This window comes from Equus caballus, chromosome 1, assembly GCF_041296265.1.
Source record: "Equus caballus isolate H_3958 breed thoroughbred chromosome 1, TB-T2T, whole genome shotgun sequence".
NCBI lineage: Eukaryota > Metazoa > Chordata > Mammalia > Perissodactyla > Equidae > Equus > Equus caballus.
The window spans coordinates 38,738,491-38,810,579 of record NC_091684.1 but is presented as its reverse complement, the minus strand read 5'-3'; the positions used below and the strand labels follow the sequence as shown (position 1 = coordinate 38,810,579).

The 72,089-nt window shown below is 40.2% G+C and overlaps 1 long non-coding RNA gene across 2 annotated transcripts; it reads right to left on the bottom strand.

The window, feature by feature from the left end:
- Window positions 1-32,858: 32,858 nt before the first annotated feature.
- On the bottom strand, window positions 32,859-41,751 carry LOC111770784 (uncharacterized). Of its 2 annotated transcripts, none has more exons than XR_002804204.2 (4): window positions 41,682-41,751; window positions 35,943-36,107; window positions 35,257-35,403; window positions 32,859-33,400 (listed from the first exon to the last, which is right to left on the bottom strand). It is a non-coding gene; the product is annotated as an uncharacterized lncRNA (long non-coding RNA). The 2 variants fall into 2 exon arrangements; XR_011424063.1 differs by lacking the exon at window positions 41,682-41,751 and adding an exon at window positions 36,216-36,326.
- Window positions 41,752-72,089: the final 30,338 nt, after the last annotated feature.

Sequence of the window (72,089 nt, the reverse complement as noted above, 5' to 3'; positions counted from 1 at the left end):
GGTGGTTACACTGGTGCACATATTTGGAAAAGTTAATTGAATTGTACACATAAAATTTGTGCATTTCACTGTATGTAGATTTAAAAGAAAAGAAAACTGCAAACAAAAGCAATACTGAAACTAAAAGACAGCTTTAGAGGGCCGGCCCCGTGGCTGCGTGGTTGAGTTTGCACGCTCTGCTGTGGTGGCCCAGGATTTCGCCAGTTCAAATCCTGGGCGCAGATATGGCACCTCTCATCAAGCTATGCTCAGGCAGTATCCCACATGTCATAACTAGAAGGACCCACAACTAAAAATACACAACTATGTACCGGGGGCTTTTGGTGAAAAAGGAAAAAAATAAAATCTTTGAAAGAAAAAAGATATATACACATTTGTTGTTACATGGCATCAAGTCAACTCCGACTCCTGGTGACCCTGTGAATGAATGGTGTCCACCACGTAGTGCCTCAACAGCCCTACTCAGTTTCTGTAGACTCATGCCTATGGCTTCCTTTTTGAAGTCCATCCATCTCATATTTGGTCGTCTTCTTTTCCTGCTGCCTTCTACTTTTCCCAGCATGATTGTCTTTTCCAAAGGATCCTGCCTTCTGATGTGCCCAAAGTGGGACAGCCTCAGTTTTATCATTTTTGCCTCCAGCAATAGTTTAGGCTTAATTTGCTCCAGGACCTACTTGGTCATCTTCCCGGCAGTCAAGGATATCGTAGAGCTCTCTTCCAACACCGCATTTCAAATGAATCAGTTTTTTGCTGTCACCCTGCTTCACTGTCCAGCTTTCACACCTGTGCACTGTAAGTGGGAATGTGAGGGTGCGGATAATCTTGGCCTTAGTCTCTAATGACACTTCCTTACACGTGATGGTCTTTCCTAATTCTTTCATTGCTCCCCTTCCAAGTCTCGGTCTTCTCTTGATTTCTTGGCTGCAGTCTCCGTTTAAATTGATGACTGAAGCAGGGGAAACAAAATCTTTAACAATTTCAGTGTCTTCATTGTCTACATTAAAGTTACATACTTCTTCTGTAGTGACGATTTTTATCTTCTTGGTGTTCAAACGCAGTCTTGCTTTGGTACTTTCTTTTTTCACTTTCATCAGAAGTCATTTCAAGTCATTGCTGCTTTCCACCAGTAAGAGGTTTTCGTCTGCATATCTTAAATTGTTGATATTTCTTCCACCAATTTTCACTCTGCCTTCATCTGAATCTAGCCTAATTTTTCGTATGCTATGCTCTGCACACATATTAAACAGATAAGGAAACAAAATACACACTTGGCCGTCAGCTTTTCCTATAGAAAACCATTCTGTCTCTCCATATTCTATTCTGACAGTGGCTTCCTGACCACTATACAGGTTATGCATCAGGACAATCAAGTGCTGAGGCGCACCCATTTCTTTCATGGCAACCCAGAGCCTTTTGATATCCACACAAGGGCTTTACTGTAGTTTGTAAAACATAGACTACCCTTCTTCTGAAATTCTTTGGAGCCCTCCAGAAGCCAGTGAATAATTGCAATTAGATCTCACATTCCTCTTCCTTTTTGAAATCCAGCTTGAACATCAGGCATTTCTTGCTCTAAGATAAAAGGCTTTGTTGCAGCACCTTGATCATATACACATGCATCAGATATAAAAATAAAAACTATCTATGCAAGAAAGAATTCAAAAAATTCTACTTATAATTGCATTATAATCTCTGTCTCAGATAATTCACACAACATGCCAGTGAATTTCCAATTTGGTTCTCTAAGGTACTCTGAGCAACACTAAGCTAGTCTATCAAAAAAATACAATATGGTGGCTTTGTTCCAAGTCAAAGCAATGGAAATGACTAATAGCATTTTCTCAAATTTAGTTTTTTCCCCAATACATTTTTTAAAACATATGTACTTGCTTTTAACAGCTTGCTTGAATGTGCTAACAAATATCACGATAAAATGAGACTCAACCAAATATTAATGGGAATATGTAGAAGTATGATTTCTTAAATCTACATCATCTGTTTGCTGGGGATTTTTGTGTGATAAGGAGACCTATATTCATATTACAATTAAAAAATATATTTTACACTCACAAAAGTGCTTCTAATTGTTCTGATGGAATTAAACATAGTACTATTCCATGGTGTTAACATAGGGTATCAGAACCTCCAACCTGTTTCACCATGCAGACAAGTTTGAGATCCACTGTCAACGACACTGAGGAAGGCAAAAGCATAATGTTTATTGACTTTATAGAGGAAAGCATCTTGAAGAAATTGGGGCTTGAGTTGAGCATTAAAGGTGGGATTCCAAAAGGTGGGAAGAGACTGGGGAAATTCTAGTTGAGACTATGGATCATTGAGGTTAAGAGCCCAGGCTTGGGTGTGAGGTTGACATTAGCTCAAATCCTGGCATTGGTACTTATTAGCTACATGACCTTGAGCATGCTTTTAAACCTCTCTATGTCTCACTTTCTGCGTTCGTAAATGGGAAATAATATCTATTTTTCAAGGTGATTGTGCTGAGATAATATGTAATACAATGCCTGGCACAAAAATAATCAAAATTAGTAGTTATTATTAAAAAGTGTGGACCAAAGATACAAATATTATAAACAAGCAAATCATTGAGAGATTCTTTGAGCTGACCAATTTGCTTTTTTTCAAAGAGATTTCTCTGGAAATGAATGAGAGATAAGGCTATTTAGCTTTATATATATGATGAGAGGAATAATTTATAAAAAGCATTGAAATTAAGGTAAGGGATCAGATTTAGACACATAAGTGCCTAAAGATAAATTCAAATATCATTTATGACAAGGGACTCTGTGATATTTTAATTAGAGAAATATGTACCTTTGCATATGTATATGAAAATATGTATATAATATGTATATAGTGTTAGGATAACTTCTAGATATTTACAGATATGTAGGCACTATACTAAGATACTCAAGGAAACAATTTATTCCAATTATCTCTTGCTAATTTGCCAAGAAAAATGACTAATTTTCCAACCTGGTGCTTCCCAAAAGAGGTCTAACTTGGCTACAATTTTTAAAATTTATTTTATTATTCTGTTGACTTATGCTCCTGGACTTCATAGTTAAAGGTGTTTGCTCGCAAACATATTGTAACCCGAGAAAAATCCAGAGACGGTAGCTTAACATATTTTCATGCGTTTACCTATTATCTCAAGAAATAGCATCTGCTTCAATTATGCTAATGAAATCATTCTGTAACTCATAATGGAGTCTGGTATGCTATTTTCTGCATATTGAAAATATAAACATAGCAAATTATGCTAATATCAAACAAATTTACACCCAATGTCTTCATTTATGAAAAAGAGCAGCTAGCTGGCTTGTTCAATGATACAGGCAATATCTTTCTCACATGGTGTCATCATTTTTCTAACAATTTCAGTCTAGGAAAATTATTAGAATACTACTCAGAAAATAGCCATTAGGATATTGTTATACATAAGGCATCTTGAAATGGTAAAATGACATAAAATTCTCTATTTTAGAAATAGGATGACCTACTTCTACATGTCCAAGCTGATGCTTGACCTGGTTTTACTGTCTCAGATGGTCTTCTAATTTGCTATTTCCTTTATTTATTTTTCTAGATGTCTGGTCACTGCAGAGACTTGAAGCCATTCTCCTTTGCCTTAGGAAATAGGTCAGAAACATTTCAGTGTGCCAGCCTCTCTCAATGCTACAGCTAATATATACGTGGATCTCTTGAGCCACACAACCATAAATCCAAAACCACAGATACTATCACAGATTTCATAGTCCTTCTGCTGATAGTCTAACGGCCACCAGGATTAGGATGAAAACTAATGTGCCAAAGGGTTTTTGCTCTAAGGAAGCGTTCTTCTGCATTTCACGTGGGGCCTCCAGACTGCTTTGCATTTAATTCAGTCTAATTACTGAGTCCCCAGCTCCAGGGAGATACCTGGCTCCAGTGATGGGTATTCTCAGATTGCCTTACACCCCAAGCCCTAGTAGTCTCTTTGCTCACAATTACACAATTGTGTTATTGTAGAAAATCACTAACAGCTTTGAGTAAAGCAAGTAAATTAGAGAAGCATTCCTGGGATGGAGAAGAATGCTAGCCTGAGAGAGAAAAGAACTGGATGAGTTCCTTTCTGCCTTGGGTTAAAAGTAAGTTCCATTACAGCACAGGAGGTTCTCCCATTTTAGTCCCTGTCTACCTCTGTGGGGTCATCTCTATGATTTCCATTTTCTCACACTAAATTCCAGCCAAGTTGAACGTCTTTGGCTTCTTCTGAAGTGTAATGTCCTCTCTTGTCCCTGTGATTTTGTTATACTACTTTCTCTTAGAACTTTGTCTCCCACACCCCACACAAATACCTTCCCCTGTTTTACTGAACCAATTCCTAACTATCCCTCAGACCTCAGCTTAGTTGCATTTTTTTCAAAGAATCCTACCTTGATACTTCCAAAGTCTCCTTAAATGACCTTCCTAGGGGCTGCCATAGAACCCTTCAATCCTTCAAGAATTAATAAATAGGGACCGGCCCAGTGTCACAGCGGTTAAGTTCGCACATTCTGCTTTGGTGGCCCAGGGTTTGCTGGTTCGGATCCTGGGTGTGGATGTGGCAATGCATGGCAAGCCATGCTGTGGTAGGCGTCCCATGTATAAAGTAGAGGAAGATGGGCACGGATGTTAGCTCAGGGCCAATCTTCCTCAGCAAAAAGAGGAGAACCGGCAGCAGTTAGTGCATGGCTAATCTTCTGCAAAAAATAAATAAATAAATAAATAAATGACATCCTGGGAAAAGAACATGAGAATACAGAAAATACTAATATCTAGAGTAAAAATAAAATAAAAATATTATAAACCAAGGTCTTATCCCCCACAGGCTGAATCCATTCTGGAGAAGTTAGTTCTGGCCTACAGAGTTTAAACATTGAGTGATATTAAATAAAGATTCCTGGCTTCTCTTTTAAAAAACAGAATATCTGGCAAGATTTCTCCTATGTTTCAACATGCCAAAAGTTAGCTAGGGACAGAAAGCAGCCAGCCCTTTTGAGAGAGTTTATGGGCTCTAGTTCACCACAATCGCCTCCACTCACTAGGCTCAGCCTGGCTCACTTACCATTTTTGTGTTGCCTACTGGACCCCTGTAAGTGTATGAACTTGCAACCCTGAACACATGAAGGTTGAGATTGCAAAGACAATCTCCATGTTGATGTTGATAATGTAAGACCAAAGGTGAGACAAAGAAGAAAGAGGACTTGTGTTAGAGGATTTCAAAGTTAGAAGCAAAGGAGGAGTATGGAGAGGGATACATGGCCAGCTTTTCTGCCTCAGTAACTTTAGTTCTAACGAGCTTGCACGTGGCTTTTTCACCATCAGTCAGGAAACTAATGCAGAATGGTCAATAGCATGTGTTTGATTAAAACTCTCTGCATCTCTAGATAGCCTAGTACCTGGATAGAGGTGGTAACTGGACCACAGTGCCATATAGCTAAGTTTCTAGTGCAAAAGCCATCATTCAAGGATGTGGTTCAGGTGTTGCAATTTGATGCCCTACACTGCCCTGGCAATCAAAATGGGTGACTCTTTTACTCTCAGGCAAAGAGGACGCTGTAAGCCCAGCGAAGAAATCCAAAAAGAATAGTCCATGAGAAAGCAATTCCTGTACTTCACCATAGACTTTCGTTCCTCTCAAAAGCTAGAGTATTCTTTAGGGTATGATCTCATCTCTGGAGACCAATGAAAATATATTATTTCTAGGAGATGCAAATTTTTATGGGAAAATAGGGACACTTTAGACCATAAAATGTGACTTTTATGCTTTGAGGAGAAAGACTTTTGAGCATGCCATGTCATCCAAAAAATAAAAGCTTCATAAAACTGTCTTAGAGAAGACAAAAACTTGTAATTGTAAGAAGAAAATCTCCTGAGACACTAAATGGCCCACAAAACGCAATCATTGACCATAATATTATGTTCCTCATGATACTTAGAGGTCCTCTAGAATACTCCTTCTACACAGGTGAACAAAGGTGCTACCACATTGTATTAGTTTCCCATTGCTGTAAAAAACTTCATGTTTTAAAACAACACAGATTTATCCTCTTGCATCCCTGGAAGTCAGAAGTCCTAAATTCAAAGTCTTTGCTGGGTTGGTTTCCTTCTGGGTGCTCTAAGGGAAAATCTATTCCCTTCCTTTTTCCAACTGCTGGAGACCACTTACATGCCTTAGCTCATGGACTCCTTTCTCCATCTTCGAAGCCAGCAAGGTAGCATCATCAAATTTCTCTGGGACTCTGACACTCCTGCTTCCCACTTATGGAGCCTTGTGATTACATTGGCCCACCCATACATCCAAGATAATCTCCCTATCTCAAGATTCTTAATTTAATCTCATCTGCAAAGTTCCTTTCCCCACATATGATAACATATTCATAGGTTCTGGGGATTAGGACATAAACATCTTTTGGGAGGGGGGTTCATTATTGTGCCTAGAAGACACATTGATTGGAGTTGTCAGATACAAACCATGACAGTAAAGATAGTAATGGGAGTAAACAAAGTACATTTAGGGAATTCTCAATGTGGTTTCAGACAAAACTCAATCACACAAGAAGGAACATTCTATTTTGCTATATTTCATACCTCTAATGTACTAATATATATTTGAAATAATTGGTTTTAGAATCATTTGTAGGGGCCGGCTCCATCGTCGAGTGGTTAAGTTCGCGCGCTCCACTGTGGCGGCCCAGGGTTCGGATCCTGGGCGCAGACATGGCACCACTCGTCAGGCCAAGTTGAGGCGGCGTCCCACATCCCACTACTAGAAGGACCTGCAACTAAGATATACAACTGTGTACAGGGGGTGGTTTGGGGAGATAAAGCAGAAAAAAAAAAAAAAGATTGGCAGCAGTTGTTAGCCCAGGTGCCAATCTTTAAAAAAAAAAAAAGAATCATTTGTATTTGAACCTTGCAGATGTAAATGAGATCAAATGAAAAGAATGGATACTCAGTAAACATTGTACTAAGCTCTTTGAGGAGCATAATGTCCTTAGATAGTTAAGTATTTTAAATACTATAAAAACATGGAGCTGTTGTCCAAGAAAAGATAGTGATTGTATTTAACATGCTGTGTGTTTCAATGAGAATCTGACTCAGCAATCCCTGTTGAGAGAACACGACCTTCAGATGCAGTCAAGATTGCTGTGCGTGTGTGTATGTGTGTGTGTGTATAAAACAACAGTAACAACTAACAGTAAATGCCGATTATGTTCCCTGTGAAGAGACTCCCACAATTACCTTTAATTTACAGAGGAGGAAACCAAGTGCAGAGAAGTGATCTATTCCAAATTTCAAACCTAGTAAGTGATGTCTGAAATTTGAACCCAGGTGTTCTGCATTCAGATCCAGAGGTTAGAAAGATCTAGAAGCTTCTTTTATCTGTTTTAAGGAAATAAATTTCAGGGAGGGCTAGAGACCAGTAGACTATGCAGTGGAGAGTCCTCCATGCAGATCAAAGTAGACAGTTTGTACTAATTTTCTTCATATCAACCCAGAAAAACCAAAACAAACATTATTATTTGGATTTGGAGCTGTTTTAATTTGGAATTGATAGAGTTGACCACGCACAGATTTAAAAAAAAACGCATTTGTTGATGAAATGGAGAGGAAAGAGGACTGAGAGGGAAAGTACTTTTCACACACATTAAAAAAACGCAAAATTTAAAATAGAAATTCTGCTGAGAGGAAAAATCATCTACAGATTGCTTTCCACTAACATGTTTGCCTCAAGTTCTCCCACTCACCTCAAAGGTCCCATGACCGAGACACCCTGAATCTTCCTGAAGCTGACGGTAAACACTCCTCAAGGCTAAAGGAGTGGGAAATGCTAGATGAGCACACATCAGCTCAAAACAAAGCTCCTTGGGCTCAACCCACTTGCTGTAAGTGTCCACCCCTCACCTTCCTCACAGATTCCACTACGTGAACCTTGCGTCCAAAATCTTTGTCTTTTTAATTCCCTGAAATAATACTGAATTGCTTCCAATATGGTGGCTTCTTCGCACAACTTTTTACGATTACAATTGATATTTTGTGGCTAGTTATAGACAGCTCCATCCCTTTCTCTCTGAAGAAAGGGATGAACACAGGCACACATACAATCAAGACGAAATAAATCATACAGAAGGGAATGCTCACTTCCAACACGCCCAAGTTACAATAACAGGAAAGTCATCCACCAAAATCCATGTTAAAAACCATAAAACATTTCTTACATTATAGAGCTAAAGGAAGACTATGTTTGGAACTCGGAGAGGTTTCAGAGGCCGTCTTGACCAACGCTCACATTTTCTTATCAAGGAAATGGAAGTTCAAGAGGGAAAAGTTTGCAGAAGAGTCACTGGGATACTCCATGCTAAAGTTAGAAGTCAGATCGCCGACACTGGCCTACACATATCTTAATAACAATGACAACTTAATAACTTAATGGTAATACACCAATTAATAGTTTTGGGTATTTTCAATGTGCTAGGCACTTCACATGCATTAGTTCATTTATATTCCCCAACCGCTTAGTGGTCAGGTTTTATTAGAAACCCGGCTTTACAAGTGAAGGAACTGCAACTCAGAGAGTTAAAGTACTATCACTAAGGTCGCATGTACAGTAGGTGGCAAGCTGAGTTTAGAAGCCAAACTGATGCTGCCAGCTGAGCTCTTAACTGTTGTACTGTGTGTAAACAGCCTGTACAAACAAGGAGATGCTCATGCCTACACATACACACACATACACACACACACACACACACACCCTGGTAATAACGGGGCACTCTGGGTTAATTTTTTCTAAGTTTTATTTTCAAATGTAGCTCCCTCAGGACATTCAGTTTCCCTCTTTTTAATTCTTCTCTCTGTAATTTTATCTAGGCCTGGAAAACAAGAAACTTTCACTGCATAAGCACTGACAATCTTTTTAGTTAACACAAGCAGCAAACCAGATTATAATGCTAGTTAGCAACAGCTACATGATCTTTGCATCAGTACTTTTTGTATACTTTTAGCAGCTTTTATTTCTTTCTTTCTTTATTGAATTGTTGTTTTGGTGAGGAAGATTGGCTCTGAGCTAACACCAACCTAATACCTGTTGTCAATCTTCCTCTTTTTGCTTGAGGAAAAGTGGCCCTAAGGTAACATCTGAACCAGTCTTCCTCTATTTTGTGTGTGGGACACCGCCACATGGCTTGATGCACGGTGTGTAGGTCCGCACCTGGGATCCAAACCCACGAACCCCAGGCCGCCAAAGTGGAACACATAAACTTAACCACTATGCCACTGGCTGGCCCTGCATCAGCACTTTCTCATGGCAGTTAAGTTCCTTTAAAAATCTCAGAATTTCTAAGTTAATATTGTTTAGCTCAGCAATTATGAGTTATCAGATCCGTGTCAATAAAATAAAACTTCGAAAGTTTTACAATTGATACGTTACTATAAGGAGGAAAATTAAATGCTTTGGGGTAGATCCTGAATGACAAGAATATTTTCCAGAAAAAAGTTTTCCAATCCTGGAGAAAATATATACCTTAATGTCCTTCTGTGTTTACGTCTTCCGAATCCTATTTGTCAGAATCAGAAGGAAACTACGAAGAGACAGGACTTTGTACGGTCATGTATTTTCATTCCTCCAATAATATTGCCAAGTAACTATTATTAAGCACATTTCCCAGGTAATTTGGGGGAAATGAGGGCTGAGAGAGGTTAAGTAATTTGCCAGGCTAGTACATGGCTACTCTACATTTGCACCTAGGTTTTCGCTGACCCAAAGGCTCATCCCACACAGCCAAGAGGGAACATTGCTCTATATGGATGCTGTAGTTCTTTTCTACTCAAAGCAGAGCACACACTGATGAGAGGACCTCTTATTGCGTCTGTATAAATCCTCACACTCCCACAACAGTTTCCAAAGCAACAGGTTAGCTGTAAAGAGCTTAATAGGTGGTAGAGGTGGGAGGAGGTGAAGGTCATGACTGAACGCCAAAAACCTTTAGTCTCAGGCAACTTCACATATGAAGCTCAGACAAAGCTAAGACCATCTTTATTCTTGAAGGCCTTTCAAAAGGTCGTTTTTAAGACTTTCATATTGGTTTGTCCGTTTCCTGTTTGTCAGGTCCACACAGGATTCATCAGTTGTGACCACGACAATGAACTTTTTCTGCACCAAAGTCTCCTCTCCTCTCTCTGTACGGTGGGTACCCAGAATGGTAGAAAGGAGACAGAGACCCACTATTTTTCTGAAAGGCACCCTTTCAAGATAGTTTTGGTTTTCAATTTTAAGAACTCTATGAATCTCTCATTACAGACTTCCTAAGTCAGTCTTTCTTAGGCTTAAAGACTTTCAATCCACTCACATCTTTATGGCAAAGGAATTCCAAAATAATACATCAAGTTCTTTTAAAAGATACCATAAAGCTAAGTATATTTGAGGTTATATTTGTTTAAGAAAAACAACTCAATTCAAGTGAGGTGTTTTAACATGGAGATTTTGTCCTTCTGGAATGTGCATCTCTAAATATAAGTATATAAATCAGCTACAAAGATCATTATTTTCACATCCTAAAACCCTGAAAAGTACCTTCATGAAGGCAGACATGCCTTGCCAACAATGGGAAAATAAAGGACACGTCTAGAAGAACCACTAGTCCCTCTCTAATTCCAGTTATTTCCCGGAGTCCCCTTAGCTCTGCATACGCGTGTCCTCAGCCTCCAGCTGCCCCCTCGAATGGGGGTAAGAACTGAAATGTCACCTTCACTTTGAAGTGGACTCCATACTGCCACATGCAGCTCTGGCCCACATGTTTCTCTGAGGCTGGGAAACACATGAGCACCATCCTCCAATTTGGGCTCTTTCATCTCTGGAAGAGCAATTTTCAAACTATATTGGCTGTCAAAATGTGTGTTTGGCTCAACAATTTTATTCTAGAAATTTCTGCTAAGAAATATTTAGTGATGAATACATTCAAAGACAGTTACAAATTGTCCCCTCTGAGAGTAACTCTGAGAGTTACTTTTAATGCCCAACAATAGGGGACTGTTTAATTTAATCATTCTAAATGATGCTGTAGATGTGCATGGCATAACGTCAGTGAGAAACACAGTTTACAAAAAGCACATTTTGATCCCATTTTACTTATGTACACACGGACAGACACACATGCATACACAAACACGTACCTAGATACATGGTGGCAATGTGGGCATTTTCAATTTTCTTTTTCTTCATATATATTTTCTATTGTTTTGTATGATAAGGTTTTATAATAAGCAATGATTTATCTTTAATTGATTTTCTTTTAGTTTATGCATAAAAGAGGAAAGAAAGAGCAGAGAAATAAGGATGACAATGATAGAGCGAATATAACACTTCACTTCCTTCAGGCCATTCTCAAATGTCACCTAATCAATGCTGGCTCCCCTGGTCCTGCATTTAAAATTGCAGCCCCACCCTTGACACTCACTATCCCCTGCTCCCTGCTTTATTTCAACTCCAGAACACTTTTTGCTTACCTGGGCTAACATGTTTTTGCTAAACGCATCATATGTTTTTTTTACTCTGTTTTTGTCTTCTCTGCTCACAGAATATTGGTTCCTTGAGGGCAAGGATTGGTTTTGTTCCCTCCTGCATCCCTATTGGTTCCTAGGGCAGAGACTATCCCTATGTGATTGATGCTCAAAAAGTATCTGTAGACTGCTTGACCATAAAGGAATGGCTCAGACCAGGACCAAGAGTCAAGAAAGTGAGATTCTCTGATGAGCAAAGCTTGTAAAAATGCTTCGAGCAACAAAAAAAGGGGGAATGGGGAGAGTTTAACTATATTCAGAGAAAGAAGATAAAAATTTGATAAGCCACTGATTAAGACAGTACAGGGTTAAATGAAGAGAAAAAATAAAATGAAAGTTCTGACTTGTTACTTTGCTTCCCTCTTCTTTCAAGAATGATGGCCAGAAAAGGGAGAACTGGCACTGAAATAAGGACACTGAGGACTAAAGTAAGTGAGGGGACTACAAAGACCTCCGGGTGCTCTGCATGAGGTCTGGCCTAGATGGCTCTATCACTGTTTCTGGGAGGACTTCCATCTGCCTTAGGCATCCACAACACCCTGCGCTAGCTTGTTGTCACATCACCATTTACTGTAATTAATTACTGCTCATTTAGAAGGTCAAATCTTTGAGCATAAGCATTGTCTTCTGTTCACTATTGAAGCCTCAGCGCCTGTTCCAGCACAAAGTCCTCATAAGCACGTGTTTTATTAATTACTTAACTACAAATCAGGCTACTAAGAAACCTTGCAAATTAATTTATTGATTCACTCTAGGGGATCTTTAAAAATCACCAAGGATTAGAAAAGTAACAAAAGACAGAAAAGACGATTATCTGATTTTAGAAAAGTAGAGCAAATATTTGGCAAGTCGTTCACTGACGTGTTTTGCTGTTGATCTCAGGCCAAATTCTATACCAAATAATTGAACAGAGACTCCGTGAGTACTTCAGGAGATAAGCTGTGGTCAGTAAGGGCCGTCGTGAGTTCACCCAGAAATATTCTCGCCCAGCCAGCCAGACTTTCTTCTTGACTAGGGTTAGTGAACATTCTAGAGAACTGCCAGAAACTTTTGATTTCTGAAGGGCATTGAACAGGGGCTCGTGTAATATTTTTGTTGACAGTGTCTTGCACATAATAGATACTTGATAAACGCAGACCCGGCAAATCCTTGCAAAGAGTATTAACTGAATCATTTTCTTCTAAGATTTGTTTGTGATTTTTTTTTCTTTTTTTTACTAATCCATGCTCCCTTACCTTAGTGCATTCGTTTCTGCTTACCTGGCAGGTTTGCTAACCCTTTCTTGAAGAAATTACCCCAGGTATATCATATTACTGTATTTAATTATAGAATGTGAGAATTTCTCTACATCAAATATTAGGCAACCTGAAAGCTTGATTGCATTTGTCAGTTTTGCCTTGGAGAAGATGCTGAGACAGGTCAAGGGAAGCAGTGAAGAAGATGGTAGAGGTCAAGACGCGTAGCTTTGTCTTTCCTTGATTTTTCTCTTGCGTCCCTTCAGAATCAAATCCCGCTTGCATTCCCACCCTCTTTCTATTACTCTGACATCTGCATGGAAGGGATACCAATCTGATACATTTATTATACTAAAATGTTGAGTGTTGGATGCTCTGTCACCCTGGGGCTTTTATATTAAAGGAAGATGACAGAGGTTAATTCTTTATTTACAGGTAGTAAATGACACATAAAGGATAGACAACAATGAGCACTCGTGCAAACTCAGACTCACTTCCTCCCATTCCCTGATACATACGGATGCTCTGGGAACAGGTCTACACAAACACATGCACACACACCCACATGCCCACACCACTCACACTCATGAAGTGACACAGGAAGCCATAATACTTACGAGACTTTTTAAAGTTAGAAACAGATTCAAGAAAATTCAGCTACTTGCTCAAGGACACAGAAATAGTCAATGAAACCCAGATTTTTGTTACTGTTAGCCAAACTGCTTTACACTAGAATATCTTTAAGAAAACAGAAACAAAAACAAAAGTTAGTGATTCCAGTCAAGAAAAAGTTTAAGAATGAGAAGGGTGCTTACTTAGAGCTTCCACAAATGATTGGGCAGGCCCGTCAGAAGGCCATCACCCACAGGACTGACCCAAGTCTGATCAAGTGTCTACAGGTAAAAAGGAAAGAAAATTCCCAGATGCTGATGCAAGGAAGAAAGCAAAGTCAGTTAAAGGTCAAAGCCTCCTAATGGATAGCAGATTATGACAAAGAGAAGTCACATCTGTGAGGAAACTGTTGAGCTTTAGAAAGCTAGCTCCCCCGACCCCGGGCTGGCATATCTATTTTCATTCCCAAGGAGCAGATTAGTTGCTGATAAGCTCTTTATTATTGATTTCTCTGAGCCTTGAATTTCTCCTAAAGATGGAGAATATGAGCCCCATTAAAATTGTGAGGTTAAATGCTAGGCATTGTGGCTGCCTCATCAACTCATTAAAAAGAAATGACCTGTAGAATTAACTCACTGTGTAATGTTATCCCTTAGTTCCATACTGCCTAGAATTAACGAGTAAGGAGAGAGAAAACATTATTATCCCTCAAAAATTACTTTGAATCATGAACTCAGAGTTGGAAAGGTCTTTTGAAGATTATCTATTCATTTTATAGATGAGAAAATTTTCCACAAAAGATTTGGGTGACATTGTGCTTTCTTATTCTTAAAGCATGAACTGAACCTCTGTTGCCAAGCACATTTCAAAACTCACGGCATGGTTGTATGCTGTCTGGAGTTGATTTTCTTTAAACCATGGATCAGTATTCTGAGATGTTCAGAAGGAAATATTTATGTGTATAACGCATACAAAAGTGATCTTCCTACAAGTAAACAGAGTGGTATCCGCTTGGTGCAGTCAAGAATTAGGAACTGGTGGGGCCTGCCAGGTGGCGCAGCGGTTAAGTTCGCACGTTCCACTTTGGCGGCCCCGGGTTTGCTGGTTCGGATCCCAGATACAGACATGGCATTGTTTGGCAAGCCATGCTGTGGCAGGAGTCCCACATATAAAGTGGAGGAAGATGGGCATGGATGTTAGCTCAGGGCCAGTCTTCCTCAGCAAAAAGAGGAGGATTGGCAGCAGATGTTAGCTCAGGGCTAATCTTCCTCAAAAAAAAAAAGGAAAAAAATAATTAGGAATTGGTGTAGAGGGATGTGGAGCAAGAAGTGGCAAGATGTGGCTGGAAAAATAAGCAATGACCTGTTCCCCAGGTGCTTTATAGACCACACCTGGGAGGCTGGATTCCTTTTCTAAGGGCAATTCAGGTCACTGAAGGGGTTTTGACAGGAGTTTGACATGGCTAATTTCAATCATTCATCCACTCATTCATTTTGTAATCAAGCATAGTCCTAGGCTCTGAGCAAACAATAAGATACATTCCCTGCCCACAAAAATCAAAATCTATTGGAGGAGACAAACCTGTAAAATGTAATACAAAGTAACAAGAGTGGAATAACAAAGTGACAATAAAGTCTGGAGAGGCAGGAGAAAGTCTGTGGAGAAAGGAATGGTTAAGGGTGTTCTTCCACCAAACAAAGAAGTTTTCAAAATGATTTCACATGTGGACTCTCATTTGATCTTCATAGTAAAGCTAGGATATACAGGTATGCCCTCACCATTTCTGAAACTCAGAAGCTGAATGACTCAGGGAAGTCAAGTGAATGAATGAGACCATACCTCAAGGATGGCAGAGTCTAATCTCAAGCCCAGACTCTGATGGACAGTAGCAGCTGCTTCCAGTTACGTATTGAGAATGATTGTGTAGCATTGTGGAAACTTAGTAGGAAAGAATTCGTAATTTATTAGGATGTCTAGAACAGAATTGTTGGGGATTGGAATTGGCCACCCCAAGATATGCCTCTTTGGCACGAGGATTATTTTGGGCTGGTTACCTTTAAAAACTGCAGACATGAGAGAAGCTCTGAAAAGTAGAAGTTACCTTTTGTAAGAGACATTTACATTTGTAAGGGAAATCTCCATCTGTAGAGGTGTCTCCCTCTCTGTACCAGGAAGAAAGGGGGATGACCTTACCTCTAGAAACTCTCATCAATGTGGAACGCAAGGACTTAAATCTGCATAACAACCTTACTCTTGTTTACTGTGCTTTTCTGGTAATCTCCCATAACCGACTCCACCCACCCCCAACATCCTCCTTTGCAGCTGAAGATGGTATTTAAGATGAGATCCTCTGCCATTTTGGTGAGTTTCCTGAGCCTCTTCCATGTATACATGTTACAAAGTTTTGTTTAATTTTCTCCTGTTATTCTGTCTCATGTGAATTTAATTCATAGCCCAGCCAGAAGGACCTAGAGTGGGTAGAGGAAATGTCTTCCTCTCCAACACAATGACAGCACATTCCTACTTTTAGGGGAGAACCTGTGGGGGAGAAATGCAAGAAAGAGAGAAAAAGGCCTTCTAGCTAGAATGCCTCCACAGAGCCTTCAGAGCTCCATAAACTATTTCGAAACTTCACCTCTTATCATCTTTTGGGAAGTTGACACTGGACAGAAGATTTTACCTTCCAATGGAATGGCATATCATGCCAGCACTTCAATTCACCTTCTGAATAAAGGAATGTCTTCTTCTACCCCTGCTAGTCTTTCCTGCTTCTTTCAGCATTTATTTTTTGAGTTCTAAGTTCTCCTGGAGGAGAAGATTCATAAGCAACTAATTAGTGACAATAAAAATATTTTTCTCAGAGTTGTTGAAAGGATTAAACAAGAAAATACTCTCCTTATATTATATGTGAGTGGGGGAGGGGAGGGTTGGAGAGAGAAGATTCTGGGAATTGTGGAGACTTGAAGAGAGCCAGCCACCTTCCCAGGACAACTCCAACGGATCGCTTCTCCTGAAGCAGGCAGCTGCTGGAGTTGGAAACTGACTACTGCATGAGGGTGAGAGAAGGTCTAGGATCCAGATATACAGAGCTGGGTGGAACTTTTCCATCTCTTGCAGCCTGAGAGCCTGGAAGAGTGATCAGCAATAGTTTCCAGGAGAGAACTTGTCTTGTGAGTGCTAAGGACTCCAGAAAGGAAGGGCAGAGCTAGCCCCACATGAACATTCTGGGAGGAATTCTAGTATTTGTGGCCCTTCAGAGCAACTGGGGAAGGAAACAAACAGGATGAGTCCTTTATACTCATAAAACTGGAAAAATGCTGGCCTTTACAGCTGAAGAGAAGGGGAGCGAAAGGACATGTTGTGGATGCCTTGAGAAGAGACTGACAGAATAGGATGCTTGCTGGCATGGCTAGTCGAGTCCACTGGGCAGGCAGCCCCGAAGCAGATTCTCCTGGGCTTAGGAAGCATCATTACCATGACTGATAGAACTGTGCTCACCTGAGCCTCAGCGAGTGACGTAAAGGAAAATGACCTAACTCAGGACTTAGCTGGAGAGAGGAAGAATATAGAGACAATCTAAAGCAAGAAAGTCCTGGGAAAACAAAACTGCTGGACCAGACAGATGGCAGTGGTTAAAAAATAAAATCATTAATAAATGAAATTCAATCACAGCACAAATAATACTTTTTGAACCTACAAAACATGATGTTAATCGTAAAAAGTCTAGTAGATGAAGTGAACAAACACGTTCACGGTATTTTCAGATAATAATGACAAAATCAGCATTATCATCCCATTTATATAAAATTATGTGTGAGAGCCTCCGTGTGTGTGTGTGCAAAGAACAAAAAAGACAAGACATGAAGGAAAAGATTCTCATCAAAATCTTAGTAGTAGTTAAGATAACCTGAAAAGGATATTTAAGCTTCTTCTAAATTTTTGTGTACCATATGAATTATATCAAATAAAATATAATAAAATCTATTTAATCAAAAATTCTATTTTAATGAGCAAAAAGTCCAATATTATTAGAATTACGAGTGCTATTGTAGCCCTCAGGAGAGAAGACATGAAGGGATAAGCAGTAAAATCGTTTGGCTTAACTGTCAAATTAATCTTTTTATCAAAAGGATTGGATCTTGCACCACGCACTGATGAACAGCTGACCCTAGAGGCTTAGGGACTAAGCTAAGGCAGCAGCATTGCTTGGATTCCCACCTCGTCCTGGACAGCTTGTCTCAACCCTACACTCAGCACACTGCAACGAACGTGCTTCCACTAATTCACAAACGTATCGTGTGCACACTTTTCAGTCATCTTAAAAGAGAAACCACTGTGTTTCATTTTCTAACTTTGTTGGGTCTTGAAAATAAGAATCATTGCATTAATCATTAGAGGAACTAAACTCTATTTCATTTTTAAGAAAGGTTACCCTTAAAATTTACAACTTGTGAATGTTTCGCACTGGTTGAATTCTGGACCAGAAATGAATACCACCAATCCAAATTAGCAATGCCCTCATTATGCACTGCTCATCCACAGAGACGCTTGTTTCTGCCAGCTCTCAGAATTGGGAAACTAAACTGTAGTGGCACTTAATGAGGCACTTTATAAGCAACAGAAATCAATAGAAAAAGTGAATAGCTAGTAATTACTGTGACTAATACTAATTAAAAATATCTCTACATGGAAACATGAAAAGCGCACAAAATCTGAATCAGATTATGCAAAAAGCCAGACTCAGGCAACTTGGGAAGATTGCAACTTGCCTCAGGTCAGTTGTTGGCAAAGAGCCCTCTGGTCCTCCAGCTGCATCTGCCTGAAATCCATCCCCAGAGAAGATTTTTTTTTTTTAAAGATTTTATTTTTTCCTTTTTCTCCCCAAAGCCCCCCGGTACATAGTTGTGTATTCTTCGTTGTGGGTTCTTCTAGTTGTGGCATGTGGGACGCTGCCTCAGCGTGGTCTGATGAGCAGTGCCATGTCCGCGCCCAGGATTCGAACTAACGAAACACTGGGCCGCCTGCAGCGCAGTGTGTGAACTTAACCACTCAGCCACAGGGCCAGCCCTCCCCAGAGAAGATTTAACTGTAGAGGTACCCAGGAACCTGCACAACCCACAACTGGAGAGAGAGATGTCATTCACAGTAATCATCAGCAGATATTTCTGCAAAGTACGTTAGAGGAGAAATGACCTTCTTAACTTCTATGCAGTCAGACACATATTTATAGAACTAACATTATTGAAAATAATGAGGAGAGAATTGATGAAGACAGTATTTAAAATCTGAACTTTAAACAGTTATAGACCAAGATGCTGAAAACTCTGCATATGTGATAAGGGCCCGATATAAAGACTATTCAGCAAAGAAGAGTACTGGACATAGAGAACTGTGTAGGTTATTTGTGCTATTTGTTTTTGATTGAGCATAACTTTCTACCTTCTTATGAAAGACCTCCACTTAGCTGTGGGGCACATCTTCCTGTAGTTTGCATGGGGTTCACATTGGCTCCCACCTGCCCGCAATGATAGTCATTAGTCCCTGACCTGGCCAAAAAAGAGCACTTCACACATCTGACCACAGGGATTAGATGACTGGGGCCCAGTCAGATCATATCTCAGGCTTGACACGTGGACAACTGAAGAGAGAGCATCAGTTTTGCTCTGGAGTCAAGAGCTATAAGTACCATCTAAATCCTGAGTTTCTGGTCACTATCGTTCCTGCCACAGGAGAAAAAAGAGCTCATGAAAATGAAGTCCATTTTCAGGAAAAGAGTAAAGATGTGAAAAAGGAAGAGAAAGAGAAGGAGAGGAGAGAGAAAAGAGGAAGGAAGGAGACAAATGGAGGGAGAGAGGAAAAGAAGATTTGTTGGACAATCTCATCTGAGCACCCATCTCCAGCCATCCCTGAGTCTTGCTTGTTCATGGACTTTCTGGCTACATAAGGTAAAAAAGTTCCTTTGTAAAATTAAGTTAGTTTGAGGTTCATTTATATTATTTGAAATGGAAATGATACAGCATGAGATACAAATATTAGCCCTGAATTACACAGCAGTGTCTGAATAGCAACAGAAAAAAAAGCCTAATCACATCAGAAAAGACAGAACTCATTTGCCCACACTGCTCAGTTTTAGCAGTTATTTACAAGAGAGATTTGAAGTCAATCCCGTAGTATAAAAGGACAGAACTATATTTTATTCATAGCAGTTAGATATTATTTATGTAATTACAGCTAAAATGACTGTACAGAATACTAGATAAAGCTCTGCAGCTCTTCTCATAGAGTGAAGATTACTGTAGGATTACATTAAGTTTGCAATTTGTTTAACCAATAATACAAAAAACATACCAAACGTAGGATGGCAATTCAGGACAGGAACAGATGCAGCATTTCTAATCATGGGGGGCCTCAGCTCTTGTAAGACATCCAGTTACATTGTTCCGAGTCACATTGTTCTTACAAGCCAGGATCTCCCCAAATGTAAGAAATGCAATTCTTGCTAGCCCACTACCGCCTTATACTCTGGGTTTCTCTTTTTGGATAGGACTGATGCCAAATGTCTACGCGTTTTTGTTTCAGAGAATTATAGCAAGCTCCTCTTGCTCTTAAAATTCAGTATCATCCAGCTATGCCCCCCTCTGAACATAGAAATTAGAGTCATTCTCCAAATGTCCCTGATTAATGTCTCTGCCTCCAGATTCCCAGCGTTCTGGAAAGCCCATTTACCCCCGTTCATGTCTTGCTTCTGATTTAATATCCTTTTAATGGAGAGTGTGGTCTGAAGGTGAAGATCACAAATCAATTCCCACAAAATTTTAATTCGAAAATGTGGTTTCCATTACTCCAAATCAATCTTTTGTTCTTGTGTTTTAAAGTCTCAAATTAAGGAAGAAATTGCTTCAGATATTTTTATAGGTGGAAATCTGAAATGGACATACCTCGAGTAATAGTTTCAATTACGTTTTGTTTCCCAAAGAGGCCAGACTAATTTGAGAACCCTCCATACAAAATATGGTCTTTAATGCAATTTTTGTCAAAGTGGGTCATATATCACCACAAAATAGAGTTCTATATTTATGAATTTGGTGTGGAAGCCGAACAGAGAATGATTAATTTGGCTTGCTGAGAGAAACCGTAAGTTGTCAGAATCATCATCAGAATCATCATCTTTATCATCACTGAAATATTTGTTGAATGTTTACAACTCTATTATATAGATACTATTGCAATGTTCAATTTACAGATAAAGAAGAGTTCTAAGCAATTTATTTTAGGATCTGCCTCTCTCCTGATACCAACACCTAGAAATTCTGGATAAGACACAACTCAAAACACGAGAAAGAAGTGAGCAAAGGACTGCCAGGCTGCCTGAGAGCATGTGCTGACATGAAAAAGCTAAATATTTGGTTTTAACAGTGGTAGCAGAATGAAAAAAAAAAAATCTTGGACACTCACAAGTTAGGACATTAGACTGGAACTTCTGCAGGCATCCAGGACCATAGAAGGAGTAGTGGCAAGAAGATTAGTCCAGCCCAGGACTCCAGTTGGATTGGAAAAAAAACTAGGAGTCTCCCAGATAATTTGTAATCACAAGCTAGCTGTATTAGTTTACTGCTGTCATAACAAATTTCCATTAACTTAGTGGCTTAAAACAACACAAATTTATTCTCACAGAGTTCTGGAGGTCAGAAGTCCAAAATGGGTCTTTTGAAACTAAAACGACACTAAGATCAGGAATGCATTCCTTCTGGAGGCCCCAGGGGAGAATACACTCCTTGCCTCATTCAACTTCCAGATGCTGCTCATGACACCTCCCCACATCTTAAAAGTCAACTGTGGGGGCTGCTCTGGTGGTATAGTGGTTAAGTTTGTGTACTCCGCTTCAGTGGCCTGGGGTTCTCCGATTCAGATCCTGGGTGTGGACCTGGTACCACTCATCAAGCCATGCTCTGGCAGTATCCCACATAAAATAGAGAAAGATTGGCACAGATGTTAGCTCAATGACACTCTTCCTCAAGCAAAAAGAGGAAGATTGGCAACAGATGTTAGCTCAGGGCCAATCTTCCTCATAAAACAAAAACAAAAAGCCAACTGTGAAGCATCTTCTCTTCTCTCTGGCCTCTTGCCTCCCTTTGTGGTTATATCAGGTCCACCTGGATAATCCAGAATTCTCTCCTCATCTCAAGATACTTAACTCAAAATAACATCCACCAGATCCCTTCCGCCATATAAGGGAGCATATTGACAGGTTCTAGAGATCAGGATGTGAACATCTTTGGGGGCCATTGTTCAACCACCACAACGGCCATAAATTGGTGACTGAATTTAGACTGGTCGAGGGAACTTAAAATGACAGAAGCAAACATAAATCCTGTCTGAAGAATGCACCTTCAACATAAGGCCCTTGCTGCATAGGGAGATTAAGGTTTAATGTCATCAGGTAAACATGGGCTCACAATCAAAATTTACCCATTGCAAGAGAAAACAAGCACCATCAGTAAGAGTCAGCTGGAGTAACAAATAACAATTATACCTCCAAGAACCTCAGACAATTAAATTATCGAGTACAGAACAGGAAAAAAAAATATTATGGTTAAAATGCTCATAGAAAATAAAAGAGATAATTGAGAAGATCAAGAATCAAGAGTCTATAAATAATGACCAGATAAATTTGATAAAGGACACATAAAAATAAAATAATAATTTAAGTTAAAATCTCAAAGGATGGGAATAACTTGCAGCAGACCAATGCTCTCTGAAAAACAACTAAAAATGCCAGATAAACTTTTAAAATCATATGACTGAAGGTATTAGAGATGCTAAATGATTGAGAAAAAGAGAGGTCAGCATTCCAGAAAGGGGAGAGCTTCAAAGAGATGAGTGACAACATAAAGACACTTTTTACTTGGGTTATTAATGATATGGTGCACAGGGTATAAATCTTGGGGAGCTTGGTGAAAGGGAAACAAGAAGAGCTTTCAGCAGTTTGAGGGTCTGTGGAGGTAAAATTTAAGCCTCACACACAGTTGGTTTTGCTCTCAAGACATTTGCCAAATTCTCCAGATAGGGAAGGGGAGTATTCACCAGAAGGAGGCTCTAGGAATACACACCATTTTATCAGTTGAAAACACTGTATGGCTATACTCAAAGATTGGGAGATTAGACAGAAACAGACTGAGCCTTACCAAAACTCCAATCCAGGGTCAACTCAGTTCAGACCTTGATTGCAGTAAAGTACCCTGTATCCAGTCTACCTATCTACCAGAAGAGAAAATGAACCCTCTGCTGTGGAATTTAACTGAAAGTTCATCTGGAGTCCCTGTAAGTTTTATATACAATGTCCTACATTCGATATAAATTTCTAGGCATGCCAAAGAGCAGAAGCATATAAGTGGAAGAAGACAGTAGAAGCAAACTGATATATTGGAGTTAGCAGAGAAGATTTTTAAATAAGTGGATTAACAGCATGTTTTGAGTAGAGGAAAAATAGAGAAATAGAAGAAAATATGGAGAATTATAACAGATGATTGAAATTTATAAGATATAATGGAATGAAAATTACTACATCTGAAATTAATAGCATGATGATGGGTTTATAGCAGATTATACATAGCGAAAGATAGGATTAGTGAAATATAAGACAGGTCAATAGAAGATAGTTGAAATGAAAGCAATGAGAAAAAAGCGCAAAATAAAGAAAAGAGAAACATACATATATATATAATATATATACATAATATATATATAACATATATATAATTACAATAACATATAAATAACATATATATATAATTACAATAACATACATATATATATAAAATTAGAATCCCAGAAGGAGAGGAGAATGTAGCAAAAATATTTGAAGAGATTTTTTTTTAAACTAATAAAAGACATCAACCCACAGATAGAAAAAGCTTGGCAAACCCCAAGCAAAATAAATATGAAGAACCACCACACCTAAGCACACCCTAGTAAAAGCTCTGAAAACCAAAGACAGAGTAAGATCTTAAAAGAATCTAGATTGAAAAAGGCACATCATCCTTACAGGAGTAACAATAAGACTTACACCTGAATTCTCAACAGAAACAATGGGAGCCAGAAAACAATGAAGCGACATCTTTAAATTTCTTTTTTTTTTTTTTTGAGGAAGATTAGCCCTGAGTTAACTGCTGCCAATCCTCCTCTTTTTGATGAGGAAGACTGGCCCTGAGCTAACATCCGTGCCCATCTTCCTCTACTTTATACCTGGGACGCCTACCACAGCATGGCTTTTGCCAAGCAGTGCCATGTCCGCACCCGGGATCCGAACTGGCGAACCCCAAGCCACCAAGAAGCAGAATGTGCGAACTTACCTGCTGTGCCACCAGGCCGGCCCCTAAATTTCTAAAAGAAAACAGCTACCAATCAAGAACTCTATATTGAGCAAAATTGTCCTTCAAATACATATTTTCAGAGAAACAAAAACTGAAATAATTCATCTTGAGCAGAGATGCTTTAGAACAAATGATGATTGGTTTGCTAATTGTTGTTTCTCAAACTGGCCCTTCTACATGGAGGGCAAGGAAAGATTGAAGATAGGGGCAGACCACTCCAGATTTGTAGTTGGCAGTTTAAATAAGCAAGGGAACTTATATATGAGGCTTGTCTTGGGCAGCTGCAAGATAAGTAGATCTCCATATTGCCTGCCGAAATTTTAAAAGTCTATATAGAGGCCTTAATTGGGTTTAGACACATAGTCAGTCCAGATGGTCTCAACAACACATTGTTCTCTTAAGGCTGCATCTTTGAAAATGGACCCCACTGTGGGAATGGTGGATGGAACATACATTGCAAGGATGGGGTGGAGATAAGGAGCCTCTGATTACCCAGGTTCAGCTCATGGGTCAACTGGCAGTCATGTCCTCTTGAAGACCTCCTTCAACACAAGTGTTTTCAAAGATATGGAGAAAAAGGAACCTTGTGCACAGTTGGTGGGAATGTAAATTTTAAAGCTACTATGGAAAACAGTATGGAGATTCCTCAAAAAATTAAGTATAGAACTATCATATGATCCAGTAATTATACCTCTGGCTGTATATCTGAAGGAAATGATATCAATGTCTCAAAGAGATACCTACACTCTCATGTTCATTGCAGCGTTATTCATAACAGACAAGACATGGAAACAACCTAAACGCCCATTGACAGTTGAACAGATGAAGAAAATGTGGTATATATACACAATGGAATCTCATTCAGCCATAAAAAAGAAGGAAATTCTACCTTTTGCAGCAACATGGATGGAAATTCACGGCATTATGCTAAGTGAAGTAAGTCAGATAGAGAAAGACAAACATTATATGATCTCACTTATATGTGGAATCTAAAAAAGCTAAATTCATAGAAATAGAAACTAAAATGGTGGTTGCCAGGGCCTGGGGGCGTAGAGGAAATAGGAAGGTGTTGGTCAAAGGTTACAGACTTTGGGTTATAAGTTAAGTAAATTCTAGGGATCTAATGTACAGCATGGTGAATATAGTTAATAATACTGTAATATATACTTGGAATCTGAGAGAGTAGATCTTCGATGTTCTCACTACCAAAAGAAAAGGTAATTATGTGAGGTGATGGAGGTGTTAACTGACCTTATTGTGGTAATAATTTCACAATATATACATGATTCAAATCACCATATTGTACACCTTAAACTTACACAATGTTATATGTCAATTATATCTCAATAAAGCTAGGAGTGAAAAGGAATTCAGGAATTATTTTGAACTGAATGAAAATGAAAACATAGCATATCAATATCTGTGGGATGCAGTTAAAGCAGTGTATTGAGGAAATTTTATAACACCAAACACCTATCATTAGAAAAGAAAAAAGATCTCAAAGCAATATTCTCATATTCACCTTTATAAACACAAAAAAGAGGGAAAATTAAGCAAAAAATAATGAAAAGAAAGGAAACAAAAAAATCAAAGCAGAAATCAGTGAAGTAGAAAACAAAGGAATGGTAGAGAAAAGTCAATAAAACTAAATTCTAGTTCATTGAGAAGATCAATAAAATTGATAAACCTCTAGCTAGAGTACTGAAGAAAAAAAGAGAGGATACATATAATTAAAATATCAGCATTGAGTGACGTGAAATTACTATAGATAATAAAAGGCAAAAAGGGAATATTATAATCTTAAGCCAATAAATTAAACAACTTACATCAAGTGGATACATTTCTTGAAAAATACAAACAAAAACCACAATTATTTGTGATGAAGGTCCATTTTGTTCCCTCTGGTGCAGATGTCTATAGAGGGGATGTGGGCTATCTTGAATGCCACTCCTGATCTAAGAAGTGAAGGATGAGAGCAGGGTAAGTTAAAACACCACAAGGTTCTCTTCTTACCAACATTCATCAGGTTTTCTTTATTAAGTGTTCCCTCAGTTGCTGAAAGCTTTTGGTTAGTTTCCAGAGTTCCAAAAAGCCTATTCTGGACATTTTTGCCAGTTTGTATTCATTGCTTCCATGGAGGGATGTATTTTTGGGATCCCTTACTCTGCTATTTTCACTGATGTCACTCTCTTCACATGTTTTATGATCATTGTATAATCTTAAAAACAAACCAAGTGAGGACAACACAAGAAGGAGGAATTGTAGGCCAATCAATCTCATGAACACGAATATAAATAACTTACATGAAATACTACTTTACCAAATTTAGCAATAAATATCCATGTTATAAAAATTTGTATTTATAACAGATATTCAGGGTTGGTTTAAATATAGAAAGTCTAGTAAATTGCCACTAACGAAAAATCATACCATATGCTGGAAAAAAATTCCATACAAGTCAATACCATTCATGATTAACAGCTCTTAATAAACTTCGCATAGAAGGAAACTTCTTTTACCAAATAAACAGTATGCACTAAAAACCTACAGCAACTACCTTATCTAATACGGGACTGCTTAGAGCCACTTGCTTTAAAATCAGGAATGAGTCGAGAATACTCATCACTACTTCTTCGTTCCAGTGTTATATTAGAGATCTTCGCCAGTGAGATAGGACAAGAAAAGTAGTGTATAAGGATTGAAAAGGAAGAAAGAAAACTTTCATTTTTCACTAGAACTCCCAGGAGAAGATAGAGACATTTTAGACTTATTAGAAATTGGGTTTAGCAAAGATCTTGAATATAACATCAACTTATAAGAATCAATTGCATTTCTGTTTACTAGAATAAACAGAAAATTTTTAAAATAAATTTTAAAAATAAACAATTTAGAAATAATTTGATATGCCTGACCTTCAAGAAGAAATATAAAGTTTTTTGAATTATATAATAAATATCTGAGGACAATTACCACACTTATATATAATAGAAAACAATATTATAAAGATAAAAATTCTGCCCAAACTATTCTATACATTCAGTTCAATTAAAAAGGAATTTTCAATGTGATTTTTGGGTTCTTAATTTATATGAAAGGACAAAAGACAAAGAATAAAAAGAGTAGTTTTTAAGAACAATGTGGGGAGACTTTTTCAAAAGCTATGTCAGTTAATACAAATTTTAGTGTGACAGAACAGAAAGCTCCAAAATAGAATCATGCATACACGATTTATAATGAATCCAGGATTTCAGACAACCAGTAAAAAGGAAAAATAATTAATACGTGCTACAATAATTAGAATTGTTACATTATTTCCTCACACAATGCACAGAAATCAATTCCAGATGTGTTGAAGGCATAATTCTCTAAAGCAAACTCTAAAACTTATAAAGACAAATATAGGAGAAAACCCTTATGTCCTTGAGTTAGTGAAGGATTTCTTAATCAATATTTTTTTTAAAAAAACTCTGAGGGGAAATATTGATAAATCTGTTTGACAGATCATATTTTCCAAATATGGCCACAACAATATTCTGCATTCCACACGCTCTTCTTATAACATGACCTTGACACTTCTATTAAGAAATGAGGTCTATGTCCCTTCTCTTTGAAAATGGGTGGGCTTTGGTGACTATTTTGATCAAAGAATACAGAAGAATTGACACAATCAAATTCCAAGACTAGGTCATTAAACACAATGCAGCTTCTACCTTGTTTGCTGAAACACACACACGGGAGCCTTGAACTGTCAAAGCATCCTGACTATCCTACGCTGTCGCTGTGAAGAAACCCAACAAGACCCTACATATAGGGAAGTTCTGAGAATACAAAAGAGAGAAATGCCCAGTCAGCTTTCTACACTTCCAGTTCCAGCCACAATCCCACTGCAGCCATACAAAAGACCCTAAATCAGAAGCACTTGGGTGAGCTCTTCCCAAATTCCAACCAAAAGAAACCATGGGATATAGTAACATAACTGTCATTGTCTTAAGCCACTAAGTTACAGGGCGCTCTTTACACAGAACTAAAAACTGGAATAATCTGGCTATATTAAAATTTAAAAACTTCCATTCATCAAAAATGCCATATAAAATGGAAAAAATAACCCACACTTTACAAGATGGGACTTGCAACCATACAACCAACAAAATATCACATGCAGTGCAATCAAAGACCTTCTCCAATCAATAAAAAGGCACACAATCAAAAATAGAAGAATAGACAAATGATATGAGCCACCAATTCAGATGAACAATACCACTTGGATGGCAAATACTATGGGAAAAGTTGCCTAATTTAGACAGTAAATAGGAAAATATAAATGCAAATCAAAATATCATTTCACTCCATCATATCACAAAAACTTTAAAGTCGGACAATAACAAACATTGGCAGAATATGGAGACTGGGGAACTTTCCTACACTGCTGGTGGGTGGGTAAATTATGTGATCAGTTTCAAGAACTAAAGTTTCAGACACATACTCTATGACTCAGAAATTCCACTCCTACATATAAATCTGAGAGAATTTCACCCACCTCTACAGCAGGAAATGTGTACGAAAGTATTCATAGTGATATTGTTTTCAACAAAAAAAACCCCTAAGCATTATAATGTCCAACACAGGAAAATCAGTAATAAGTTAGAGCATATTTGTAAGAGAATGGATACATAACTAAGAAAATGGGTGAACTAGGATTATGTGCTTCAACATGGATGAAATCTCACAAACACATCAAACAAAAGACATAAATTGAACAATATATATGAAGCTCTTCATGTGAAATTTAAAACCATTCAAAGCAGCACAATCCCTTGCTTTCCTTAATTTATTCTGCCCTTCCTATAGATAAGATTGATTGACATACTCAACCATAGAATTGCTCTGCTTTCTGACAGCACCCAATATACAGCAAACCTCCACTTCCTTAGACCCTCCTAAAACCACCCAACCAAAGCCCAAAACTTCTAAGAGGTTCTCACACACTCTTCCTGAGTGATAAAGCTAACTTCAGCTGCAGGTGTGTTCCTTGTAGTATCTGGCTGGAGGGCCTCGACACTGGCTATCACCTATCCCCAAGGAAGCCACTTACAACTGACCTGTTGAAATGAAATCACATTTCTCAAGCTGTTCGGATAGCTATGCCTGCCACTTTGTGGTATGGAAAAGTTGATAGGAACCTGAAACACTTATTCCCATGCCACATCATAACTGTAAGTAATAATCTCCAATTTCACCCAATTTTCTCCTTTTTGATCATGACTATAAACATGTAATTGCCTCTATTTGCTTTTATTTTTCATCTGAGCAGAACACAAGAACCCTTTTTTTGTGGCAGGGTGGAGGAGAATGGCACAGCTTGTATAACGTCACATAGCTAGTAAGTACCATACAAACGGGCATTCAAATCCAATGCTGCCTAAATCCAGAGTCCACACTTCATTACCACACCATCTTAAAGATGCTTAGTAGCTGTGACACAGAAAAGAGAGGAAAAACAGTCCAACTCTAAAAGCATGTGTGAAAACATGGAGGAGAGACAATATCTCTGGGTTGGTGGCATGGCAAGTGTTGAAGTATGACCCAAGAGTAAGCTTGGTGGAGGGAGAGGTCAAGAGTGAGGGCATTTGTGAGGAGATTGGTTTGGGAAGTTTAGGCAGGGTCACATGTATAAGGTAATAATAACTTTCGACTATATTTTGTAGCCAACAGAGGTTTTAAGCCATGGATGGAGGCAAAGGTTTGAGATTATCAGGGCTATATTTTAAAATGGTACCTGTGAACAGAGTGAAAGATGGCTGAAAGAATTGACAGCCTATGGAAAACCCATTTTATGAAACATGTCTCAAAGTCACCACCAAATACAGGAGATTATTCTATATTTAAATCTCTCCACACTCAGGTGAGACAGCTTTGCTATTATCTCAACACCCATGGGTTTTAAACAACCATAGTAAGCCTTTCATAGCTCAGGGAGTGTTAATACAGCTCAGTTAAATTATGAGTTCTAATTAGGGTTTAATTAGAAAATGGAAAGCAGCTTAGTTAGAACATGGCTTCCTATAGCTAGTTACAAAGTTTCATCTGCATCTTTGTTATAGATTTTTAAAACCCTCTATGGGCTGAATTAAGAAAGATGGAGATTCTGAATACATTCTGCAAAACCCATGGGTTCCATGAATCACCACTAGGAAATATTGGAGAGAAATCTCATCGGAGATCCCCTGAATTTGTATTCACGCTTCCCTTCCCAAACCCTGTTTAAACCTGCACCCAGAAGACCAAGGTGATGGGTAATAGAGTTAATCTTGATTAAACTCAACACTGATCAAATGATAGAGACTGAAAAGAATGGGATTTTGAGAAGCTATGTCTTGGCTCAACAGGGAAGAATATTGGGAAACTTTTAACAGATGAGCTACAAGAGGGGTGACTAGTTCCACATGCATCACAGGTAGTGACTACACACCTTGAAGCTGTCTATCCAAGCACAAGACATAGCAGCACAGGGGTTGCAACACAGCTTCCTGAATGTTTGATTGATTTATGCTGCCCAATGTATCAGAATTGTTTTCTATACTCCCTTGCATACAATGATCTCTCTCCTAGTGGGTCAGAAGCATCCACGTTGTTTCTAGGATAATAAAATTCCTTATAGCAGGAAAAGCAAGAAAAACCATAATTGTTGAGATGTTTTACTTCTAAAATAGATTTTTAAAGCTATTAGCAGAAGCAATAGTTCCGGAAGGCAAAACTTTTGAATTGCAAGAGATGGGCTTTGCTGAAAGACGAAAAGGCTCTTGAGAATCAAAGGGAAAGCTCTAAAAGAGACAGGGCATAACGACAGACTGGAAAGACAGTGGAAGACCGACTACCCAGACTCAGTGAGGGTGACTGGGGCTGGGAGAGATGAGGTGAGCTTGGAAGAGATCGGTTGGACCACAAAGACATTGGCCTTGTGGAAAGAAGCAGATTTGGCAGCCTGTTGGCTTGGGAAGAAACGTATTAGTTTAAGTAATACATGCGTAAAATGTAGGCATCAAAAAGTTTGAATGCGAAACTCTGTTATTTTATGTTCTTGAAAATATGTTGTATGCTGTCAATTGAACTTAAATGTACAAAGTGTCTTAATAGAGCATGCCAGAGTCACGATGATATATGAAGACACAAGAGAGAGAAGGCAGGAGTGTCTGTTCTGGATTCCACCTTGAGTCACCTGAGCAACCAACTCAGTTGGCATTTGGCCATGTAAACAGAGATTCATAGCACCTCTCCAGCTTGTCCTCCTCGCCGCCACTTAGGTGGCACCGCTACTCATGCTGATGATGTTACAATGAGCTTTGAGGGGAGGAGCATGAGAATAGAAGGAAGAATAAAATCATAAGGGAAGAGATTAGCTGGTCACTCAAAGGGAGAGCCCGAGACTGTGTGCCAAAGTCATCTTGGCCACGGTTGCCTGTCATTATGCCCTTTGACATGGTCAAAACAGCACGGATACATGTGTACCTAGGAATTCATGTTGCATTCCCTATCTGCCTGTTGGTCTTATTGCTTGGAAAGAAATTCCAGAGCCATGGTCATACATTATAATTACGATCCATCATCACCATGAATTTGTTTTTTAAAAAAGGACATCTTAACACACACCAAAAAGAAGAAGTAAAAGGAAATCCTTGAAATTAAATAAAATTCAGTAGTGAGGATGTTGTCTTACATTTTGTGCAGAGGTATTTTGGGGAATGCCCTCAAGAGATAAAGCTGTAGTCAGGTGAGGAAGGCAAAACCTGGCAAAAGGTGAGGTTGACGTACAACGCTGTTGCAACTGAACCTCGTTCAATCCCACAGGGAGCTCTGGAGCTGGAGTGACCCTTCAGAGTTATCCCAAATTGAGCTTTGGGGCTGGGCCTTTGTGTCCTGCCTCGGTCAGTCATAGACCGCAGGCCATCTCCTTGAGGGTGTGTCACCTTGGGTGGGCAGTTCCCTGAAGCTGAGGGCAATTTCAGTGAAGGGTGTGGCCTGCTCTACCGGAAGCCAGTATTTCCAGCACTGGGGGCTAAGTGTGTCAGCCCTGGTGAGAGAGCCGGCAAAGAATCTCAATATATTTTACAAGCTTCCAGGTGAAGCATGAGCAGTTTAAGGATTAACATTATAAACTACCATCTAGGCAGTTCTTCAATTCTCCCTTTTGCAAAGACTCAATAAATGCAGGCAAGTTCTCCCACTATTGCTCCACCAGGCTACCAGCTTTCATTTACAAACTGTAGTCTCTGACTATGAACTACTGGAGAATCTAGGTCTGCCTGGAAAGTGGTGGATGACCACACCGAGGAAAAAAACCTACATCTGCTTGTATAGCTAGTGAATCTTGGGACCATGAAAGAGGATTAGAGGAATATGAGATTTCTTACTTTTTTTTTTTTTCCCTTAGGATTTTATGTGCAAATAAATGTAAGCCACATCGGACGCACTGTAAGGTCAGCCCTGACAAGTGTCACCCGTGGTGTGAGCACTGAGGGGCTGACTGGTTTGCCTGTGTATAGCAGATGCAGGAATACTGGAATCCAGCAGTGGTGGTGCGTGCTGATGGGCACGTCTTTCCTGTCTTGCATCCTGTTCACTGTGGAAATAAATCAAACCCTTGGCCTCCAGTGGTTAAGATAGCCACTTCTTTCTTCAATTTAACTCCAAACTCTAAAACGTTTAGTAGGATAGACAGACACACAAAAGGTTAGAAAAGTCTCCCATAAGAAAAAAGTGTAATTTGGGAGAAAAGTTAAAAATATATGTTTTTAAATATGCATTTTAAAATATAAAATATTTAAACAATATGTATGCATATATATATATAATCATGCATATATATGTATACATTTATATATGTGTGACTTTTATCCTGTAAAGTTTTTCTTAATCTGTTTTTCCTTAACATTAGTGTTGTCTTTCAGGACGTATGATGTCTTCTGCTGATGAAATGTTAATTTGAACTTCAGAAATTATTTCCATTTCACTTTTTTCCTTTGGTTTAAGTTAAAGTAAGTTCAATAATTTTTATTTAAAAAAAAATAGCGTGTACAGACTGATGCCATTTTTCCTTAAATTACTTCTTGCTATTGATCCAGTCTCTTTCTCTTTCTGAACACATCCACAAAGAGATACCTTGAGTGAGGTTCACCAATTGTTAATGACAAATACTTCTATGTTGGAATTTAATGTGATTTTTTACCTGTATCATGTTTTTTTCTATTGTTTGCATTTTTAAAATAAACACCTAGCATTTTTTAAAAACAGTAAGCTAAATAGATAGCATTACAAGTAAAGAAGAAAATAATGGAGGAGGAATCTGAAGTTCCTTCAAACCTTATTTCAACACAAGCAGATTATCTCTTTATTCCTATTTAATTACTTCAAGCTCAAGGTGATGAAGTGAAAACCATGGACAGATGTAGTCCTGTCTTTGATCCTCGAGAACATCTGAAAATTGCAGTGGTCAGAAGCGTGATACCACGAGGTAGGGCTCTTTTTATACTTCCATTTCTGAATTTATAGTCTTAATTGGTGCATTTCCTCAGAATAAGCCTCCTGGAGGGAATATAAAATATGGATGGGAAAACAATGTGATTCAAAGGAGTACCCTACTGGGGTCACACTTAAAGCTAGAGATTAATGAACTAGGGCAAAGGAGGAACAGATTTTAATTTAATGAATAGGATAAGGGTTACTTTCCTTCATCTTTCTTGCTTGGCTTTTGGAATTCTGTGGGTTTTTTAATTGCAAAAATGAAAACATTTATTTTAGGACAGTGGAGACAAATATATACAAGAAGGAATAAAGATCCTTCATAATTTCATCTCCCAGAAACAACTACCATTAACATTTTAGTTTAATTCCAGGGGTTTTTTCCTAAGCATTTTGGTTGACACTTGGAATCAAACTGAGTAAGAAATGTTTATATTGTTTTCTCTATATAACATGATATATTGAAAAGTTTCTTATGAACATAACTTTTACACTTATTATACAAATACATGATCATTGAAGAAGAAATTAGAAAATATAAATAAAAGCAATAAAATCAATCATCCTGCCACCTAGATATAAAAATTCTTGTTATACATATTTCCAAACTTTTTTAAAGGGTAAAATTATACAAAACTTTCTGAATAGTTTTTCTTATTTAACAATAGATTGTAAACATCCTAGGTACCTCTAACTTTTCGCTATTAAAGAACTGAAATAAAAAGTTTAAAGGTAGATCCTGGCTTATATTGAACACATGTTGTCCAATTATTTCCTCAGGAGAAATGTCTAGAGGTGAAATTGCTGAGTCAAACTGTAATAACTTCTTTAAGACTTCATTTTCAAGACTTTTGGAAGGCTGTACAAATATGTACTTTTACCACAAGTACTGAAGAATGTCTCACAAACCCTTAGCAATTTTAGATATCATTACTAAATTTAGTTTCTATTCCAGTAGGAAAAATAAATCATTTCTCATTATCTTAATTTGTATGCCATTGATTACTATAAAGGCTAAAGAATTTTTCATAGACTTACTCACTATATTTTCCTCTATTTTTAGACATTAGTTATCCTTTCACTGATATGCTTATTTTTTTTAATTTGCATTATTTTTAAATAGTTATAATATTACTCCTTTACCATGTATGTTTTTAATACATTTCTAGGTATTTTTCTTATATAATTGAGTTGGCTAACATTACAGAGTAAAGTTAAATAATAACAGAACCTTTGTTCTTGTTCTGGTTTTAATGAGAATAAATCTAGTCTTCCAACCCTTAAGCATATCCAATAGCATGAGATTGATACAATACAAATTAATTTTCGTCTAATCCTATTTGACTAAACTTATTTTTTAAATCAGCATGTGTTTCAAATTTTATCAAATGCCTTTTTAGCATCTATAAAGATATTTTTTATTTTTGTTTATTGATAATATAAATGACATCTAATTATTTTTTCTAATATTGAACCCTCCTTAGTATTGAATATTTGAGTCTGTTCCATCTGTTCTGTTCTCATTTTTTAAAATACCAGTTGTGCATATATTAGATCTCCTTTAGTTACCTTTGCTATATATTATTCTAATGCATTTATTCTTTTTTAGTTTTATATGATTTCCAAGCCATCCACCCTATCTTTGCTAGAGTTTTCATTCCTTTTTTCTATTTTTGTTGCTTTCATTCTGTAATGTCTTAGGTTTCACTTCCTTTTCCTTTCTGAGCTTTTCCAACTTGCTTTTCAGATTATCCTATTATTGTATAATCTTCTCCCTGAGCTTATCTCATTTTTGGAAATATTACATTATCTGTAATTTTTATGAGAATATAGAGAACTATTGAACTGAACATTTCCTGTGTTTCTTGGAGCAAATCATTTTACAATGTTTATTGTTCATTTTTTCTTAAGATTTTTACCCTTCTTTGAATGATTCTTCTGCCAGATTCCAGACGAAGGACATTCTATACAGGAAGGAGGTGTGAGCTGACAATCTTTAGCTTCTCCTTTGTTATCTCCTTTACATTCTCACTAAATCTGTAGTGTCCTAGGGAAAAACAGTAGGGCTGGCAGGGAGGAGGGGGGAAGGCACAGAGGATTATAGTTAAAAACATAGGCTCTGAAGTCACCCACTGAAATCAAATCCCAATGCTGCCACTTACTAGCTCAAGATCAAGGAACTGGTATTTTTAATTCCCTGTGTCTTTGTTTTCCCATCTGTAAAATGGGGATGGTAATAATAACCCTTTATAGGTTACGAAAATTAGACAAGATAAGATTTAACCTACAGCAGTTCCTGCTACATACTAATTGTTGGATAAAGGTTAACACTGTTGCTAACTAGTATTGCCCTTTGACCTTTCTGATGCAATCTGCAACCGCTACCCTCCTTTCCTTGGGTCACTCTACCTTACTCCAGGCACCCAGCTCAATTCGGAGGGCTGGTTAGAGACAATAAAAATGACACAACAAGGTGTTTTGTTCAATTGTCCTTCCTTGCGTTTTTGTGGTTTTGAACTAAGTCTCCACATCTCCCAGGACTGTTCCATTCCTCTAGCTGTAGACGGAGGTTCACGAATTCCCCTTTTAGGACTACAGCACTAACTTTAGGAGAAATCTGTATCCTGCAGAAGGTTGAGAACACCTCTCAGCAAGCTCTCTTCTCAGTAGACATATCACATTTGGACAGTGCTTTGCAGTCTGAGGGGGTAGTCGACACCGTTTCCTTGTATCACTGTAGATGGTCGATGACTCTTTTTCCTTTCTCTTTCTGGTAGGTTTTAAGAAAAAGAAGAAAATAAATATGCCTTAACTTGAAGATTCCTATCAGAAATCTGGAGTCATTTCAACAGTTTAAGAATAGTCTGAAAGAACTCACCTGCGAGGTGTTCCAGGCTGGAGCCTAATCAATGGTGAATCCTTGATAAATTACAAAATCCAGCATGGTTATTACATTACTTACAATTCCTACTTCTTCTTAAGAATTTTTTAGTTGGTATTTTCAAATCTATTTCACTGATAGTTTCAATTTCATTCTTTTTCTTTTTTTTTTTTTTAGTTGCTTTTATGTTTCTGGCTACATCCTCTTTCTCATTTCAAACACTATGTAAGTATGGTCCTTCTCCTTTATGTCTGTTGCCAGGATTTTGGTTAATTATTGGTCTTTCCAAAAAGCCTATTCATGGCTATTTTTATTTTGCTGCTTTTGTCTTTGTTGATTCCATCTGTTTTCCTTAGCTTAATTTTTAATTTTTCTGTATTCTTGAATAGAATGCCTGGTTTATTTTTATTCTTTGTTGTTAATAATAAACCATTTTCAGTGAATCACTTTATTCTGAATATAGCCTGGTGATACTACCGTATCATTTTTGTTTGTATTAACATTATTTTAACGAGAATGAAATATTCTACGGTTTGAATAAACTATACATACTTAACTATTCTCATTTTTTGCTTGTAGGTTAGTTCCATTTTGGGAGTAATTATAAATAACTCTATATTATCTTATTAAAAATACTTTTTCCTCAATATACATATGACAAAAATTTGAAAAATTCATAAAAGCTAAAAGAACACTTTCCATTAAAGAATCTAGAATACATTTCTTAATGTTCCCTAGCTTTTTATGGAGTTAAATATTGTTTATTTTCAGAACACTGTAATATGTCTTTACTAATTGCCAAAGAAAACTATCATTATCTGCTTAACACCAATGCCCTGTGACACTAATTGTGATAAATGACAGACATAGTCAAGCAGGCGCTAACATTGATGCTTTTCCTTGTTCATTGCCCTGAGATTATCTTGGATTTCATTTTATTGGAAAAAAAATCTTCTGTCACCTTTGCAAATCATGTTAATTTTACGGGTAGTTTAGTGAAAGATATACTTGACACCATGTACCATGGTAAGCAAAGAATTCAACCATGTTCTTCATAAAACTCTTATGAGGGGCCAGCTCCATGGCCGAGTGGTTAAGTTCACGCGCTCTGCTGCGGCAGCCCAGGGTGCAGATCCTGGGCACAGACATGGCACCACTCGTCAGGCCACGTTGAGGCGGCATCCCACATCCCACAACTAGAAGGACCTGCAACTGGGATATACAACTGTGTACGGGGAGTGGGCAGCGGTGTTTGAGGAGATGGAGCAGAAAAAAAAAAAAAAAAAAAGATTGGCAACAGTTGTTAGCCCAGGTGCCAATCCTTAAAAAAAAATAAAAACTCTTATGAAAAATGGTAAAGTGGTTAAGAGAAGGTTCTGATGAAAACAAGAAGCCACCGGAGATATCCAATGTTAATTGGGAGGATGTGATGAGGAAATTGAGATCTTCCAGGAACAGTGCTATGAACTTTATATATGCTTATCAATACCCGATCCTGACTTATCAAAGGACTTTGTGTGGAATTAACCAAAAACAAATATTCTCAAGCTGCTTCTTCCTCCTTTCAGCAGTAGCCTGAGTTTCATTTTGACTTTATGCAAATCATACTGTAGCAATGGCTAATATTGAAAATATCATCAAGCTGAGTAAGTGTCAGGTACTATGCTAAATTTCACACATGCAAAAGCTAATTTAACCTTCAAGAAAATGCCATATGGTTTTATTAATATGATGGGCTGAACCAATAATAACTACTCCCATTGCAAATGCTTAGAAATTCTGGATAAAATAAAAACAAAAGCATTTTTAAATACGTTATTGAGGTAGCTAGAAAAAACTCAAAGGTCTAGGTTTCAGGAACTAAAAGAGTGGGAAACACATAAGTTGACCCTGCAATGGCCAGGGGTCAGCATGAGTGGTATACAGGAGGTACAGGACTCAGGAGATCTCTAATTGCTGGGGTCCCAGGTCCTAATGTCCATGTAGGGAGATCAGACCAGTGTGAGATCAGGAATTGGAAGGTATAAAGCTAGGACTCTCAAAGTGTTACACCCTCTGAAAGTGGGGAGCTAGATAAACTCTGTCTGCTCTCTTAGGGAGACAGCAATAATCTTTTTGCTATCTTTGATTCTGGGTGAGTAAAAAAAGTTTCCAGCAAAATCTCAAGCCTACATAATCTAGGGTATGGATTCCAATTTATAGTGCCCATGAGTGATGAAAATCCAAGCTGATACCACTGAGACATATGGCAAAAGAAAATTTAAAACTGCTCTGCACCAATGCCATGTGAAATTCCTACAGGGAGAAAAATGACATGCAAGAGATTCACAGTCAAAATTTATAAAACATGATAGAAAACAAGCAGCAGCAGAAGAAGTAAGATTAATAGAGCCCCTATGAATGATAAATAATAATCTGAACAAGCTTAGACTATTTTAAATGCCTAAAGAGATAAAAGAAAGAATGGAAATCATAAAGAATAAGAAACCATAAAAAATGCAGGAAATCTAAAAAAATAGAACTTCTGGAATTGAAAAATATATTCATTGATTTTTAAAAATCCAATTGATTGAAAAAGAAACTAATTCAATATAGTCGATGGGAAAATCAATTAACAAAGATAGAGCTGAGTAAATAACCCAAGATATATCACTGAGTGATAAAGTGATGGAATCGTAAGAAGTGTTGAAAGATATGGAGAATAGAAGAACATCCAACATATGTGCACGAGGAACATTAGGAATGAGAATGAAGCAGAGAAATATTCAAAGAGGTAATGACTGTGAAATTTCCCAAATTAATAAAATACATGAAATCTCAGATTGAACAAACACCAAAAGTTCTGAGTAAAATAAACAAAATATCTACATCTATATTCATCACAGAGAAATAGCAGACTATCAAAGATACTGAACATAAGAATTTTAAAGTCACCAGAAGAGAAAAAGACAGATTCCCCAGCAAATAAATAAACTGATAACAGAGTTCTTAATAGCAAAAATAGAGACCAGGAAAAAGATGAGGAAATGGAGGCACAGAGAGGTCACGTTGCTCCATAAGGACTCGTAACCAACCAGTAGTGGCACAGTCAGGACTTAAATCAGGTGGTCTGACTCCACAGCCCACAATTTTCAGTACTACAGAGCCTCTTTCTGGATAATATCCTGGACAGTTGTCTTTATCTCATCTTTATAAGAAAAAGGTCTTATTTCTTTCCATAATTCAAGAACTGAAATTGTGACAAAAACCTCATGTGTGCCATTTAGCAAATATGAAATTGATCTAATAAAAATTCAAAAGTAGGATTTGCAGCACTGCTCATCAGCAGTAACACAGGTTGTAGGTTTCCACACTGGGTCCAATTAAACTTTATTTAGACATATCTGAAGGTGAAACACTCTTAACAATGTCTTCTAAAATGGAAGAAGGTGGGTGAGTTTTAATGGATAAAAATATCCCCAATTTTTAATTAGGCATGCCATATGTAGTAAATGGAGGAATCTTAATCAACAGATCTCAGTTTCCCACATCATCTCTAAAGCATATGATCTGGAATATAAATGAGCTGGGCAACAGATCTTTAATTTAGTGAATGTTACACATGTATTTGAAATAATAATAGAAGAAATTATTTTTTAAATAGGACAGATTTTCTTTCATAGCTGTTAGCTAGGTTTGAAAATAATTTCCAAAGTGAGGGATAAACTAGGATGTAAGTTGAAATAAATATTTGACCTCCCACAGTGAATACGTTGAAGGTCAACACACATTGGCCTATATATAAATCATATCACAGCTCCAAAAGGGTGAAAGGCATTGAATTTTTTAAATAGTTCTACATGTCCCTGTATCAACTAGAGAATGTTTCAGTATTGCATAGCACAAAAGAGATAAACAGTCTCATTTTACCGGAAGAATCCCAGAAAATTGCTGTTCTGAAATTATTAATACTTCATTTCCTTTATTAACAAAAGTTATTAAACTAGTGACCAGAGAATGGTCAAAGGACTGGAATAGGCTCAATAGTCTTGTAATAAACTAAAATTATTTTCATGTAATACTGCAAGCTCACTTTCTAATCAATGACAGGCCTCCTGGGAGGTAAGTGGTATGGCTAGAGCTTATAGGATTGAGTTTAAATCCTTTCTATCCTATGACCTTGGGAAAGTTACTTGAACCTCTGTTCTTTCATGTGGACAGAGGAGATAATAATACCTACTCCAGGCTTTCAGTGAGGGTTAGACCAGGTAAGGTATATAGCGGGAACTTTACAACTGGGAGCCATCTTTACCTCCAATTAAATTGTGCCAAGAGTAAAGCTGACATGAGGACCTATCTGGACACTCTTGGGTTCTGGCCCTGTCGTGAAACACAGACATTCACACATACCCTGATCTAAGTGTAGTATTTGAGTGCCCTAGACAAGCAACCACAGGAGTTGCTTTATTTTGATCCAGAATTCCCCTCTCCCACCCCGCAGTCACTTGAGGTCTACCCTAAAGAAGACCCAAACCCTCACACCAGAGAAGATGTGCTCTGCCTGTTATCGTTATTCATAGCAGTTCATGCCATGTCGTTAGACAGACACTACTCAGCAACCAAAAGTCACGTGAAAAAAAGTGTAAGTAAGCGAAATGGGAATGGATTGAGATGGAGTGTCAACCTATTCTACTCCATTCCATGACTTGGGCTGATGGGACCGAGCCTCCCAGACAAGGAACTCAAACATTAGTCCAGTTCCAGCCTTTGACATTCCTCGTGCTGGTACCGCCCAAGGTGGGTCATCTGCCCGCCTCAAGACATGCCAATAGTCAGGAGGCAAGGTGGTAGGAGAGAAAGGGTTTTTTATTACAGCTTGCTAGCAAGAGGGAAGAGAGCCAACTTACGTCTGAAAGAACCATCTTACAGAACAAAGACTATAGGCCGGTTATATAAGGGGCTGGTCTCCGGTTGGGGACAGACATCTAGTATTAGTTCCTGATATTCTTTGTTTTACTGGACATTTTACTGGGTATACATCAGAGACTGGAGCAACATCCTATACCCTGATCTTTCAGTTGTCATTGATGATGGCTATCAGCATAGACTCTCTGCCCAGGGTCATCACATTCCTAAAGAACTCAAAAGAACAAAGTTATCATCTTATCGCAGCTAGGAGGGGCCATAAAATCTGCAGAGCCTGCAAATCTCAAAGACAGACCCTTACTTATCTAGGCAAACTAAAGCAAAGATTCAAAGGGGCTGGTAAGTCAGAGTTAATCAGAAGTCATTCAAAGTTACAATTTGGTTTTTTTCTACAATATGGCTTCCCTTATGTCAACCTTGTTTTGAGCCAATATCAATGCTACAAGGAAGAAGGAGTTTCTCAATGTTTGCAAATTCCTCTCGTAGGCTAGTGACCTGGTATTGGGGCAGAATCAAAACAAACCTGACACTTTTCACCAACCACAGCCCAGCTCTTACCTATTAGAAAAGGAGCAGGCCTGGGATGAGGGCACCTAGCACTTGCCTTGTTCCTGTGTGGCAGTTGTAGAACTCACTTCCTGCAACAGAACTCTAGTCTCCAAAAGCCTCCGCCCATTCAATATGAAGTTACTGAGCACTTACCATACGATAACAATCATCCTGTTTATTGAGCGCTCACTGTGAATTCAGGCACAGTGCTAAGTGCATTTATAAATGTATTATCTTGTTTAAGATTTCCAACAACTTTGTAACCTATGTATGTTTTCTATTTCATATCTAAAGGACTAAGGCAAAGAGGAGTTTAACAAAATAACCAAGATTCAATTTGAAGCATGATGTGTTCACAATTATTCTAAGACCGGAAGAAAAAAATGAGTGAGACACACTCTCTGTCCTCTAGGATCTTAGAGTCCAATAGGGGAGAGACACATACATACAACTCACAACAAAATTAGCTGGCAAGTACTCCCGAAAAGTCCATGCAAACTGCTTTTTCCCAAAAATACGAGTCTCTCATATCAACATCAGCATCAGCTAATGACCCTTGATAATAATATAACAACAAATTCATACTCTGCATGAAGCATGGACACTGTAAACAGATCTACAATTCTGCATGAGAATCTATCTGGGCCTTGACAGCATCTGGAAACTTAGGCCTTTTGTCTTGACAATGTTTGTCTCTCTATGACAAAGGAATGCTTGGTCAAGCCTGAGAAAACAGTGAACCAGGGGGAGAGAGCCCTGCAGGAAATAAGCAAACACAGAACTTGCCTCAGTCTGAGATGAGCAATGACGGGAAGTGCTCTTCCCTGGCAGGTCAGAAATCTATAAGGCAGCCCCCAGAGCAAGGTTAATAGGGTCTTCTGGAGGCCCCAAGGCCCAAGCTTCCTGGGTTAGGGATTTCACAAGTTTCATGTTACTGTATAAAGTCCTAACAGGCTCCCTCACTGTCGTGGCTTTGATGAGTCACTAGGCAGTGAAGGCTCACTCGATGATTACAGTCACTGGGCAAGAGAATAGCCTCGGGCCTCCATTCTAATTTGGCACGCAGTCTTAGTCACTGAGACAAACGCACGCTTCTTCCACCCCCGCCTCTAGACTGAAGAGGAATTACTCATTTATGGAACAATAAATAAAGGAAGCCAATAGCCACAGAGTGAGACAGGGCCAGGGCAAGGAATTAGGAAACTGGCCATGAGCAGCCATGGATGTGAAAGCGGAGAGTCTCTTTTGAAGCTCAGATCCCTTACCACTTCCCCTATCAAAGCCTGATGTTTAGTCTTCTGAGCAAAGTTAAAATCACTCACTCACATCTCTGTTTCCTCAGAGCACTCTTCACCTCGACTATAGCATTTCGTTCACTCCATCTTGTAACATAGCCTCTCTTGTTGGATTAAGAGCGCATAAGGGCAGAAAGCAGGTGATGTGTATCTTAGTAATCTCAGCTTCCCACATATAGCAGACAGCAATGCCTAACAGAAGATGCAGCAAAGTTACACCTGCCTGGAGAGGACACCCTCAACAAGGAGAGGATCTAATAGTCCCAGATCAAGAAGTTGTGGGTCTGAGAATGAGTACACACCACGATGTTTACCTCCTGACAGTTCACCAGGTCATAGCCAAGGGGCCTTAGCCACCAATTGCAAGGACACAGATGAGAGTGTTGGCCTTGAGCCAGAGCGGGTGAACTAACCCTTGCAAACCCCCAAGATCTAATTCATGTGCAAATCTTATGTAGCCTACCTTCAAAATACATTTTTAATTCTGGCTCTTCTTATCACCCAAGTCCACCAACGTGTCCACTTGGTCTTCTGTGGCAGCCTCCTGATTGGCCTGTCTTCCTTCACAGCCCACCACCCCACAGTCTGTTATCAGTACAGCTGACAGAGCCTTTTAAAAACAGGACATCAGGGGCCAGCCCCGTGGCTGAGTGGTTAAGTTTGCGCGCTCTGTTTCAGTGGCCTGGGGTTTCACCGGTTCAAATCCTGGGCACAGACATGGCACCACTCATCAAGCCATGCTGAGACGGCATCCCACATGCCACAACTGGAAGGACCCACAACTAAAAACGCACAACTATGTACTGGGGGCTTTGGGAGAAAAAGGAAAAATAAAATCTTATAAAAAATAAAATAAAAACAGTACATCACATCTCAGCTCAAACCCTCCAATGGATTGCCATCACACTTAAAATCTTAAGCCCCCACCATTGTCTAAAATGTCTTATATGGTTATGCCCACTTCCCCCAGATACCACTCCTATTTTGTTTCCTTCTACCCTTCCCTCGCCCACCCCAGCCAGTCAGCCTTCTGGCCATTCCTTGAGCACATCAAATATGTTTCTCCCTCAGGGCCCTTGCACTGCATGTTTCCTCTAACACTTTCCATCTAGATATTCATGAGACCCGCTGCTCACATTATTCAAGTTTAGCCTCAAATGCCACCTGTTCTGAGAGGTTTTCCCTCTTTTCTCCATCTAACAGAGTATCCTCATCATTGGGAATCCTCATATACTGCTTTGTTTATCCTAGAGGGATTATCACTATCTGACATGATGTTATTTATTTCCTGTCTCCTATACTTGAAAAAGCTTCCTGAGAGCGTGGACTTTGTCTTTTCTTCACTGCTCAATCCTCAGCGCTCAGTACAATGCTTGAAGGGAAATACAATAGATTGCCGTTAAGTAATTTGTCACAAGAACAGCGTGTTAAATGGGCCAGGAGTTTGCAGGCTCCAGGAGCTGACAACCTCAAGGGCACCTTGTAGTCAAAACGTGAGTGAACGAGCTCTGAGAAAGAAACTCACGTGAAAGCCTGAGAGTCCCTCACCTTCTGCTCCACAAAGTTAGATTGCACAGGACATCCTGACAACAAGCTCATCATAGTCACCTGCTGGGCAACGTGGCTTAAGGAAAAAGCACAGGGATTAAACTGAGAACGCTTGGGCATAAGCCTTGGTCAGCCAGGCATTAGTCATGTGACTTAGGCAAGCTAGCTAACCCTTCTAAGACTCAGTTTCTCAGGAAAAAGTGGAAAACGGTAAGAGGTACCTTGCAAAACTACATGAAACAATTTTAAGGAGCTATGTGCATGAAAGTGCCCAGAACATTCGTAAAGGCTGAGCAAGTGCTAGATTCACATGAATCTGGCCTCTGAGGCAGCAAAGTCCAAACCACCAAGCCTTCGTCTTAGACTGAGAGTGACAGAGACAATCACAGGACTATATTACAAACAGAAGTATCCAGAAAAATGTCAGTGACTAGCAAAGCAGGAAAGCTGGCAAAAATGCCCCGAAGGAGGAACAAATATGAAATATGACCCATGGACTGGTGTAAATTGAAAATAAATCTGTGCTAACACACTGGAGAATTTACTAACAGGTACTTCTCTGTCCTAAAGACCTTCTCTAGGGCCCAGCCTGTTCCCAGGCAAGAGTGTCGCTAAGGTTGTTCAACATCTTCTGACAGTTCAAAAGGTATCTTCAAAGATCCTTGGCACTTCCAAAGTCACAGAGACCTGAAAGGCGCGTGTAGAAAGGATGGTGAAGAACAGGGCCTGTTTTACAAATTGCTACACCTAACATGAGCTGGTGGGTGAACTCTGTGAATTAACTCTTATAGCTTTTGCCTCTCATCATGAGAAAGTCAGCTTTCAACCCCCATGCTTTGTAATGTGAAAACATAGGAAAACAGCAAGAGTCCCCAAGCCGAGATTTCTAAATTCCCTTACTCTGGATATCTTTCCCATCATCAGAATTCAGGTCTAGGGAAAGGAGGGCAAATGCGTGTCAAGTAAGGCCGCCTTACCCTCCCAACCTTTCAGATTCATCCCGGCCTGTTTCCCAGGGAGCCTGGCACGGCCTCAATAAGGTGTTCCTGGCAGGCACTGTCAGTAAATTTGAATTGAAACATAAGAAAAAAATCAATTTCCTATCCCTAAGGATTGCTGAGAAGGGAGAATAGCAAGCTTCACATAAGCCCCTCACTCTTGCTATGCCAGCATATTCAATCCAAAGACTAAAGAAGAGAAATTATTCACTTTTTTCCTTCTTCTTCCCCCCACCCCCACCTTCCCTGAGCTCCATCACACATCGGCCATTTGGAAATTTACTCAATGTATTCAATGCACTGGCCAGCTAATTAGATAGAGGAGTGTTTCTCTAGCATTCTCCTTGAAAGTATTAACGGAAATGTTCTATTTCATGTTCTTTCCTTTTCCTAAAAGAAGTATGACACAGTAATTCCTTTATGATAGGAAGATGTTTTACAATTCAAGATGACTGTTCACAAGGGAAAGCTATTATCTCATTTCATAGATGAAGAGACTTGGGTTCAGAGAGGTTAAATGACTTGCTGTATGTCACACAGCTAAATGACAAAGTGAGGCCTAAAAGCCAAGTCTTCTGAATTTCAATTCAGAGCATCTTTTACTCCACCAATGAGCTTACCTGAACAGCTAAGATGGCTTCAGTCCAGAACAAGTAATATCATCTTTGGCAGTTGCTCACTAAAGTTTGGAATAGAGACAAACTGAGCAATTTTTTGCAAAAGACCATCATATTCTCAACAAGAAAAATCTGTGGACATAGATTTCAGAGGTGTTCTTCTGCAAAGTTTGAGTTTTCTTGTTTGTTTTTTGTTGTTGCTGCTGCAGCTACAGCAACGAAATTTACTGCATTCCAGGAAGAATGGAGTCTCAGCAAAAACAGGAAGGGGCGTGCTCAAAGGAAAAAGGGAACCACAAAGGAAGGTGAATGAAGAACTAAAAAGAAAGATGTACTTTCCTTTTTTTATCAAAGGCATGTTTTTTTCATATGATGGAAATGGTGACCAGGAAGCCGGGAGCTCCTGTACAAACATAGATGAGGCAAAATAGCCAGTGGTCAGGAGCAGAGAGCTGGAGCCAGAGAGCCTGGGTTCTTACCCTGTCTTTATCACTTACAGCAGGCTCCTTACCCTCTCGAGGGCTCAGCTTCCTCATCCGGAAAGAAAAGATAGTAATCACTCTACCTCAGAGAGTTTTACAGCACATGTAAGACATTCTATAAGAAGCCCTGAGCGCAGCAGCTAAAATATTTCAAACACTCAGTAAGTAGGCTATGATTGCTATGAATATTATCATTTGTGCTAGATAGAAATCATATAACAAGGACTCTTTTCCCTTTCATGCCTCATCTCTCTGTCTGAACTTGTACAAATCAGTCAACTTCACTGAGTTCCAGGTTCCTCTTCTGTAGACAATAATAGCAGTCTGACTCGCTTCATAAAGTCCTCAAGAGGATCAAATGGGATAAAATAGTAGAGAGCATTTTGTAAACAGTCTTTGATGAGAGTCTTTTCATATTCCAGCCAGGTATCATATTAAAATATGAGTTGAGCCACTAAGATTTCAAGGAGTGAAATGCTGGAGTCATCTTTAGCTCAGCTGGATGAAATGCATTCATGTGGTTATGTAAGAATGGCAGGTGGGTGTTGTAATGTCCATCATTTATGATTCTTTTATTTTTTCATTTACAAATACTAATTGAGTACCTGGAGTGTGCTAATCACGTGAGTTATCATGGGGATAGAGCCTGAACAAAGTGGGTGGAGACCCTGCCCTGGCAGTTCACGCTTCTATAAGCAGTTGGAAGGTGGCTGTGGGGAGCCAGGGTGCATCCCAGCTCATTTAGGAGTGGCAGGAAGGACGCTCACGGAAATGATATTTGAGTGGAGATCCGAAGGATGAGGAAGCATTAATGAGGCAAAGGGGAGGGATTCCCAGCAGCGGGAAGACTGGAGAAAATGCCCCAAAGGAGGAACGGGTGCGAAACTTCCAAGAGAACAAAGGAGATTAGTGTGAATGGGGTTGAGCAAGCCAGGGGAAGAGAGCTGGGAGATAAGCCAGGAGAAGTGGGCAGGGGCCAGCCCTCACAGGCTGAGTCGGAGGCTTTGACCTACATTCTAAAAACAATAAAAAACATCCACAGGTTTAAAATAAATGTCAACATTTTGAAAAGCTCCCTCATCTGACAAAATGGGAAGAATGGATGGAAGGGCCATGCGTGGCTGCAGGAAAAGCAGTGAGGGAAGACTACTGTCTGATCCAGGCACATCATGATGGCAGTTTGAATGAGCACGGACAGCAAGGATAGAGAGAAGTAGGCAGATCCAGGAAGTACTTATGGGGACACAGCCTGAGAACTTGGAGCTAGGTTAGCTGTGGGTTGAGAGAGCATGATGCTAAGGTGGGCTTCTCTGTTTCTCCTGCTAGGAGCAACTAGGGAGACAATGGTGTTCTCTGACATTGAGAATGTGCTAGAAGATGATCAAGTTTAGTTGCCTCTGAGGCATTCACTGGGAAGTATCAAGCAAGCAGTAGAATACAGAGTTCAGAATACAGAGAACCTGGAACCACATCTGAGCTAGTTTTGTTTTAGGCTAAAATGTGTAGAACTCAGGGAAAATGTTCCCTTCTGATGAGGGAGGGAGAAGAAATGACTAACAGGAAATGTGCTTCTCTTGCTCAGAAGTCAGACACACAGCCAACAAGATCATTACCATTAATTCACTCTCCTGCTGCATTCACGAACCCTCACTGCTCTGACAATGCCGCCCTGCCTCCCCGGGTGCATTTATAGTCACAAATGGGTCTTTATAGAGCTTTCAGATCCTCTTTACCAGTAGAGAGCATATTTCCTTACTGGGACAAGGATTGACATTTGACAGACAGCAGGAAATACAAGAATTAAAGCAGTGAGGCTTTCAAATTTGCTCTAAAACTGTTGACTTTTTCTTACCAGCCAGGTTGGCTAACGTCACAATTCCTCCGAATCTGCAGCACTAGGAGAGACTTCTGGCCACAGCATTTCCCAGAACCTCTCCCTGCCTAGGCCAGGCTATGTCAACAGCTGCGTTTCTCTCTGCTTCTCAGCTAGGTCCTCTCTTCTACTCTCTTTGAGCCAAGAGCTAATGACCCTTGGGGATTGGTTAGTGTGCCAACAGGAAGCATGGAAAAGCTTAGGCAAAGGAATTCGTGGTTAAAGTTGTCCTTGTCTTTAGCACTTCAACTAAACACTCATGTGTGATGTCTTGTTTTACTATTTACTAGCTCTGTGTTCTAGGACAAGTGATTTAATCTCCTTTACTGGACTTGCCATAACTGTAAAATGGGATAATATTGCTTTCCTCATAGGATCGTTATGGAGCTGAAACAAAATATGTTCATCATAAACAATGGACGCATAGAAAGGAGATGCTCTCTTAAAGTTCATGAACCATCTGAATTAGCATCAACTGAGATACTTATATAGAATCAGATTCTAGGACCGCCCCCCTACCCCCTGCCGCTGCCATTGAGATAGAGTCCAGATTTGTAAAGTGCAAGATAGAATCTTATTATTTCCCTCAGTTTGAAGAGCCGTTTCTGCCTGTGTCCTGAAAAATCTGAAGATTCTTTTGGTCCTAGGTCAGTGTTTCTCAACTTCAGCTGCACACTTCACAACACTGAGCCTCAGGCCTCTACTCGGACTAATTAAATCAGACCCCACGAGCACAGGGCCCAGATGTCAGTATTTCAAGAAGTACCAGGTGATTCCTTAATGCACCCAGAGCTGAGAATCACTGGTTTCTATTTTACTTACTAGGCTTCCAGAGAATTCTATCAGTCCTTTAAAATTTCATTAATATCTAGCTACCCACCTTCTCTCTCCCTAGCAATCAGTCAGTCCTCCCATCTTGGGTGCCTGTCTTCTCTTTGGTATCAGTGCCTTCACAACGTAAAACCATCTCATTGCTCCTAGAAGAGAGAACCATCCAATATTTGATATAATCAGCACTGCCTTGTTGACATTCCCCTACTTAGAAACACAGAGTGCTCTAGGCCACTGGGAGATAGGGTAGGAGTTGAGAGATGGCGTTGACCTCACAACCCTGGGAGGCTCTGAGTCTGCTCAAGGCTGAGCAGGTAGGTATGGTGGCACCGAGAGGGGTTTAGGCATGTAAAGGGGAGCTCATTACCTTTAGGGTGACAGCTGTGTAGAGGAAGTGCTTCTGTGTAAAAGTAGGCCTCTTTGTGACTTATAAAACTCTAACTTCATACAGTCTGTTTTAATTAAACTGTTTGGTTGCAATCTAATGAGATAAAAAAGGTAAACCAAAGAAGTAAGTTAATTGCTGGGGAAAAAAGAAACTAAAACTCTAGAGAGCAGATGTTATTGGCACGTGGAAAACAGAAAAAGGCAGGTAGCCAAAGAAAACTTGAACTATGGAGACTCTGATGTTCTATGGTTCCTTGACTTAAATTTTTTCTGTCTATCAAATGGCAAATGCCCTGGGGTTGAGGGCAGAGGGGAGTAAGACTTTTGGCTTCAATATAATCAAGTTTATAATTTCCTTTCTTGGGAATAGAATTTGCTAGGGATGGGTGAAATCACAGACCTCCACGAACTTGAGGAAGGAGGTGCAGGAGGGGAGGGATGTGGAAAGTGTCTGAGGAAACATGAAGTAATGTTTTTAGAAGGAGAGCTTTTGTATTTTGTATGTTCACCTTAGCATGATCATATTGCAGCTTCCTTTTGATGCAGGCTCAGCGAGCCAAGGAGTCGAAAGAAAGATTTCTTGGACTCTCAAGGTCTGGTAGTAGTGCTCCTTTATTCAGAGAATAGCATGGGGACAGGACCCATGGGCAGTGAAGAGCTGCAGGCATGGGGACAGGACCCATGGGCAGTAAAGAGCTGCAATGGGTTGAGGGTTAGGGCTAAACTTATAAGGCATAGGTATATGAGTTATTTCTTTACAAGAAAAAGAAAAGATTATGTAAAAAAAAAAAAGTAATTAAAATGGTATCAGTGCAGGTGGGGTCTGGTTATTGGGTGGTCCTATAACTTTGTTAGGAATCAGGTTGGATCAGGTCAGGACGTCCTATGCTTCCCGGAGGTTGATATAGATTAGTATGTAGGGCAGACGCAGCCTTGATCCTCATCACTTTGTCTCAGATCAAACCAGGAAAACCAGCTCAACATCAATGATAGAAAGTAATCAGGAATCTGAGAAGAGGGATACTCCGTGATTCTTGAGACCCTTCCTTAGGCCTGCCTACCTGATCTGTAATCTTGCCTCCTGGTCCCCTCCCATATGTCTTCCTCTCTTGCAAAATGTCTTGGCCAACTGGAGATGTTTGCTTTTGACACCCACATGCCTCTGTTACATCTTCCCTGCTTGCATACCAAAATATGTTGCAACTAAATTTATTTTCCTTTTATGACAAACATGGTCTAAGTTTTCTAGCCAGTGATGGGCCTAAAAATCTTCACATCTCGGAGAAACTATAAAACAGTGCCTACAAAGGCCTCAGGCAAGCTCCATGGTTGGGGAATGGATACATTCACTTTGCCCAGGAAGCCCTCAACTTCTGATTCTACTTTTGACTGTATCCAAGGACAGGTGCTAGACCACAAGTGACTACAACCCAAGGATAGGTACCAAACCACAAAGACAGGAAAGAGCCTCCAAGGAAGGCCAAGATGAGCACCAGATGAGTGAAAATATCACCTTGATTAGAGTTAACATACATCCTATTTCTTTTTTATTATATCTTTTCCAGTCCTAATAATAAATCCCCTTTTCATTCATAAAAGGAAGTAGGGAAGCCTAGTCCAGACTGTTTAAGAGGAAGAAATTAAATGGACCTCACATTTGGATCTTTATTCCTAGAGAAGAAACCTACCAGGGAACCCACCACCCCCTTAAACAGCCAACAAACCGGAACATGCACACCTTCCTCACTTTCCTTAGGTCCTAGGGAAAAACCCCAGTGGAAACCAACACTAAACAAAAGAATGGAGAAAACTGCATTGGGGAAATTTGGGTATGAGAAGAGGAATTGTGGCTGCCCTCAGGAAGGCACGAACAACGCCTCTCTGAATTGAATGTGGGATGTCCATAGAGACCTAAATGAAACACAAAGATTCTAAAATAAATTGTTTGAAAGGCACTTCAGAAACATGGGTGGAGGTCATGAGAAAGAAGAACATTTTGATTAAGATTCACTAGCCTGGATTCAACCAAAAAAAGCTATTCTTAATACCTGCTGCAGCCTTTGAAGTGATCGCTTTATTCGCATGACAATGAGTCAGTGAGGGCAATACACTTATTTTTCAAAAAACCTTTGACATAGCTTAACTTCTGGAGATAATAGCCAAAGCAGATGTCACAGAATAAAGGATAAAATGAAGTTTTATGTAGAAAAGTTCTAGGGCCAGCAGATTAAAGAACTTCCCAGGTAACTCCAGGATTGGCCTAAAACGTTTGCCTGAGCCTATTGTTAATGAGGCCAGAGAAAGAGCACATTCAAGTCCTTTAAGGAACAATTACTGTCTCTGGGAAGACACCTCTAATCCTACGGAAACCAACTTCAAATGTGTTCCTTTGGTCATAGAGGATAGGAAAGGATGAATGAGGGTACACCGGGCAGTCTGAAACTATGTCCTTGCCTAAACCAGCAAATGAATCCATGTCAGAAACTGCTGTCAGATGGTTAACAATACTGTATTACATTCCAAAAAATTTGCTGTGAGGGTAGATCTTATGTTAGGTGTTCTTATCATAAAATAATAATGAATAAGAGGGTGGAAGGAAACTTTTAGAGGTGATGGATAAGTAAATGGAATAGATTGTGGTGATGGTTTCATGAGTGTTTACTTCTCTCTAAACAAATCAAATTGTCTTCATTACATATGTACTGCTTTTTGTATGTCAACCATACCTCAATGAAGTTTTTGTTTTGCTTTGTTTTTAAAAGAAAAGACACAGCTGCTTGGTCTCTACCCTAAATTTTTTGCCCTAGCCAGTCATTCGCAGTTGCTTCATCCTGTAAGTCTTGGGAAAGTCTTGCTCAAAGGCTAACTCTTATAAAAACAGGTGATAAAGGAAGGCAGCTAGAGTAGGGGGAGCACATGGCTCATCTATCAAGTTCCCTCTCGTCCTGCTTCCTCCCCTGCAGAAGGCTTGCTATCCACTGCCTGAAATGACTCCTCTGCAGGCAGATGCTCAGGCCTGGATGAGACCAAATCCCCTCGCCCCCTAACCACCTGCCAATAGGGATGGACTTCCAGGAAATGTTTGCTATAGGAGCCAGCTCTCCAGCTCTCTGTGGTAGGACTGGAGTTGCATCCCTGACCCAAGCTGGACCAGCCATATATCCTACCGAAGGAATTTGGAAGCTCAAGCCAAAGCCCTGCTGTGACTTGAAGTGTTAAGTCAAACCTAAGCTACCACGGGACAGTCCTGCTCCTCCAGGTAGACTAGGAAGTAGAGAAGACTGAAGAACAGAGAGAGAGAATGAAGAAAGGATATACAAAGAAAGAACTGGAGAGAGTCCTGATTTGATTACTAATTTCAATTTTCAGTGCATTGCCGTCCATGAAACACCCCTATCTCTTTCTAAGTCTCCCTTTTGCTCCCATTGGCTACAATTGTCCTCTACTTGTAAATCACTCCCCTCAACTAAATGCACCCCCCTTTTCCCTCCTCTCTACTCCCTTCCCTCACAATGGAGCCTTTTCTCTCCCTTGTCTTTCTAGTACCCTGGTTCCCCATCTCCTATTCCCCCAAAGTGCTAACTTGGCAGTATCTTATCATTTGCTCTGGAAAGCTCTGTGTGTTATCGTCATTAAGAGGCTGAGCCGAGGGTGGAAGAAATCTATTCATCTCCAAGTTTTCAGTGAGCCCTGAGGTACCTTAGTTATTGGTGAGACGAGCCGTAGTATAAGAACAATTTTTGAGGTTCCCTTAGGCCAAGCACTTCTTTTTCACCAATTTGTGACAAATAGAAATGGCAAGCAATAGGATATATTGGAATACATGAGGAAGCCATTTGGCATAAGCCTAATTCGACCTGACTTTGTTTTTCCATGACATGGCCATCGAGCATGCATTGTGTATCTGCTTTAAACATTTACTATGGCAAGAACAAATGCCCTTAAGATAAAGGTGCAACTTCACCGCACATTGGCGTTTCCTTAAGGATAAACATCTTTCCTTAGGCTAGGAAGTGATTGCTGCGCTCACCTTTGACCGCCCAGCTCACCTGTGACCACCCAGCTCCAGACAGCAGACCTGCCACCCTGCTGTGTTCACCTAGACAGCAGACCTACCTGCTGTGTCCATCAATCGCTGTGCCGACAGAACAGTCTTTCAGCTATTGTAAAAGGGACATTTCAATCATATGTGAAACCACCTCTTTGGGAGTGTATAACCAGGCTGTACACCCCACTTCTTTGGTGCCCTTTCTTCCTTTGGGAAAAAAGGCCCCGGGCCATGGTCCTCACATTTTAGCTCAGAATAAACTCTCCCAAATTTTCATTTATAGATTGGTTATGGATTATTTTCATCAACACCTGCTAGCCCTGAGAGGATCAGGAAGCTATGTGGATCGTAAAGTGAAAACAGGCAACATTCACATACTAAATGATGCCTTCCATACATTGTATGAGTTCTGGGAAGTGTAGATGTTTCTGGTCAAATATTCCAAGGCCCTACCTATCTGGGAGTCCTCTGTATCATGATATGGCTTCCAGGATGCTTCTAGTTCTCCAAGGAAAAGTGATGGTCACTGTGAATTCCCAGGACACTCTGTGAAATTTCAGGGATGTTCAGGCTATATGTCATAAGCAAATCCTCCCATACGGATATAAAGTAGGACCTTTACTTTTTAGTGGATAGCCTAGAAGAATATGCTGTTGGGATCTAAGTAACCCAAAGTTCTAATTTCTGAGAATTTCTGGGCTCCTTCATTACTTGTTTCATGCATTGGAAAAACATTTGAGTATCTAATATATCCCAGTCACTATAACATGCTACATTGATGCAATGAGCAGATTTATCCCAAAGTGACCTGGGCACTCGCTCTAGGTTGTCTGGACAGTGAGCCAACTGAGACAAGGGACTTTGCTTTCCCAGCAGAAGGAGTTGCAACTGAATTTAGCTCCTTAGGGAGCCGGGGGCTTCCTTCTCCAGCAGAGGATCTGTAACCTCCCATGGGTCTCAAGGTCCGCAGGAACTGGTCACTTGGTTTTCCCAGGCAACACCCAATGTGATGGTATTAGGTGGGGGGGCCTTTGGAATGTAATTAGGATTAGATGAGGTCATGGGGGTGGAGCCCTCGGGAATGGGATCAGTGCCCTTATAAGAGTCCTGAGAGAGCTTGATTCCTCTGTCTGCCCTCCATCTTGTGAGGACACAAGGAGCAGTCAGCAGTCTGCAACCCGAAGAGGGCTCTCATCAGAACGCCACTATGTTGGCCTCCTGATCTCAGAGTCTAGTCTCCAGAACTGTGAGAAATAAATTTGTTGTTTATAAGCCACTCAGTCTAGGGTATTGTAGGAGAGAAAAGAGTTTTCCTCAACCCTTTTAGGGTCCCTGGCTGGGTCTGAGACCTAAACTGATGAAGACAGATTAACAGGAGAAGACCATAGAAATTTATTTAGAGTAAGTTTTCTGAAAAGGAGCCTTCCTCAGGGAGTGAAGATCTGAAGAAATGGTTAAACTGGGTATTTGTATGCCAAGTTTGGTGAAGAGTGGACAGTAGCAGAGAAATATGTCAGAGAGTATGAGGTGAGCGTGGTCAACTCGGGGAGACTGAGCGAGGCCTGCTTGTTAGGATTCCTCTCAACGCCCCTTTGTCTCTGGAGACGAGGGTGCGCCCTTCCTCTGGGTATAGGCAAGGCAATTCTCACATAAGGGTTTTATGACCTACTTCAGAGAAGAAGAGTAAGGGTGTGGGCGCGGGGGAGAAGGTTGGAGTGACCTTGCTGCTTCTGCCGTTTTCTCAAACTCCTTCAGCTTAAAATATTCAATATGCCATACAGATTTTTATTAAGCAATACAAGAATTTAACTGCAAATTGAGAAAAGTGTTATGCAAGTGGTAGAGAGACTCCTGTGATAGAGCATAAAGGGGGAGACCACTTGGGTGAGACTTTCAGGGAAGGCCTGGCTGAGGAGGGAAAGATAAACTGACACCTGATAGATGAAGAGGGCCAGCCTGTCCTGTGAAGAGCCAGGGGCAGGACAGTCCAGACTGAGGGCCTAGCACAGGGGAGGTCCCTGGAGAGGAAATGACTTGTGGACTAAAGGAGCTCAAAGGAGGCCAGTGTGGCTGAAAGAGGTGAAAATGCGGTCTGAGATGAAGCTGCGGAAGTACTAACCACAACCCAACCCCTATCCAAAGTGCAGGCACCACTCTGGTTTAGCCCCCGGAGTGGAAGATAACCTCCTTGCAGAACAGTCCCAAGACTGTAGTCAAAGGCAGTGCTGTCAGGATTCTCCAGCTCGACACGCCAAGGGGTACCTTCGCGGAGCAGTCCCACAGGTTGGGAGCACCCCCTCTTCCATATACTTCCTACCACGTCGAGAGGAGAGGTTCGAGAAATATTCCTCTCACTGACACGATGTTTGCATGCTAGACTTGCATCCAAAATGGTGATGATAATGATGATGCTGATGCTTATGATGATAGGCAATAATAGCTACCATTTGTTGATCTACTAAGTGCCAAGATCTAGATGAAATACTTTATCTATGTGTAATATGATTAAATCTTCATAAGCACATATAGTTGTCACAGGGCCAGAGTCGGGGATATCAAGAGAATGTCTGGGAGAGAAAGAGGTTATGAAAAGTCATGTTTTCTTTCCAGTCCGTTTGTCATAGTGGCGTGATAAATTGGGTGCCAAAGCATGTTTATATTACAGAATCATCATTTTAGAAGTAAAATATGGGGATGTTTAGGAACATCCCTGAACTGAGCTTAGGAATACATGGTTCACAAGGCAAACACATAGCTTCCAGTATTCTCCAAACAAGAATCCTAAAATCTGCTAGCTGATAGAAACTTCATGATGAAATAACTAGGAATTTCCTTAAGGGAAGTTGTTGCGGTCCTCAAGTCTGGAAGACAGAGAAAAAGTGGTTGCATTTTCTTCCCTAGAAAGAGTATGTAGGAGGCAGGCCCTCTTCTTTAGATACCTCTGGTCTTGCTCTGGTCTGGTCTAGTTTCTACACTGCAGCCAGGGCATTTTTATAATTCCTTTTAAATTATCTTGCTAAATTTCTCTACAAAAATAAAATTCTCTCTGCCAGCCCCCAATGCCTTCTTCACTGCCAGGCATTGAATTGGACAGAACGGCTTTGAACCACCAGCGAATGCTCTTCCCAAAGCAGCCCTCCCACCCCCAGGCATTCTCTGATGCCCACACAGCCCCTGAGAACTTAATTAGCTGCTGTGGCCATTTTACTGGACTGACCTCGGGATGCTCCCAACTCTCATCTCCATCCTCTCTTTAAGCTTGGATTTGCCTCATGCCTTTTGTTTTTCCACCACAGCTCTGCACCTGCCTCATGTTGGTTAACATCCCCTCCTGGTTTAGTTTAGTCCTAGAGCTGCCACATGGCTAGTGGCCCTAACCTGCCATGCAGCTCACCCTGAAGTGCAAGAGAGACACTATCCTGCAGAATTTGCCTATGATTTTGTTCAGGCATGAACTTTTAGGACATTGCCTTCAATATGATTTTTGGTACAAAAGCCACTATTAGTGGAGAAATCTGCTATGACCTTTAGAGAAGCTACCCAGTCAATAATGAACAAAATCCCCCGTTCAGCTCAGGCACTTTCCCTTGCCCGGACCTAGGGCAACCTCAGCCTCCGTTCTACCTTTGTCGTCCTCTGAGTCCTTGAGCCTCTGAGGAAGAAAACACTTTCCACTTCCACATCAATTACTTAAGTGTATTTAATGAATTCGATTAGGTCTTAAGGGACAGGGGCAATGTCATTATCCTCCAAAAGATAATTTTCCTGGTAATTCAGTACTTGCTTAATTCAGGAATGACTAATGTCCAAAGACTTTAGAAAATACCAGAAACAGGAAAGGAAGCCAGCATTGACTATGTCACTGCTTTTGGACACACGCACACTGCACTACTTATGTTATACAATTTAACCCCTAAGTCCAAACCGCGTGCACCTGAGCTGTTCCACAGACGAGCATGCAGCCCTCCGGCGGCCCACAATAGAAATTCCCTTTAAGTCTTCTGCAGTCGGTTCCCTGGGGGTATGCCTGTCTTGTTCGCCATTGTATCCCCACGGTTAGATACATAGGCAGGCACTAAATAAATATTTCTTAAGTGAGTCTGTTTTTCTGATTGCAAAAAATATCTAAATATCATTGGGAACGTAAATTCTACAGAATTATATGGCTTAAAAAGTGATAGGTTCCTCAAAATTACCCCTCACCGCCACATGATAAGCACTATTAACAGGTAGGTGAATCAATTCATAATTCACACACTGGCCCCCTTCTATGTCTTGCTCTAACAGAAATCTTGTTTCTCCTCCCCTGTTCTGGCTCACACTTTGTTATCGCACTTCTCCCTATAGGAGGTACCGGCCATTTGCATCTGTCTAGCACCACCATTTTCCTTGTTAATGTTTCTCTCTCATGCGACTCATGCATTCTTGATTGGAGCTACCAATAACAGAACTCCATTCCGCTAACCACAGTGACTGGTCTAGACTAGTTGCATGGCTCTCTGACTACATGGCCATGGCCACGAGAATGGAGGACCATGGTTGGCCAGACCCATGCCACGGTGTAGAATATCCACAAGAAAGTTTCTAGCCATAAGCCCCAATTCCCCAAAGTTAGAAAGTGGCCTGTTCATCAGACCAACCTGCCCATCAGAATTATTACTTAAAGTCTCCAGAGAAACATCATAGAAATATCCTCCTCAGCTACTGTCCATGCGTTCCAGCCTGACGAAACTGTGATCTGCATTTGCAGACGGACCTGTTGCTTTGCAACACTCTAATTTGTTCCCGATGACAATAAGGTGTTCATCAACCATGGGCAACAGGTAGCACAATTTCCGTTCTTTCCTGATTTTTCTGTCAACTCTTTCTGGGCACTCTGGGTAGGTGAGTGCAGTCAACTGTCTCCAACAGAAAATATCTGTCACCTCAGTCACCAGTCCCAAAGGCTAACGTTGACATTCTATTCTGAGGCATCATCATCTCATATAAGATCATATCCTTGTTCAGGTGAAAAGCTAAATGTGCAATAGATAAAGTGATAGAAATGACCCAAAGCAATAGCATTTCCAAATGCATATTTTGCTAATAATACCTTCAAAATGTATTTTCCATGTGGGGCTGGCACCAGGGTTGAGTGGTTAAGTTCGTGCGCTCCCCTTTGGCAGCCCAGGCTTTTGCCGGTTCAGATCCTGGGCGCGGACATGGCACCACTCATCAGGCCATGCTGAGGCAGTGTCCCACATGCCACAACTAGAAGGACCTACAACTAGAATCTACAACTATGTAGTGGGGGCTTTGGGGAGAAGAAGAAGAAAAAAAAATATATATATATATATATATATATATATTTTCCATCTAAGAAAAGAACTCCCCCTTTCCACTATTTCTCAAAATAGTTGTTTTTTATAAACTGAGGCCAGAATTTCATAAAATGAGAATTTACAGCTCAGTGAAATCTTAAGAGATAACCTGGTTCAGAGTTCTGTCTTTAAAGAGCCCAGGGAGTATTGTTCACTGAGCGCCTCCCACTTCCTGGGAAGTGGATCCACGTGAGTTGCACGGGTTGAAAGATGGCCCCCATGGTGTGGGGTAAGTTTCTGCCACTCCTTTCTTCCTTCCTTTCCTACTCCTGGGACCATGCTGTCAAATTTCACAATTGTGAATATTCTCTGAGTTTGGCAGGGGAAGAGAAGAGGAAAGAGATTTCATACATTCATAGTGAGTACAGAACCCTTGACTTCAATACATCAAGACTGTTTTAATCAAAAACAGGAAAAAAATTGAGAAAAAGCAAAGGTGCTCAGAACATTGGCACTGTTTCCATTTTCTGGCAGAAACAGAGTCCAAAGCAAAGAGCTAGTGGTCTTTTCCTTGTCAAAATGAAGAAGTAAACTTCTATCAACAGGCAACAATACTTCCCATAGAGAAGCAGGTGTCATCACGGTTAAGAACTTGGCTCTACCACCTACCAGCTGTGGGACCTTCAGCAAGTGACTTCACCTCTCTGTTCCTCAGCTTCCTTGTTTTATAATGGAAGTAATACATGACCTCAGTGTGCCAGTTGGCTTAAGTAAAAAGTATGTAGTAGAGAGGTTAAGATTTGGAGGCTGTTTCCCAAACCAGCTTAAGAGTACCACCCACAATGCATAGCAACTAGGAGTTGACCCCTAAAATCATTTAGAGTCTTTGTTACACAAATACCCTTTGGGAATTTGAGAGAAGCTGCCTGTCAAAATCAAGCAGATTTGCAATGAAGTTGTTTTTACTAAAATTTTGGTTTTTCATGTCCTGTACATCATAGGAAACCTCAAGTCAGATCAACCTCCAAATCCACTTGTCTGTCTCAAACCTTGACCTCATTTCTCACTGCTTCCTCTCTCCTCACAGCTCGCAGTCCCCTGCTGTCTCTTTCAGTGTTTTTGTCTCAAAACAAAGGGCTGCAGACTAGGAAACCATCTCTAGGGTTAAATCCTACCTAAAAAAATCCTGTGAGATTTTTTTAGTGCTGATTTCCATTTATATAATTGTATTGCGTTCACTAAACATGATTTGGAAAAAGTACCAAAATGAAAAGTAATAAAATAGGGGTAAAATGCTATGAGCATTAAATGAGTTAATCCACGCAAACTATTCAGTGCTTGGCAAATAGGCAGCACTATATAAGTGTTTGCAATTATTATTATTATAGGCATCATTTAAATAAGAAATACTCTGCGTCACATTCCCAGCAAATAAGTCTATGTTTAGCTTAAATTAAAGGAATTATTCTTGTGAAATAATTTAATAATGAGTACACAATTTTCACCTATGAAGAAGTATTAATTGTTTTGAGCACAATTCCATTTTGGAAAACAAATACGATTGGTGAAACATGACACTGTCCACTCACTTGTCCAGCGCGGTCTGTCCAGTTTTCCCGGCAGCCCACACGTGCTCATGGAGGCATTTACGTTCCAGGCCGTGGGCTAGGCTTTCCAGTAGGATAAACACAGACCTTCGAGTCAGGTTGCTCTAGATTCAAATTGCTTCTGTCTCTTATGAGCTATAAAAACTTAGCCTTGTCCCTTAACCTCTTGAAACACACAGGGTCAGAGGTCAGGCTGTCTGGATTCAAGCCTCAGCTTCTCCTATTAGCTCTTTATCCTTTGCAAATTGCTTGACCTCTTAGATCTTGATTTTTTCCCTCTATGAAATGGGAATAATAACAGTACCTACTTCCCAGGGCTGCCTGAGGATTAGATGAGACGACGCGTCAATGCTTCAGTGTATTCCCATGCTTCTGGCACGTAAGTGCTCAGTAAACAACAGTCGTTATGAGGATTCAGTAACACAACACGTACAAATGCCTGGATACATGTCTGATGGCACAGAGGGCTTCATACCCTTTAGCTCCCTGTTCTCCCACTGCCACTACTCCATTTTCACTCTTGCTGCTTCTTCCATCTGGAATGGTGACTTTCTTATGATTTCTGCTAATCAAAGTCCTATTGCTCATCCAACATCAGCTTAGACAGAACCCTTCAAGAACAATTCCTCAAGCGAATTACTATAATATTTCCTTCTTCCGTACTGCTCTAACGTTTTTGGCACATCTTTTATAAAAGTTTGTCTTGCAGACTGGATTATAAGTTTATTGGGAATAGGAAAGTAAATTTTACTTCTCCCTGTCCAATACAGTGCCTGGAATTGTATTCATGCCAGTAGGTGGGGCAACATCAGATTTTCCAAAAATAGCCTTGATTGCCAAACTGGTGCTTGACTTGTCTCCGAGAAATCCTTAAAGGAAGGGATGATAATATTTATTAAATGAGTACTCGAGCCAGTCACTAAACCAGGCATTTTACATATATTGTCTCATATCAATTCAAATGAAATATACGAGATTCTCATCATCACCATCGTATATGTGGGGATAGACTGAAATTTATGGAATTAACTTTCTTAAGAGAGCTAACAGTCAGCATGTGCTGGAGTCAGAATTCAGACTCAGGTGTGTCCAATTCTAGTTGAATGTTCTTTTGCCGTATTGCACTGCTTCCTGCATTGTTAGGGTACAACTCAAGGAGAAGAGAAGGGCGGCTCCCTTTGCCCACCCTCTTCTCCAACTTGGGGTAGAGAGGAAACCTCATCTCACTCCCCTCCTAGTTTCCCCTCCTTGGTTCCTCTTTGAGATACTCAGAGAAAATCACCCTACTGAGCCTGAAATTAGAAGTCAAGTACTGCTCGGCCTTGACTCCTGTCCCATATCTCTCTTGAGAGTTTAATGGCGTGCTGTCAATAAGTCACAAAGCAGACAGATGCCTGTGGTCAACCATGGAAGATCTATTTTTATCAGAGGAACAAAACTAAGATGTTTTAACCATCGAGCATACTTTTTAGTATGTATGTCAAAGCATTCCATATAAACTACACTGAGAAATGTGAGCAATAGCATCATTTTAATTTATGTTTTATACAAAATAATCTGCCACCTCTTTCCAACAACGTAGAAAATATGACTCTGATTATAAATGAGTCAAATACTTAAATACATTCCTCCACTTTGGTAGAACAAATTATATAATATGCCTGTGAAAAAGTTAATTCTTGAACAACATGTAGGATAATAACATCCCAGTCTAGGGAGATGATGGCTATGCTATACTCTGCACTCGTCAGACCACATATGTAACGTGTCAGTCAGTCCTGGCAACCACACTTTAAAAGAGACAGTAAAACTGAAAAAAAATTCAGAGTGAAGCACTGAAGATGCTGAGTGGTTTTTAAACTGTACTCCTAATAATGAATAACGAAGAAGAGACAAGAGAGAAGAGAGAAGCTCGGAAGGAATATGTCTCCCGTCCCCAAATATCTGATGGATTGTCGCAGAAAGGAGAGACCAGGCAGACTCTGTGCTGCTGCAAAAAGTAGAGCTAAGATCAGAGAGAAGTCTCAAGAGAAACCAATCTTACAGAATCATCATCGCAGGGTAAGAATTCCTTCTGCAGTTTGTGGAAGAATGCTAACCATCAGACCCAACCAAAATGTCAGAGACAGCCGGATGAACACTGAGCTGCCTGTCACTGCTCACACCCTCTCTCTGGAATCTTGAGCCAACTGTCCGATGAGGTTCCTTTCAATTCTCATACTCTCCGATATCTGGCTCAACCATGGCTCCAACTTAGCACCCTCTGCCCGCCGTGGCCTCTAAGATGGCCACAGAGGAGAGACAGAGGCTGATGAAGTGGTGAGAGAGGCCCAGGTGAGGAAGAGCCTCTCCACACAGTTTAATGGGTCTTGACAAAAGTCATTCCCCTCCTCCCCCTCCGCTTTGTCCTTCCCAAATGGCTGTTACCAAGGCAACTGCTTGCTTGTGCCTCCAAGAGGAGACAGCCCCTACATGAAATTATGGGCACTTTGTTCTAAGAACAAAATGATTTGAATGATCAGAGCTCACAGCTTGTTTTACACAAAGTGAGACACCAGCTAAGTGGTCCCTTTCAAGGAAAAAAAATAAAAATAAAAAGTGTATGTGTGTATAAAATCTCCAGCCTCAAGTTCCGCCATTAGAAATTTATTCCATCAGGCTATGCTAATGTTACTGTTACAATGAACAGACTGCTGGCAAGAATAAGAAATTAAGTCACAAACACCAGTGGGACTGAAACTGGCATATCCTTTCTAATGTGAATAAAGTCAAAATAGGATAATTAGATGCATGGACTTTCAAGTGAGACTTCCTGGTTTTGAGCTTGGACTGAGCCACTTAATGGCTGTGTGACTTTGCTTCTGGCAAGTTACTAAACCTCTCTGCCATCAGGGTCATCATCTGTAAAATAAAGGTAAAAATAATACCTACCTCAGAGTTGCTGGAAAAATAAATGAGTTAATATATATAAAGTGCTTAGAATGCACCTGGCATATAGTAAGCTATTTGTGCTAGTTCTTGTTGCAACGGTGAAAGTGATGATGATGACAATGACAATGACAATGACAATGAAAGCCTAGGAAGTAGTGGAGAGAAGATACTAGGGCCCTTAGGATTTTTGTCTGGGTGCACAGGCAACTGAGTCAAGGAAGAAGGAACTGACATTTACTGAGCACCTATGTGCTCAGTAATAAGTCATTAGTGACATTTGAGCCTTGATTACCAAGAGAGGACAGAAACCTTTTGGACGACAGAATTTTGGGAAATTTTCTGAACCTTATCACTTCTAACAGGATAAGAGGGAAAAGTGATCTCAAGCATCTCCAGCCTCGTCCAAAAATGGATGTTTTCAGGTTGACGAAAAGAAACATTAGCTCTCCTTCTAGAACAAGTTTTTATTATTTTACTATTCCCTCTCAATTTTGCCCCCTTCCAACTTATCCACCCCTTATCATATGATGGGAGGTGGGTGGGTGCTGCCAGGAGAGGTGGGAGATGTCAGCTTCCCGGGAGATGTTGCTTCCATCTGTGTTTTCCTTGTATACACTTGCTGTCTGGTGTCTCAAAAGTATCTGGGCTTTCTAAGCCTCATGATGCTTGTTACAAATTATGTCAGACAAATATAAGCAGTTATGTAGTTTCTACCTATGTACCAACATGTATCAGCCAATAGAGCGTCACTTTTCATCTGTTCACTGCGTGCTCGAGAAGGAAATGCGGGATGGAGTCTGTTGTACCACTTAGTCCCGGAGCAGCTTGGATTTCCAAACTGAACCGCTGAGTAAAGTGGCCCTCAGATTCTCTGACTTCTAGATCTTCTGTTAGAATCTCCTCTTTCCTCTCCTCTACTATCAAGTGCCCTCTAGTCTGAAGGCCACCAAATTGCCCTATGTCGGTCATCTTACCAGCCCTTTTTTAGGTGGAGGACAGTGTGGTTCCTGGCACTCACTGAGAACACAGCAATCTGAGTCCTGGTCGGCTTCACCCACAGAAGGACAGACACATCTAGCACTATAGTCCCAAATGGTCTGCTCGGTGGGATGGCAGCTTCTGTGGTGGCTGCTCCTTAAGTCACACAAGGAAGTATAAAGCAAATAAAGACATTGACACTGACATCTTACCCTGCACAGTGAAGGCTCCCTCAGGGCTCTCAAGTGGAATAATTACTCCCTTCCTTTCACTCTGATTGCAACCTGTGTACACGTTTGTTATAACATCCATAACCTTTTTGTGAATGTTTTTTGTCTCCCTCTAAGACAATAAACCTTTGGGGAGAGAGCACAGATCATTTCTCGTATTCATCTATCCAAGCTATTTACCTCAGGGTTTGACACACAGTAGGTCCTCAATAAATTTGTTGGACTGAATATTTTTACATCACGAGGTTCATTCCAGAAAAGGTTGAGAAAAAAATATAATAGCCACTAATTATTACAGAAGGTAACACTGATACAAAAAGAAAAAGACAACTTTGATTTGTTCGTAGACAAGAAGGAAGAATTAAGCGCATTGGGATTCTCCAGAGAAAGAATCAGTAGTGGGTTTATAGATATATGGACGTATGAGATTTATTATGAGGAATTGGCTCAAGTCATTATGAAGGCTGATGAGTCCCAAGATCTGTAAGCAGCAAGCTGGAGATCAGGAGAGATGATGGTGTCATTCTGGGCTGAACACCGACAGGCTGGAGATCCAGGAATTACTGACGTTCAGTTTGAGTCTGAAGGCATAAAAAAGCCTGTGTCCCAGTTCAAAGGCAGTCTAGCAAGAAGAATTCCCTCTTGTTCAGGGGAAGGTGAGTCTTTTTGTTCTATTCAGGCCTTCGATTGATTGCTCTCCCCCTGCGGGTGGCCCTCATCCAATCAACTTTACTCAGTCTATTGATTTCAATGTTAAACTCATCCAAGAACACCCTTACAGAAATACCCAGAATAATGTTTTGACCCTGTGCCCAGTCAAGTTGATGCATAAAATGAACCATCACATTAACTATATGAAAGTCCAGATAGAATATCCCCTCTCCTCTTATATTCATTCAACAAACACGTAATAAGCACCTGCAATGTGTCAGGCATCATGGAATTCTCTTGCTTCCATCTCTTTTCTCTCTCATGGGGTCTAACATTGCCCCCTGCCAGGGTGATGACACCTGTGTGGTAGAAGGGACACTTGAGGTGGGGCTGCACAGACATTACCTAGAAACAACTAGAATGGAAATGCCCCAGCCCAGCTCTCAAGCAGGACTCTCCACTCAGATTTTCATGTCTGGGCAATACTGCTGGGGAGAAAGTTTCCTTCCTAAGAAATCAAAGAAAGGCTCACTCGAAATGATTCACACAACGGTTCTCAAACTTGGCTGTACTTTTAAAATCACCTTGGGAGCCTTAAAAAACTACTTATGCCTGAGCTCCAATGAAATTAGAACATGCGGGGCCACAGCCAAGGCATTCATAGTTTTTAAAAGCTCCCAAAGCGACTCTGATGCGCAGCCAGGATTGAGAATCACTGATTTACACAATTCTGCTCTGCAGTGTGCAGGTAGGGCTCGTGATTGTAATTATCCAACTGCTCACCTGCCTGCACTAACACATACATTACTATGCTTTCTTGCTGGGGCAGAAAAACGGCAAAGATGAGAAACAGTTCTGTTAATAAACACCTGGTTTTAGTGAGATGTCCAATTGGTCAGAGAAAAATCAGCCCAGTACCTCCACAGACAACTCGCTGTGGTTTGAGATGTAGTGGCTCGTGCATTTGTGTCAGCCTCTTGCTACAGCTATCCCCTCGTGATGTGTTCTTCTTCACTCTGGGTGCTGCTGGTGCTTTTCAGTGACAGAGCCGAATAGCAACCTCTGATCCAATTGCTTAGTCCGCTCTCGCCTGAGTTTGTCACAGATTTTTCCAAGCAATGGGTAGCATCATACAGCTTACTGGTTGTCCTGTGATAACATTGCAGACTCCTCATGGTAAGAAGCAGTGGATTCTCTGCTTAAGGTCGAGACAGCCCAGGTACAAAAGGGGCAGCAGCCTGATTTATTTATTTAAGGGCTACCAAAAAGATGCAGGGAAGGAGTGCAAAAATATTTCCTGGACCCTACGGAGACGGGCACTAATACACATGCTGGGGCTAGGGCCAGGGAGGGGCATTTTACGGTGGAAGGCGGCCAAGCCCACAGCCATCCTCTCCCCCAGCTCCTGTCTTCTGCAACCTACAAGTTCAACTCTGCTGGTCTCAGGACTTGGAGAGGTAACACACCTGAGTGATTTAAGCTCACTGGCCATCCAAGCAGAACAACCTGGGTTTGAATTCTGACCTTGCCACTTATTACCTGTGCGACTTAGGGGAAGTTATTTAACCTCTCTGATTTATTTTCCTCACAATTAAGAAAGGGATAATGATAGCGCTTAGCTGTTAAAGTTTTTATAATAATATGACATAAAGCATGTGAAGAGGTTAGCGCAGTGCTCAGCAGAGGGTAATGCTCAAGGCAATATAAGTTGTTCGTAATGTAAGTGTTCCCCCCAGAAGTGTATGCATTTTAAATCACGCTAGACTCTCGGGAATCCTCACATCCCACCAGAGTCTGGGCTGCCTGTCATGAGTGCCTCGTATTAGTCACATCGCACCCTGGGCCAGACAGAAGTTGACTTGGTAGACCAGTAGGAACCACCTCACGCCCACTTCACCCCCCCCCCCCCGCCCCCCGGCCACTAGCAGCAGGTGGGCCTAGTCTTGCATGGTGGACTGATCTTTCTGCCTTGTCTGATGTGTCTGCATCACCGTCTCTACCAGTTCCCAACCCCAATTACTCTGTCTGGTTCATCTCAGAGTCTGCAGGGGGACCCCATACCCCAGCCGGTATCTTGGAGGGTTTCAACCTTTCACCTCATTCAAGCAATCTCCTTTCTCTCAGAGGCCAAGTCTATGAGCAATAGCATCCATCTTCAAGCCTCTAAGTCCTGACTCACAGAATTCCCTCAAATCAGACCTCTTCCCAAGGAGCCACTGTCCCCAGCCCACAGAGGACTTGTCCTCCCTCCAACTTGCTATTGAGTTGCCAGGCCACCTATTGGTCTGGTCCCCATATTCCTTTCTTGAGGAGGAGGACCTAGTTTAAACATGGTCCAGCCAACTCACTCCTCTTCAGTGAGAGGTTCGAGTATGCCGTACAGTCAAGCTTACACCATGGGTCTCATTCACCTTTGCTTCCAAAACACTCTATCCCTCACCTGTCTGCTGATCAAACCTTTGCCTGGTCATTTTAGCACATACTAGGTTTCTCCTTTTGCTCTCAACTCTCCTCCTTTGATGCTTCAGTCTAATTTAAGTATCATTTGACATAGGCATGTCAAATACAACAGTCAGTACACAATCCTATGGAAATAGAGAATTCAGCAAAATATCATCACCCAGTAAATTATTTTAAATTTAATCCATTTTCTATGGTTTATAAATATTTCATAAACTCCTATTGGTCTTTACTTAAGAACTATAAGCTTCTGCATGTTTAGGTCATATCATAATAGAATAACCCAAGTCAACAATGAGGGTCTGCAAAATTTTTTCATTTAGTCAGTATCTCTATATGTTTCTTTTATTTGTTCAGACAATGGGCTCCTGGCTCTTGAACTCCTAAGGAGGAGGCCAGCCATTGCCACAGCTCAGGGTAATGTTTTCTAACTTCATGGCACCAAGAGAAGACAGAGTCCTTATTTGTATTTCCCCAGCAGAGAAACGGTCATACTCCTCACCATGAATTTCCTTAAAAACTATTTCCTTTCCCTCCGAGTAGGTCTGTGTTTTGTGCATGACTTGACCATATTTGGGGGTCAAAATGTTTGCCAATGTGACACAAAGTTATAGAACATTTGCCCTTAGAAAGCAGTGTTGAAATAACCTCGTTGAGTGGTTCCCAAAGCAAGCAATGCATTCCACTAGGGGATGACAAGCTGATTGTTGGGAGCACATAGACGGTTAAATAACAGTGAGTCACATGGTGGGATAATATTCTCTTTTCAGTTCTCTTCCAGCCCTTCCAATTGACCCAGGAGAAAGTCTCAGTTGGGTGCTACCATGTCTCCAACATGTCTCTGGCACTTCCTAATCTGCCTTTTACATAGAGAAGCCTCTGTCTCAGAATCTTCTGACTGTCTTGAACTGAATAACAAGGTTTTACTTTCATTTATTGATTTTATGGTTACCTGCCATCTATGAAGCAATACTATTTTTTTTATATGCAGCCAGACTGAATATTTCCTTTTAAAATAAGTTGTTAAAAGTGAGGCAAATTTAAAAGAAAAATATTTAATCAATTAGAATACAGATACATTCATGTTGCAAAATTTGCAAAGGTGATACAAAAGTTATGGAAGTTCAGCCCCCGATTGCAGTAGTGAAGAAATTGATGCCTGGGGACCTCATGAGGAAAGTGAGGCCCGCAGTCTCGTGTTTGGTTGATGGTGAAGTCAGGACAAGAACCCAGGTCTGTTAATCCTGGTTCAGTGCCATTCCATAATTCCATTGGAATTATGGCAACATAAAAAGGAACATCGCAGGTCTGAGTGTGCTCAAACCTCCTGGTTAGAACCACACACCTACTCCAAGTATGGAGCAGCACAGCACTCCTCTAGGGCAGCATCTCAAAAGGGACGTCCTTCTCCTCTGTAAACCTTCTAGATTGTACGTGAACATTTATGCCTACATTTCCCAAAACAAGGGGATCAACAAGTGAGTTTATTATGGAATAGTGAATGGTTTGCCTTGATATTTCACATATGAGAAAATATGAAAAATGCTTTTGAAATTAAGCCGTGATCCTCAGCAAATAGCATAAGTACATCCAACATTGTAACAATACATACATTTTTTTTGCGTTGACAACTTCCTAGTCATTTGATTCTCTAAGAACGAAGGCAAAATTCTATCTTTTGCAAGGAGGCTAATACAATCCTAAGAAAATCACCTCCCACACGCTCAGCACACCGCACAGAGCTTTTTGTCACATGTAGAACAGAACTGGATATACGTTTCACTCCTGGAAGAAGACTGTTTTCAAATGAGCATAAGTGCTCTTCAGATATCGTTTCCTTCCACCCTTAAGATTATTCTTTCCATATAGTTGATTGATTAGCAAAGATTTCTTATCGTTATCTGAATTCTCCAGGTTTATCCATGACAGTATGTCAGGTGTGGCCCAGATGTGATCATAATGAGCAAACATTGGTGTACCATGTCCAAGTCTATTGCAGTTTTAAGCAACTAATAATGAGTAGGTAGCAGTTACTATGTAGTGGAAACTGTGCTAAGCATTTACATGCATTATCTCACATAAAGTGATGAAATCGTAACAGCCCTGTGATCCCTATTTTACATATAAGGAAATCAAAGCTTAGAAAAGTTAAGCTCACACCTAAAAGTACAAATTATGAAGTGGCAGAACCAGGATTTTCATTTACATCTTTCTGATTCCCCAAAGCAAACGGCTAACCACAAAGTCTGCTGAGAAATTGCCGTGCCAATGCAATGTCCTTCAGACCAAATCATAATTTACTCATAGCCTTTACAGGCTGATTATTTCCTTTTAAACGTTCACTAGGTTGATAATGGTGCCAGTCAAGGTAATAAAGAATAAATATATATATATTTTTCACCCTGAAGATTCACCCTGAGCTGAGAAGGAGGAGGAAAGCTGATGATTTTGACAGAGTAATATTCACAATACAGATATTTTTTAATAAAAAGTGCAACCATATAAAGTTATAAATAACTAGTAAAACACCTATATAACTGCAATAGTTTTCTTGTTGCTGCTATAAAAATTTGCCCACAAACTTAGTGTCTTAAAACAACACAAACTTGTTCTCTTCTAGTTCTGGAGGTCAGAAGTCCAAAATCAGTCTCACTGGGCTAAAGTCAAGGTGTTGGCAGGGCTGGGTCCTTCTGGAAGCTCTCAGGGAAAAATTGTCTCCGTGGCTTTTCAGCTTGTAAAGGCCTCCTGCATCCCGTGGCTCATGGGTTCTTTCTTCCATTGCTCCAACTTCTTGCTTCCGTCATCACATCCACAACTGACTTTGGGCCTCCCATCCCTCTCTCCTAAGGACCTTTGTGATTACATTGGGCCCGCCTGGATGACCTACATAATCTTACCTGTGCCAAGATCCTTAATTTAATCACATCAGTAAAGCCCTTTGCCCTGTAAGGCAACATATTCAAGAGTTCTGGGAGTTAGGACATAGACATCTTTGGGGCTCATTTTTTGTCTACCACAATTACCAACATTTACATTTTTTTAGTTGACAACATTTTCTTTCTTCTGAGAAAGATTCACCCTGAGCTAACATCTGTGCCAATCTTCCTCTGTTTTGTATGTGGGTCACCACCACAGCACGGCCACCAACAAGTGGTGTAGGTCCACGCCTGGGATCCAAACCCAGGCCACTGCAGCAGAGCGTGCCCATCTTAACCACTAGGCCAAGGGCCTGGCCCTAGTTGACAACTTATAAAATTAATTGGAAAGGAATCTAACTTTACTATAATCACCTGTGTCTAATTTCCAATTAACTTGTGGTTTTCCAGGTCTTACTTTCAATGGTTAAATGATGATTTTTTTCCTCTGGCTGGAAACTTTCTGGAGCATGTGGGCACAGTGACTGTGGTATCGCTCTGGGTTACTGAGCAGCTTGGATGAGCATCTGGCAGGAACCACTGTGGTAGCTTATATTTAAAAACTATTTCTTCCAAATGTTCAGAAGAGGGCCATGTCTCTAGTCAGAAGCAATCTTAAATCTGCTGCAGAAAAAAAGGTAGAAATTAGAAAATGCAGAGACCAGTTAAATCAATTCCTTTAATACTATCAGTTCACTAATAATAATTGAGGAAGCAAAGAGGGTTGGAGAAGGAGAGGAAAGCCTGCAGCTTCTTGGCTGATCGTTGAACCAGTTAATCACATTCTGATCAGAAGAGCGTATGGCAAGAAAAAGCGTGCTCCAAGTTCCTGGGAGTTTTCTCTTCTCTCCGAGGAAAAGACGAGAACCCAAGTGCTAAGATGCTCCTTGAACAGGGCTGGATACTAACCAGTCAACCAACCAACAAACGAAAAAAATCTTAGCAAAATCTGAGCAGGGCAAGCCCGTGCAGAAATGTGTTTGCTCTTATTTTTGAACTGGTAATTGCAGAACATTCGCTCACTGGATGCCCTGAGGAGAGATGTGCAGGCTTCTGATATCTCCATCTGATAAGAAAAGAACCCTGCAGCTGCTACACAGACGGAGCTAAGCATTTTGAAGTTTTGAGTTGCTGCTTCTAAAGAATAAAGTGAAATTGAAAGTACATTTGTAAAGAGATTAATGCAGTTTTAATAAGGAACTCATGTTTACCTAAATATTTTGCTTTTTTCAGGCATGCTTCTGATGCCATTTCAATGTATATATT